This window comes from Eleutherodactylus coqui, chromosome 10, assembly GCF_035609145.1.
Source record: "Eleutherodactylus coqui strain aEleCoq1 chromosome 10, aEleCoq1.hap1, whole genome shotgun sequence".
In the NCBI taxonomy this organism is placed as follows: domain Eukaryota; kingdom Metazoa; phylum Chordata; class Amphibia; order Anura; family Eleutherodactylidae; genus Eleutherodactylus; species Eleutherodactylus coqui.
Genome location: NC_089846.1, coordinates 95,758,334 through 95,830,422, shown reverse-complemented (window position 1 = coordinate 95,830,422; position 72,089 = coordinate 95,758,334). Strand labels below are relative to the sequence as shown.

The window sequence follows — 72,089 nt, the reverse complement described above, 5'->3', positions numbered from 1 at the left end:
TCCTGACGCCTCTGCTCAGCAGGCGTTTTTTGCCGGTTCTTCCCTGGCTCCTGAGCTCCTCCACCTCTGCTAGTCCCCTCATCCCCGGAGGCCGCACCATGGCCCCCATCCGTAGGGGCTGACACCGCATTGGCAAAGGAGCGTGGACAGCGACTGAATGGGTGACCGAGATCACCACACAGGTTACACCTAATCTCCGCACAGGACGCGGCTAGATGACCCAGACCCCCACACAGAGCGCACTTCAAGGTCTTACAAGCGGCGCTCAAGTGTGAGGAGTCGCCGCACCTGTGACAGAGCTTCGGCTGCCCCTGGTAAAAGGCCAGGATACGATCCCTGCCGGGGAAGGCTGCAGATGGTACGTGAGCCATTGAGTTACCTGAACGCTTCAACTTGACCATAAACGTCCAGGCCCCGGACCATATGCCATGCTCATCCCTGTTCTTTCTGGGCATGTCTGTCACCTCTCCGTATCGACCAAGCCACGTGATTATATCAAAACAAGAAAGCGACTCAAAACGGTCACCTTCTTGACTTCGTTCTGGTGAGACACCACCTGGACGGCAAAGTCTCGCCAGCCGGACTCGCTTTTCATCAGCTCGTAATTCCCCCAGAAGAGTTCTAGACCCTCTGGGCGAACGAAACTGATGTCAAACTCAGACGTGCCGAAGGGATGGATCAGGGCAAAGATGTCAATCGCCCTAAAGCCCATCTTCAGTAGAAGCTCCACTACCCTCGCCCTCGGGGGGCATGTATCATTGCCCCTCCAATGAAGACGGACCACATTCCTACGACCTGCATCCTGCCCGGGTGTCGGTAGGGACCGTACGGTCTCCCCCCATTGCTCTCGGAAGGCACCCAAGCCGTGTCTGTCTGTCCAAAGAGATAGTTTCACCTCTCTTCCTCCAACTGTGATTGAACTCTCCCCCTTCAGTAGAGCCCCCAGGAGGCGCTGTTGCAATACGCCCTCTCTAGAGCCTGGAGACAAGGAGGATCCCTCACCTCCAGCGGCGACACTGGCATAACTCCTACCAGCTGTGGTCGCCGCCGGAGGGGCGACTGGAACCTGTGATACGCCCTGACTATCCCCAGAACCTGTGCCTATATTTACAGTAGGTGCTCCTGTGCGTTGGAGCATCAGACACATGGGCCGCACCAGACACATCCACACCTTTCATACCAAGACCCTCTGGACCAGACTTGGGGTTAGAAACAGGTTTTTTATTTTGGGCCTTGGTAGACCTTGGGGGTGGCACTGCTGCCCCATCTTGTGCAGCTGCAACCACCGTAATGACCCCCTCATGGTCAGCACTCTGTATTCCAGCACTTTTAGTATTTTTATTTTTGCTTTTTCCTTTACTTTTGCCAGCAGCCTGGTCCACATCACTGGGTGCCTGGGACCTAGACTGAGGGACCCCTGCAGACAGACCTGTCGCACTGGGGACCCCCGATCCTGACCCTGCAGCACCCTCCGCATCACTGGCCTTACTGGCGCTGGCAGTTCCGCCACTGCCAAACTCTTTTGCCACCTTGCCTTGTCCTGTGCTGGCCACCCTGCTGGCTGTTTCTGTCACTGCACTAAATGAAACAGGGACAGAAGACCGGGCCAGTTTAACTCCTTTATCCCTGTTCCCATGTTCAAAACCCACTGCAGAGTCAGAAACCGGGGTTCTCAGGGTGGGGGTGCCCTGATCCGACTTTGCGGCCAAACCAGCACCCCACGTCACATACACATACTTTTCCTGTACTAGGTTTTTTTTCTTCCCTTTCTTCGCCTTGCTTTTCACATCCTCCTTCGGTAAATCCCCACCAAACTGAAGTCCGCTTCTATTAGGGGGGGGATTCCAACAGCCATATCTGCTGCATTATCAAAGCGCCCCCATCGCTTTTATCTTCCTCTGGATCCGAATCTCCGGAGGTTGCAGGCAGCGCAACTTGCTCCGGCCGGAGGCTGCTGGTGGTAGTGCCACTCTGGGTCTGCTCTCCTGACCAGACAGGCTGCTCCCTTAGGCTATCCTGGTAGGTGTCCTCATCAGAACAGTCACCACTTCTGTCTCCATCGCTGGAATGATCAGCCTCCCTGTGACCACTGTGTCCTGACGCCATTTTGGAAAATCTATCACTGTTAAGTAATTTTTCCTTAAAGGGACCACTTTGCTCCAGAATCTTGTCCCTCTCCTCCTTGCACGTCTGTATACAGTCCTTACACTCCTGTATAGTCTTGCTGATTGCCTCTTTTTTGCCTTTAGCGGCGGTCTGGTCCTTCAGTGACCTGGCTGACCGCAGCTTCTCCTTCTGCATGAGGATTTCTCTCCCCGCACGTTCATAATCCGCCATGCTGGTGGCCAGACGGGAGGCCAGCTCCACCACAGATTCCCCTTTTCGACGATCACTCCACTGTGGCTTACCTCCTTTGCCGAGCATTTGGCTGCGAGTTTGACTGCGGGTCATCATCTCGCTTCCGGCGCTGTCAGATGCGGCTGCACCAGCCTGCTGGGCCATGTCACTGCGCCTGCGACCCGGACCCTCTCTCTTCGCAGCTTTATTAGCTGCTCCGGCTTTCCTGGTTGTTGCTGCTGAAACCACGTATGCCGCCAGCGCCACTGATGGTGTGGACGCTGCCTTCTCAGCACTCCCCCCCCCCCCTCCGACTGAAGCCGGGGGGGGGGGGGGGGGGAGTTGCAGGAAGAAACGGAAGCCCAGCTATGTGCACTGATCCTGGGATCCAAAACAGGCTTCCAGCTGGGACTGCAACCACACCCTGGTTCTCTGAGGAGCTCCAACAAACCACACCTTACTCCAGGGCTGCACTCACTATTCTGCTAGTGGAGTTACTATGTGTATGACTTATTGGGCGCAGTATGGTAGTGCTATTCAGATGCTATGGTAGTATTAGACACAATATTGTGGCATTAAGGCACAGTATGTTGGTACCGTGTTTCCCCCAAAATAAGACCTGCCTCGATAATAAGCCCTAGCTACACTACATGAAAAAAGCAATACTCACCTCGCGCTGGTCTCTGGCGCTGCGGCAGGCTTTCGTGTAGTCTTCAATGTTGAAGGAGCATCTCTTGCTGGTAAAGGGGCCTTAAATACCCCGCCACCAGCAAGCGAGTGCTCTGATTGGTTCACAAGCGCTTCCTCAGCCAATCAGAGCTGGTGCTCGATAAACCAATCATAGCCATTTATTGAATGAGACCAGCGCGAGCAACCCGGACCCCGCCTGCTAGGTGAGTATAAGACACCATTGAAAATAAGACCCTGTGCCTCTTTTGGGGCAAAAAATAATATAAGACAGGGTCTTATATTCGAGGAAACGCAGTACTACTCAGACACTATAGTGGATACAGTGTGTTGGTACTATTTAGTTATAGTATTGTGTTATGATTTGGGCACAGTAATGGTACTATTCATGTAAGGCGTGGTGGTATTATTGTTGTATAATTTGAGCACAGTATGGCGGCACTATTCAGACACTGTTTGGTGGTATTGGGCACAGTATGGCAGCACTATTCAGGCACTGTAGGGTGGTATTTGGGCACAGTATGGTGGTATGATTTGGGCACAGTATGGTGGTATGATTTGGACACAGTATGGCAGCACTATTCAGGCAATGTATTGTGGTATTTGGGCACAGTTTGGTATGATTTGGGCACAGTATGGTGGTGGTATTTGGGCACAGTATGGTGGTATGATTTCGGCACAGTATGGCAGCACTATTCAGGCGCTGCATAGTGGTATTTGGGCACAGTATGGTAGTATGATTTGGGCACAGTATGGCAGCACAATTTAGGCACTGTATGGTGGTATTTGGGCAGAGTATGGCAGCACTATTCAGGCACTGTATGGTGGTATTTGGGCACAGTATGGTGGTATGATTTGAGGGCTTATGTGTTTTAAATGCCTCTATTAAAGTGCGCTTGCAACTGATCTCCTCCGTCTTTTTACTGTAAGCTCCTTAGTGCTCCTTCCTTGAGGTTCTGTTTTGGGGCTTTTCTCTCCGGGCTGTGATGGATCTCTGCCTGCACCGTCCTTCAGAGCCTGGAGGGTCACTAGTCTATGCTGTGGGGCTCAGTACCGGCTCGCTACCCTCTGGACTTGGGTAAGTTTTTGGGTTCTTGGCTGTTCTGATGGATATCTCCCTTCAGGACTCCTGTCCATGGGCATATGGGTTTTACCCACCTGTGTGATGCCAACGTATGGGCAGCGAGTGTACTGCGCGTGACTTAGTATCTCAGTCAATATCCAAATAAAGTTTGAACGGCAGCAGAATAGCTTAGATGCATTAAAGCAGGTCTTTATTCCATCCTTAAAATGGTACAAGCAGCTTGTTTTAATGCATCTAAGCTATTCTGCTGCCGTTCCAACTTTATTTGGATATTGACTGTGATTGGAGAAGGCGAGTTCATTCTCTTGAATTGACTGTGCAGAGTCTGCCTCCCCTGAATTGGGTTTACGTCCACTGTGCTGCTGGTACAATTTCTTTCTGACTTAGGCCCCCTGGACACGGGCGGAAATTCCGCGGCGGGATTTCTCGCAGAATTTCCGCCCATTCACGCCTGCATATGATTGCATCACAATACGCAATCCTATGCAGATGGCCGCGATTTGTCTGCGCAAAATCACACGCAGAAAACAAATCGCAGCACGCTCTATTTCTATGCAGGGCTCGCATAGCCCCGCATAGAAATGTCACTCCCCAGCCGCCGGCCCCGGTCTGCGCATGCGCCAGCTGCCCGGCAGCAGGCACATGACAGATCCGGAGCCGCGGGAGCAGGTGAGTGCCTCGCTGCTCTCTGCTGGCGCTCGGGTCGGGTCCCGCTGCGAGAATTCTCGCAGCCGGATCCGACCCTACCTTCTGCAGGCGGCCTAAGTGTCTCAGTCACGCAGTCAGGCGCAGCAGGACTGTCTTTTTATTTCATTCTCCACTCTGTCTCCTAGTGGGGCTACATATGAATCAACACCCATATGCAATGTATTGTGTATGGACAGTGTTGTATACGCTGCCCATAGAACAGTATAAGGCTCACGCTGCGTGGTACACCGGGGAATAGAGCATGCTGCCATCTATCTCACGTGTGTATCTACACGCACATATGCATGCATCAATGAAAGTCCATTTTCTTTAATTTACTTTATTCACCACGTGTCACATGACCGCACATCGCGTGTGTAATACGCAATGAAAACACCGGTGACACACGACTGGGTTCGAATCGCGGAATGAACGACTGTCACCCGCTTGGAAGATCCGCGTTATTCCGTATCCATTTACAGAATAGAACATACGCATGGCCGCTCACAAGAACAGACAGCAATTTGCAATTTCTGCAAGCAGGAATAAAATCGCAGCATGTTCTATTTTTGTGCGGATAGAACATGGAAGCCGTCTGACCTGTGGCCCATCTGCAATTGACATTGTGGATAGGTCGCGGGTACCTGTGTCATTGCCTAGCGACGGCGTGGGAAAAACAAAGATTTTTTTTTTTTTAAAAGTGTACTGCGCATGACCAACGGCCAGCATCTGCAATACAGAAGAAATAAGGGACTTAGGGTTGCCAAATTCCGCTGTGGGTTCCCGCATGTGTAATCCAACCCGGTCGTATGTAGCCGGCCTTACTGTAAGTGTTTTTTATCAGAGCCCTCTGACCCCTCACCCACCAGGACTGTTGGTCTCATGTCCGTACTCTTGTGTCTGGTTACACGATCCCACATGAGCATTTCCTGACCTCACCTTTCTTGCAAGACGGGAGATCACCTGTATGGAAGCTTTCATCAGATTTCCATTCCTAGCATCCATGTCAGGTCCTGTGCAGGTCATTATGTATTTATGTCATTGCTTCCGAGTAGACATGGGTTTACCCTTCTTATTAACAGAGCCCAGTGGATGCTGAAGTGGAGACGTCGTTGTAAGGAACAACTCAGATTGGAGTGGTCTCTTTCGTTTTCGTTGTGGTCCTTGGATCAGGAGATTACATGCTCCTCCAGTGGATGCTGTGAACACAAGACCTTCTGCCCACACCTAGTAAAACACCTGCAGAAGAGGTAGGAAGAGAGCGGGTGCCCTCGAGCAGGTGACCTGGAACAGGTGCCCTCAAGCAGGTACCCATGAGCCCACCTTCAGACAAATGTATTTTAATTCCGTGTTTGGTCTGTGTTTTGTGGACCTTAATACGGAGTGAATGTAACTCTTTATGTATCTATTCACATGGTCGTATTTTGCAACGCTAATTTTTAGAAATGCAGCATTACCTATTTTTGTAATTTTTGCCTTCGTATTGGTATTATTTTTTTATTGGGCAAATACGGATCAGTATTTGTCTAGTAAACATAAAACCAATGACTGTAAATGCAGAGGCAAAGCCAGATTAAATACGGATGATATATGGTTGTTATATCATGTGTAACCTGTCCCTAATACAAATCCATAGTACAGATGTGTTACAACATGTTCATCTAAAACCGGCCTTAAGCCAAAGTCATGAGCCATCTACGAGAAGGCTTCAGACCCAAAGATGCTGTACCATTGTCTAGAACCCAAGTTTTGAACCTGTGGCACGTGTACCCCGGGATGTGGACTTTGGCTTACAATCATTGAGAGATACTGGAACACACATCCCAACCTTTCAACAATGAAAAAAGGGGTGATTTATGCAGGATTCCTTTAACTGGCCATGCCCCTTTATGCTAAATCATGTTTGAGTCCCCTGACAGTCATAGTGCCCTCTCGCAGTAATAGTGTCCCTTAGAGTCCCTCTTAATACCACTTAGAGATCTCACAGTAAAAGTGCCCTGCAATGACTCCTCACAGTAATAGTAACTTGTATTGACCCCTCACAGTAATAGTGCCCCTTAGTGTCCATGTTACAGTAATAGTGACCCCCTTACAGTAATAGTGCCCCTCAGTAATCCCTCCCACCACCACAGTAATAGTGCCCATCGGTGACTCCCTCATAGTGATGGTGCCCCTTAATGACTCCCTCACAATAATAGTACCCCTTAGTGTCCAAATTACAGTAATAGTACCCATATTTCAATAATAGTGCCCACACATTCCCCATCAGTAATAATGCCCCCTCTATGCAGTAAAATAAAAAGATAAACTATATTCAACCCCTCTGCTCCCCCTGCTGCTTGGTCTGCCCCAAAGGCGTGAATATAGGCTGTTTTTTTATTTTACTCCATTTCTGGCCACTCTTGCAGGACACGTCTCCTTCCTCCTGGGACGGTGGGACAGCACCCAATATCCAAGACTGTCCCACTGTATCTGGGATAGTTGAGAGACCTGCTGGATGGTGATAGGTCAGGAATGACGTAAATGTCACCAGGTGTCTATGATGCTCTGCTGTTGGACAGGTGACCATATGCAGCAGAACTTCTATCATCACCATTATCTGTACACATTGTGTAGGGAGCTTTATTACAGTGGTATGGAGGACGGGATCCTCTCCCCTACGCTTCCCATCTGCATGCTGCCACAATATTCCCCACAGTGTATACAGCTCAGTACTGGTGGAATAGTCCTGTTTGGTGCCCACGGCAGGTCAGATGCCCACATGACACATACTGACATAAGGTGAGTACTGTTGCTGTCAGTTCAGAGGTCATTCTGCATTGATCTGGGACTCTGGCTGCTGTTGGACCACCTCATATAAATGAAAATGGTTGCTAGGCAGTGTTTTCCTAGCAACCAGACTGTCAGCTAGGACTCGGCACAAAAATCTTTTTGGACTGTTTTTCTTTCCAGGGAACCAGCAGGCATTGTAGATGAGTAGAAATCTCAGCTGCCTGCTGTCACCACTAGGGGGGGCGATCTTCTTAAATACTGCTTCTATCAGCCTGAATAGAAGCTTTCAGTGGAGGCGGGGCTCTGTCATAAAGAATGGCAGTAATGGAGGATTTATATAATGTATATTAGGGAAACCGCAAAGGTAGTCACCCCTTTATACAATGGAATTCAATGGCAGATGTATGTAACTTCACTCCTCAACATTGAAATTGCAACAAGCTGTAAACTTATGTAAATCGAGGAAGTAGAAGGTGTTGCTAAGATGCAAATGACCAAATAGTCAAGCACTTAGCGCTAATCTGTGACATATGGGAGGGGCTTAAATGGTATAAAAGCCACAAGTTTTTGGCAACATGAAACCTTACAGATCGAATAAAGTTTTGTGGTATGATTGTGCAATGCCGTCTATTCGTTGGCAGACCAGTTATCACCACTTGTTGGAAACTGGGAGGGACAGAATCCTTGGTTTATCCCACCGGCAGATGTTTATCCCTCCGGACACACGTAGGCCACGATGTTGCGTGTCCTAGTGGTTGAGAGAACAATGATGAAATCGAATGACAGCAAGAGGTGCACAATGGCGAACCCCTGCATGGACGGATCGTCAGAAGAATGGCGCGTAGTGAGCCATTCTGTATTGTAAAATTGGACATCACATCCCAAGCCTCGGGCGTCGAACAGTGTCTACACAAACCATCAGAAAGCGCGTGCACAACATTGGCCTCCGAGCCTCACGTACAGTGACCGGTGTTCCATTGACCTTCCACCAGCGCTCTCAAAGGCTATTATGGTGCAGAGCAAGATGGCAATGGAGGCTGGAATGGAGGTCTCAGACACAATGATAGTGGGAGATTGGATGGAGAAGAGAAATACTCCAATCAGAGGAGGCTATGGATTTAATTGTGGTGTATTCTGCCTGTGAATTTGCCTGATCAGTAGTAAATCCATGAGAGTGAGTATATGCCTGTCCCTGACTCTAAGAGCGAGCATACGCCTGTCCATGACTGTAATAGTAAGGGTATGCCTGTCTCTGACTATAAGAGCAAGTGTATAACTGTCACTGACTAATAGCAAATGTACAGCTATCTGACTGTAAGAGCAAGTGTATGACGGTCTCAGACTAAGCGCGCTCCTGTCCCTGAGGCTGGATTTACATTGACAGTAGCAAGTTGCGCACGAGAATCCTGGGAGCAACTTGCATCGCACAGCAAATGGACATGCCGTCCGTGCAACGTGCGAGAAACCACATGTTGAACGTTTTTTTCTTGTATGTGAATCGCATAAAAATAGAACCTGCTTCAGTTTTTCTGTCCCATACCATTTGGCTAGCTTCACACGGGGGAGTGTGATATGGGGCCGTGAATCCTGCCCCCATATCATGCTCACCATCCATGTGAAATCCCTGAGAATGCGAGGCGTTTTCATGTGAAAACAGCTTTGCATCATTTCGGGGATGCAGGGATCCTCCAGTGCAGCTGTGAGCCGTTGGGGAGGTTTGTGGAGTTTGCTCTCCAATCGCAGCGCCCATTGTTTTTAATTGGGCCAGTAGCAGCATCACACCACACGCTAGGTGCACGCAATGTGATGCGAGGTCTCCCATTAAATACAGTGTCAGCCGTGGCGGAGGATCCCTACATCCCCGAACTGATACGAGGTTGTTGAAAACACCTCACATCCGCAGGGAATTCATATGGTGGGGAGCGCGATATGGGGGCGGGATTCCCGGCCTCATAACTCGCTCGCCAGTGTAAAGTCAGTCCAACGAGTATAAGCTTGTCCTTGACTGTAAGAGTGACTGTACCCCTGTCTCTCTGACTATTAACTGTGTGTGTACGCCTGTCCCTCACTAAAGGAGCAAGTGTATCCCTGCCCCTAACTATAGCAGTGAGTGTACTCCTGTCTCTGACTGTAACAGTATGAGTACTCCTGCTCTGACTATAACGGTGTGTGTACGCCTGTCTCTGACTATAACGGTGTGTGTACGCCTGTCTCTGACTATAACTGTGTGTGTGTACGCCTGTCTCTGACTGTAACGGTGTGTGTCCTCCTGTCTCTGACTAGAACGGTATGTTTACGCCTGTCTCTGACTGTAATGGTGTGTGTACGCCTGTCTCTGACTATAACGGTGTGTGTCCTCCTGTCTCTGACTATAACGGTATGTTTACGCCTGTCTGTGACTATAACGGTGTGTGTCCTCCTGTCTCTGACTATAACGGTATGTTTACGCCTGTCTCTGACTATAACGGTGTGTGTCCTCCTGTCTCTGACTAGAACGGTATGTTTACGCCTGTCTCTGACTGTAATGGTGTGTGTACACCTGTCTCTGACTATAACGGTGTTTGTCCTCCTGTCTCTGACTATAACGGTATGTTTACGCCTGTCTCTGACTATAATGGTGTGTGTTCTCCTGTCTCTGACTAGAACGGTATGTTTACGCCTGTCTCTGACTGTAATGGTGTGTGTACGCCTGTCTCTGACTATAACGGTGTGTCCTCCTGTCTCTGACTATAACGGTATGTTTACGCCTGTCTCTGACTATAACTGTATGTTTACACCTGTCTCTGACTGTAACGGTGTGTGTACGCCTGTCTCTGACTATAATGGTGTGTGCACGCCTGTCTCTGACTATAATGGTGTGTGTCCGCCTGTCTCTGACTATAACGGTGTGTGTCCGCCTGTCTCTGACTATAACGGTGTGTGTCCGCCTGTCTCTGACTATAACGGTATGTTTACGCCCGTCTGTGACTATAACGGTGTGTGTCCTCCTGTCTCTGACTATAACGGTGTGTGTTCTCCTGTCTTTGACTATAACAGTATGTTTACGCCTGTCTCTGACTGTAACGGTGTGTGTACGCCTGTCTCTGACTATAATGGTGTGTGCACGCCTGTCTCTGACTATAATGGTGTGTGTCCGCCTGTCTCTGACTATAACGGTGTGTGTCCTCCTGTCTCTGACTATAACGGTGTGTGTCCTCCTGTCTCTGACTATAACGTTGTGTGTCCTCCTGTCTCTGACTATAACGGTGTGTGTCCTCCTGTCTCTGACTATAACGGTGTGTGTTCTCCTGTCTCTGACTATAACAGTATGTTTATGCCTGTCTCTGACTATAATGGTGTGTGTCCGCCTGTCTCTGACTATAATGGTGTGTGTCCGCCTGTCTCTGACTATAACGGTGTGTGTCCTCCTGTCTTTGACTATAACGGTGTGTGTTCTCCTGTCTCTGACTATAACAGTATGTTTACGCCTGTCTCTGACTGTAACGGTGTGTGTACGCCTGTCTCTGACTATAACAGTGTGTGTACTCCTGTCTCTGACTATAACAGTGTGTGTACTCCTGTCTCTGACTATAACGGTGTGTGTACGCCTGTCTCTGACTATAACGGTGTGTGTTCTCCTGTCTCTGACTATAACAGTATGTTTACGCCTGTCTCTGACTATAACAGTGTGTGTACTCCTGTCTCTGACTATAACAGTGTGTGTACGCCTGTCTCTGACCAGATAAACTTTCCCTGTTGCACTTTTAGTCTTCCTTATGTGCCTTACATATTTAAGGCAGTCATGAGGGAGCAACCAATCCTAGAGATTTGCCACCGCAGGTCTTGCATACCAAATTTTTTTAACCTCCTAACTCCCAACTTCAGATCTCATGAAAATTACAGTTCATACAGTACTGCGGAGAGGTTTTAGGTTGGTGTGGAAAACATGCTGCACGGTAAGAATGCTTTAAAAATAGAAGAGCAAGTAGTTTATTTTTGTTAATTTACAAAATGCAAAGCGACTGAACAAAAGAGAAATGTGATCATATCAATATCTGGTGTGACGCCCTTTACCTTCACAACAGCATCAGTTCTTCTAGGTACGCTTGCACACAGCTTTTGAAGGAATTTGGCAGGGAGAACTAACCACTGATCTTCTGTATATGTCGGCTCGCTCCAATCCTTCTGTTTCTTCATGTAATCCTAGACAGACTGGATGATGTGAGATCAGGGCTCTGTGGGGCCAATCATCACTTCCAGGACTCCTTGTTTTTCTTTACTTTAAGGATAGGTTCTTAATGACATTGGCTGGATGTTTGGGGTCACTATCCTGCTGCAGAATAAATTTGGAGCCTCCCTGATGGTATTACACGATGGATAAGTATCTGCCTGTATTTCTCTGCATTGAGGACACCATTAACCCTGACCAAATTCCCCACTTCGTTTTCTGCAATGCAGCCCTAAACGTGTAAGGAGCATCCACCATGTTTCACTGCTACCTGCAGACACTCATTATTGAACCACTTTCCACCACGCCTCACTTCTGCCTGAAGACCCTCATTATTGTACCGCTCTCCACCATGCTTTAATGCTGCCTGCAGACACTCATTATTGTATCGCTCTCCACCATGTCTCGCTGCTGTCTGCAGACACTCATTATTATATCGGTCTCCACTATGCTTCACTGTTCCCTGCAGACACTCAATATTGTACCGCTCTCCACCATGCTTCACTGCTGCCTGCAGACACTCATTATTGAACCACTTTCCACCACGCCTCACTCCTGCCTGAAGACCCTCATTATTGTACCGCTCTCCACCATGCTTTAATGCTGCCTGCAGACACTCATTATTATACTGCTGTCCACCATGTCTCGCTGCTGCCTGCAGACACTCATTATTATATCGCTCTCCACCACGCTTCACTGTTCCCTGCAGACACTCATTATTTTACCGCTCTCCACCACGCCTCACTGCTGCCTGAAGACACTCATTATTATACTGCTCTCCAACCCTTCACCAAGCAAATTGCCTTTTCTTACAGCCATATATTTCACATTTTGACTCCTCAGTCATGAGTAGCTGCTGCCATATTTATGCAGCCCAGTTCCTATGTTTTCATGCATATTTCAGTCGCTTGGCCTTGTTTCTATCTCAGCTTTTTGGCTACAATTTTCTATGAAGACCACTTCTGGCTAGACTTCTGTGAGCAGTAGATGGGTGTACCTTCTGTCCCATTGGTTTCTGGGAAGAAAGCATGATGCGTCTTTCATCTGCTGCACTACGTTTTCTTGGCTGACCGCTGCGTCTACACTCCTCATGTTACCTGTTTCTTTGTGCTTCTTTAAAAGAGCTTAAACAGCACATCCTGATACCCCAGTCTGTTGTGAAATCTTTGCCTGGGAGAAACCTTACTGATGCAGTATAATTACTTGTGTCTCGTTGCTGTGCTCAGTCTTGCCGTGGTGTATGACCTGTGACATGAAACTGTCTTCCACAACCTCGCCTTTGTAGCACAGTTTGGCTATTTTTTACGCAGTTTAAGGCTGGGTTCTCACAGGGCGAAATCCCGCCGGAAATCTTGCAGTTTTGCCGCAGCAAAAAAATGTGAGATTTCCGCCAGGTAAACGCAGCTTCAAAACGAGCGGCTTTGCTGCATGCTTTTCCGTTGCGGCCATCGCTCTCTTAGAGAGTAGAGCGGCCGCAACAGAAAAATAAAAAATAGACATGCTGTGGCCGGGGAATCTGCACCGCAGCATCGTCTTTGCCGCAACGGATTGGCCGTACCGTGGGGGCGAGATTTATGACAAATCTTGTCTACATGGCTGGCTAATTCCGGTATTAGCGGCCACACGCAAATTTGCTGCAGCGAAATTCCACACGGAATTTCCGCGGCAAATCTGCCCTGTGTGAACCAAGCCTAAGCCTCATACACAGCTGTTTCTATTTATTTAATGACTGTATTTCAACCTACAGAAAATGATTATTAGCACCAGGTTGGTATACTTTGGTTAATCATACACCTGACTAGAATCCTACAAAACCCTTGATTTTGTGCAAGTGTACCTAGAAGAACTGATTGCGATTTACATTTCTCTGTTGTTCAGTTTTTTTGTATTTTGTTAATTGATAAACTATTAACACTTCTATTTTTGAAAGCATCCTTACTTTGCAGCAGTTTTCCCACACCTGCCTAAAACTTTTGCACAGTATTGTACATCTGGGGCAAGCGCAAATGCAGCATGAAGAAAGTCCTTAGGCCTTCAATGGAAGCCGTCCGTGCAGGATCCACACGGAAATAGAGCATGCTGAGATTTTCTTTCCGGACCAAAAGGTCCAAAAAACAAATCTGAATGCTTTAATTCCAGTGCGGACGTTCATGTTTCCCTATGGGCGGCTTGCTTTGTGGATCCTCCTCACGGGGCACAAATCAAACCTGCCCATGGACATTGGGCCTTAGTGTAACCTCATCCCAAAGGGTAACACTTGTATAAAGATGTGCAGATATATCCGGTGTGTACCTGGGTTGTAGAGCAGCACTCATCACCAGTGAGCCCACTCCCCAAGAACCGTATGCTACGCAGGCTGCTAGAATTATTCTTTTATAGTTTATGCAGCAAATATTAGGAAATATTTCTACTACTTGCAGCTCATTTCATCAATCCTTTGCTTTAGACATATGTAACAACTCTACATCTGCAGTAAAAGGAGCAATTTTGACCTTTTTAATATTACCACAGAAGCAGCAGAGGGGATAACATTGTCCAGCCTCTATCATTGCCCAATTCTAACTACCAGGCTTGGCATTGTGCAGGGCTCCCAGCGAGGGTAGGACGGTGGTTTTGGCACTAGTTCTAGGTAGGTTTTGGCACATATGAGTATATGAGATGTTGTTGGACACAGTTCATTGCCACCTGTGAGGGTCCGGTCCCTCTGTAGGGACATGTGATATGTTCACAGAATACAGCATCCCGCCATCTTTTTTAGCCAGTATCATGTGTCTTGCTTCTGCATCATCAGGTCCAGGGAGGGTTGTGAGTGGACTCATCTTTGCAGTGCAAAATCTGCTCTTATTGCTTTTGTTCCTGTTTATAATTTGAGTTTTCACATTTTCAGGGTTTTTATCAAATGTCGCCTTCAAGGGGCAATAACAAAACCCTTTGCTTCTGTTTCCTGATGATATGGCACCATTATCAAGTTCTTCCTAATTTCCTGAAGGTCCTTATGCAACCCACAGAGACAAATAAAGGACGTCTGCTTGCCTCTATGACCCCATTACCCCTCCCACCCCCCCACTCATCAACCTCTCACCCCACCACAATCAGAAGCAGTTTATCCCACTTTTTGTGGGTTGCTTGACCTCACGCCTTGCTCATATGCCACCCTCTGCCCAATCAGATACTGTGCTGCTTGTGTAGCACCTGGTGGTCCTGTGATGGTCACTTTTCTGCTTCTTGTCCCAGGAACAAATTCCCCTTTCTTTGAGATTTGGATTCGAGCTCCAGTCAGTTCTTGATATTCCACCAGTGTCTTGCCACCTTTGCCCAGTATTGCACCCACCAGTGTCTCTGGTACAGCCATTTCTAGCGTTTCTTTGCCTGCAACACTTTCTGCAGCCAACTTGTCTATCAGAATTCCTCCTCCTCCAAGCCCAAGAGCAGGAGCAGCTTCACCTGTGTAGGATGCAAGAAGACTGACTGCTGCTGGATGGACACCACCCACCAGGGGGTTAAATCCCAAGCCTGTACTGTAACCATAACTGGCCAGCGTATTTAGGGCCGTAGAGATGGCCAAGAGGTCTCCACCAGAGATAGCTGGAGGAGCCGGCGGTGCAGTAGGAAAAGGAGCAATGGCTGGTTCTGCTGACCCTCCAGCGTAAGGGGATCCAGTAGGGTTTGAGTTGGCCACAGGACCCTGGGAGTTGATGTAGCTGATGTTGAGGTGGGCTGTGCCCTGAGGGGGATCCTCTCGTGCTTTGTTTATGATGCTTCGTATCGCTCGTTGAACTTGATTTGGCTCTCCGCTCACTGTAACCACCCGCTCCTGGAGATTGGGTCCTGCTGGTTTCTGGGAGAGTTGGACCCATGCACCTGACTCTTCCATGATGCTGCGAACAGTGGATCCGCCCTTGCCAATAATCAGGCCCGCTGTAGTATTAGGGACAATTAGTTTGGCCTATGGAAGTAAAATGAGAGAAATATTTCAGGTTGAATGATAAATATTGGGCAGGGATGGGATCATGGTGATCTCTACTGGTCAGGGATGGGATCAGAGTGACCACTATTGGGCAAGGATAAGATCAGGTTTTTTTTACTGGGCAGGGATGGGACTAGGGTGGTCACTGTTGAGAAGGGATGAATTTAGGGTAGTTACTATTGGGCAGGGATTGGATCAGGGTATTTCACTAGTGGACAGGCACGGAATTAAGGTGGTAACTGTTAGGAGGGGATGCAATCAGGGTGTTCACTGCTAGGCAGGGATGGGTTCAGGGTGATCACTATTGAACAGGCATGGGATCTGGGTTGTCACTATTGGGCAGGGACTGGATGAGGGTGACCACTATTGGGCAGGGATGGAATCAGGGTGGTCACTACCATATTAGGAAGGGATGAGATCAGTGTGGTAAATATTGGGCAGGGATGGGATCAGGGTGATCGAATTGGGCAGATACAGGATTAGGATGGTAACTACTTGGCATGCACAGGATCAGGGTGGTAACTATTGGGCAAGGGTGATCAGCGTGGTAACTATTTGGCCGGAGTGGGATCAGGGTGACATATTGTGATGTAGAGAATAAAGTGCCCTGTATGAGCACAGTGCAAGGTTTGAGGTGACACAGACCTGCTTGGCCCGTTCGGCACTGCTGTTGTTCTGGGCAGGGATGAGCACGCCCAGCTCAGTCTTGGCTGCTCCTTGTGGCACCTCCCGCACCTTCTCCGCTATGAAGTCATGTACAGAGAGTAGCGCCTCTGCGGTACCCTGCACCAGACACACGCGCTCCGTTGTCCCTAAGACACATGACAAACAACGTGAATAAAACAAAAAACAGGAGAAGTTGTGAGAAAATCAGCAGCCGCCCATCTGGACTACTCTCCATCAGAAGCCTCATCGGGATACAGTGCATCATCTGTTGCCCCTTTTGCTATAATGCACAGATGACACAGGAAGAGAGCTGCTGGAAGTCCCATGACTCCACTCTCCTCTCCCTGCATAGACTTCCAGTGCTATTGGTCATTTCTTACTACAGTACTGAAGATGCAAATAAGTGTAAGGAGAGGGTGAGCGCAAAGGGGGAGGATAGCAGAGTAAGGGTGACAGCAGAGGTGGGGTGGGATAGCAGGGGAGGGAGTGACAGCAAAGAGGGATATCACAGGAGAGGTGACAGCAGAGTTGGGGTGGGAAAGCTGAGGAGAGGTGACAGCAAAGGATGGAATAAAGCAAAGGACAGTGACTGTAGAGGGGATGAATAACAAGAGGGGAACAGTAGAGGATGATGTGACAGCAGAGGTAGAGGATAGCAGGACAGAGAGTGACAGTCTAGGGGGGATAAGAGTGGGTTTTGGAGATGTAAGTATATATAGCAGGGCAGGGGATGACAGTAGAGGGGGAGGGATATCAGAATGAGTGAGAGTGTAGGGGGGATGGGAGTGGGTGATAGTAGAGGAGGAAATATAGCAGGGGGTGACAGTGTAGCAGTATGTGATAGTGGATGAGGAAGTGTAGCAGGATGGGGGGGAGTGGATAGGAGAGGAGGAGGTGACTATGCAGAAGTGGGTGACGGTGGAAGTGTTGCAGGGGAGACAGTGGAGAGGATGGGGTGACATCAGAGGGGTATAGTAGAGGATAATGTGACAGCAGAAGTTGGGGATAACAGGAGAATGAGATACAGTGTAGGGGGCATAGAAGTGGGTGATAGTAGAGGAGAAAGTATAGCAGGACAGGAGGTGACAGTGGAGGTGGACAGGAGGGGTTGACAGAAGAGGGGTGGGGATAGTAGGGGAGAAAATGACTGTAGGAGTGGGGGACAGTGGAGAGAAGGGGTGACAGCAGAAGGGTATAGTAGAGGATGATATGACAACAGAAGTGAGGGATAGCAGGAGAATGAGTGACAGTTTAGAGGGGATAGGCCTAGGTGATAGAGTAGGAAGTATAGCAGGTCAGGGGTGACAGCAGAGGGGTGAGGATAGTAAGGAAACAAGTGACTGTGTAGGAGTGGGGGGCAGTTGAAGTGTAGCGGGGGAGACATTGGAGAGGAGCAGGTGACAGCAGAGGGGGCTATTAGAGGATGACGTGACAGCAGAAGTGGGGAATAGGAGGAGAATGAATGACAGAGTAGGGGGGATAGGAGTGGGTGATAATAGAGGAGAAAATATAGCAGGACACGAGGTGAGAGAAGAAGGGTAGGGATAGTAGAGGAGCAAGTGACTGTGTAGGAGGGGGGAACAGTGGAAGTGTAGCAGGACAGACAGTGGAGAGGAGGTGACACCAGAAGGATATTGTAGAGGATGCCGTTACATCAGAAGTGGGGGATAGCAGGAAAATGACTGACAGTGTAGGGGGGATAGGATGAGGTGATAATAGAGAAGGAAGTATTGCAGGTCAGGAGGTGACAAGGGAGGTGGACAGGAGGGGGTGACAGCAGAGGGATGGGGATAGTAGGGGAGCAAGTGACTATATTGGAGAGGGGGGTAGTAGAAGTGCAGCAGGGCAGGGGAGACGGTGGAGAGGAAGGGGTGACAGCAGAGGGGTGTACACACACACATTTCATAAGGTGGGACCTTCTGCTCTGGTTGCGCCCCTCAGTGGTAATATTTTCTCAGATATGTTGGTTTTCACTGCAGTTTCCAGTCTTTAGGTTTTGAGACATCTCAATTTCCGCCTCAAGCAGCAGACTGGTGTGGGGTCTGTTGGAGAGTGTCTGTGGGCAGCTCTGTCCTCCCAGCCCACTAATGCAATAAATGCCTCCATGACAGTCACTTCCCAAGGGGTTCACGGCCGATGATTCATGGACACAGATGGAAGATTAGTTCCCACGAAATTACAGGTAATAATCAGAAATGCATCATGTGACACAGAAATGGCCAATCCAGGGAGCATGCTGCACAGTCACATGTCCCATAATGTGGGGATGTCACTTCCCTGGCAATGTCAGTTTCCCAATTATGTCACTTACCTGACAATGTTAGTTACCTAATGATGTCACTTCGCTGACAATGTCTTTACCCAATGATGTCCCTTCTCTAAAATATCAGTTTCCTAATGATGTCACTTCCCTAACAATCTTTATTACCCCAGTGATGGCAGTAATCTTGATGATTTTACTTCTTTGACAATGTTAATTACTGGAGTGATGTCACATACCTTAGCAATGTCAGTTACCCAAGTGACATCGCTTACCCTGGCAATGCCTATTAGTCAAATGATGTAATTTATCCTTCCACTGTTATTTACCCTGATAATGTCACTTACTCTGGCAGTGTATGTTACTTGAATGATATTAGTTACCCTGAAGATGTCACTTATTCTGACAATGTTAGTTACCCCAGTGATGTCACTATTACTGACTGTGCTGACTAACCTGGATAATGTCACTTATCATTGTGATTGTACTAATCCTGGCGATGTCACCATATAAAAAAAGGCCGCTAACACTGGTGATGTCACTAAGACTAGTAATAATATTTACCCTAATACTGTCCTTAAGACCCTCTGTCCACGGCCGTTGCGGAATATCACTAGCGATATTCCGCAGTGGGGGATGAGGGGGGAGAGCTGTCAGTGCTCTGCAGTGAGCCTATCTGACAGATAGGCTCACCGCGGAGAATCGCGGCATGCTGCGATTTGAATCCTGCGAGTGGAAAATCGCTATGATTCTCCGCGCATGGACAGCGGGGCTGCGCTTTCCATAGCAACGCTATGGAATGCAATGAACTACCGTCCGTGGACAGGCAGCCTAAGCTTAGTGTTATAATTTACCTTGTTAAAGTATCTAGCCCTGATGCTATTGATCCTGACAATGTCATGTGTGCATCCCATAAGAGAGGGCACCAAGGACACAACTTACGGAAAAAGGAGAAATATGAGAGTGGATAAGCACATATGTCAGGAACCACATTTACATCCAAGGATCACATGTATAAATGTTGATGGATATATGTGTATAGTGTCACTTATTCTTGTTTTTCTGTTTTTATCTCCTGATTGTAATTTTTTTCTGTTATTTTCTATATAGGATTATGGGGCGACCATCTTACCTGGACTGCCCCTCTGCTCTGTGAACAGCAATTCAGAGATTTGCTTTACAGCAGACCTATTGACTTCTATAGGTGAATATTAAGTATGCTGTGCATCATAATGTACAGAGAGGAGCACAGAACTGAGAGGTCTGACTTGTAAAGGGGAGATTATAGTGAGCATGCTCTGTGAGCTATGATTACCATCTATTAATTTCTATAGGCGAGTATAGTAAGCATGCTTTGTGATATTTACAAAGGTCACTGTGCAGGAAGGAGGAAGAGGTGAGCTGTGTCTGTAGTGGCCCAGAATGTCTATTCCTGGCCCCTCCATAAATGTCATACATGTCATGTCTTTTGTGTAGATGCGCTGTGCAAACTGTCTAGTCTCTCGTTATGTGTATTGCACAGCTGCAGCAAATGAGAGGTAAATGTTTGCATGAGACTGGGAGATGGCTGCAAATGCATCAATTCATGTCTTGTCATGTGGTATGTGGGAGACTATAAGTATGAGTGATTTGGGTGTGGAAGTCAGTCCATCATCTTCTGGGTTCCTGAGTGAGAGTGCTAGTCACATGGGGGTACCTTCAACCCTCATGTGGTGAAGTGATGGGGGAGGAGGAAAGGTTTCCTGAGGATCCCAATGCCAGGAACCACTAAGGAGTGAGGAGAAAAAGAATGAGAGACTGAGAGTGAGCGTGAACAGAAAAGCCCAAGATCATTGTGCAGAGGTACTTACTGAAAGAGTGCCTGTGGAGTGACCCTACCCTTATCCTCCTCTGCAGAGTTCCCCTGCTATGAGCGATTCCTGTCAGATAACTTGGCCTGCAGGACTGGTGTCATCCTGTGTTTCCTCCCTGACCTCCAATTTGCTGTTTTGCCTGCACGGCCGTCTTTTGCATTTGTGCCTAAGTTTTCTTCAAGTAAAGTTTTGCGAGGCCCTGACCGTTCCCAGGGTCTGAAGTATTTTAATACTGTCAGAAGCTTCTTTATTACCACCTAGGGTCATACCGGTGGGTGAAGGAACGGTGACGTCACCCGTGACAAAAGTGTGTTCCTGTTCCATCCGTATTGGCCATCCCTCTCCTAGGGGTGTCCTGAAGAGGCCCAGCGCTGCTCTGGCCGAGGCTATGTGTGTTCCTTCCGGAAGGAAGCCTGGTAAGTGCCACCGTGACAAGTGACCACTCTACCCTCCCAGCTTCTCAACGTATGCCCTGTGTCTGGACCCTACGGGACGCTGCATGTCCAACATCTATTGACTTCTATAGGAGAGTGTTGTGAGCATGCTCTGTGATATTTACAGAGGTCACTGTCCAGGGAGAAAGAAGAGGTGAGCCGTGACCGCCACCTATTGTCTTCTAAGGGAGATTATAGTGAGCATGCTCTGTGAGCTGTGATCATCATCTATTAACTTCTATAGGAGAGTATAGTAAGCATGCGCTGTGATATTTACAAAGGTCACTGTGCAGGGAGGAGGAAGAGGTGAGCTGTGACTGTCTATTGATTTCTATAGGAGAGTGTAGTGAGCATGCTCTGTGATATGTTCAGAGCTCACTGTGCAGGGAGATGGAGGAGGTGAGCTGTCTCCATCATCTATTGACTTCTATGGGAGAGTGTAGAGTACATTCTCTTTGACATGCAGAGAGAGGAGCCGTGTTATCTGCCTCAAGCTTTATAATAGGGGTTTCATTATAACATTACATTCTTATGATAATGAGCTGGCTGCTAACCCGGTCCCTTGAGGATAATGAGATTACCCTGGAGATGTCATCTCTACAGAACAGCATGTGTCAGCTCTTTTCAGTGATGCGTCTTAATTTTAAGATTATTTTTTATTATAGTGACATAAAATAAAAAAACACCAAAAATGTATGCAAAATATGATTCACATAAAAATGTGATTTAAACAGTAGGTCATACCGCCCCTTTAACAGGAGGTGCAGGTTGTTATGGACACAGAGTGATGACCCAGAGGCAGCCATTTGTGCACCAGTGATATACATCCTGCTTTTCTTAAATGTTCTGTCTGTATATACGTGGATATAAGTCCTCACTACAAGAACGCAGCAGCGCCTGGCAGAAAAGGGCATGCTGTCCTCATAGGTGCAGCATCTGCTTCGGGCCTGACACCTCTAATGCTTGGGTCCCAGCAAAAGGGCTCATTCACACCGGAGTATTTGTGCAGCACATTTTGTGCGTATTCTTAACGCACTCGCACGGCATAAGCAGTTTTGGGCCACGACGGACCAAATACATGCGTATTCCCTGATTTTTCTGGACCTGGTTGCATGTTTTGTTTTTTTTTGCACGCATATTCACCGCATTTTTCATGCGAGCAAAGAAAAACGCGAAAAGATCCCATTGATTTAAAGGGGTTGTCAGGTTACTGCACAACCATTTTTCAATAGGAAAAAATAATAGGTAAAATAATCCGCTGCCGTCCGGGACTGTTGTGACAGATGATGTCACAGGAAATCACATGATTGCTGCAGCCAATGAGAGACTGTTGTGGCACATACCTAAACTCCCGGAGTCATGGCACTCGGGATGTGAGCGCTGATGCCAGGAGAACGGGCAGTGACGTGGCAGCCTCTCATTGGCTTCCGCGGAGGGGTAAGTCTTTCGCTGTTATTTTAACCTAGGGGCTCCTATTGACAAGTAATTGTTCAGTAAGCAGATTATGTATCATGCGTTTTCACTGCGTATTTATACAATCCCATTGACTTCAATGGGTTATTTCGGTCCGTAATACCGCAAAATAGAACATGCTGTGATTTTTTTTTTTTTTCACGCGCATAAATAGAGGTTTGAATACCTCAGTGCAAATCAATAGGGGCTTGGCACTCTGTATTACGCACGTAAAAATATGTGACTAATACGGAGTGTAAATCCACCTGTGGGAATGAGCCCTAATATGGAGAACTTAAACCCAATGGACTTCTATTAGGCCTCATGTCCACGGGATAATTGTTATTTAAAATCCGCAGCGTTTTTCCCGCACGCGGATCCGTGTCCCATAGGGATGCATTTGACACCCGCAGGTATTTAAATACCTGCGGATGTCATTTTCCCTTCAGGCGCGGAATGCGTGTGCGGGAAAAAAAAGCGACATGCTCCATTTTCGTGCGTGTCTCCTGCGGGGACGGCTCCCGCAGGCTTCTATTGAAGCCGTCCGGATCCGCGGAACACCCGTACCTGAATTAAACTTACCTGTCGGGCGCTGCGGATCTTCCCTCCGTCGTGACCGGATTTTCTTTCTTCGGCCTGGCGGATGTGCCCGGCGCATGCGCGCGGCACGCTGCCGGCGTGCCGAGCACATCCGCCGGGCCCAAGAAAGAAGATCCGGCCGCGACAGAGGGAAGATCCGCAGCGTCCAGACAGGTGAGTTTAATCTTATTTTTAGCCTCATGTCCGCGGGAAAGGAGGGACCCACTGCGGGATTCTGCATGGAGAATCCGTGGCGGGCCTGATTTTCCCTGTGGACATCAGGCCTAAGGGTATTCAGACATGCCTTTTCCCCAGGCGCATTTACGCACAGCATACCCTATTTTATAATAATTGCCCAATGGGATCGTATAACTACACTGTGAATATGAATGATACATTATGCAAGAAGGAAGGAGAAATGTTTGGGACCTTCTTGTGTTTTTTTTTTTTCGTGTGCATAAATACGCAGTGATTACGAGCGCAAAAACAAAGAAGATCCAAATATATATTGAACACGAACAGTTAATTGAATACAGCCGTGTAAATGAGCCCTAAATAGTAAGAGGAAGACCTTGCAGGGCACTATTTCAGCGCAACGTTCACTAAAGAAACTGTAAGGCCGATCTCACACATGCGTTCAGAAAACGCAGCTCGAAATCGCTGCATTTTACCGTGATTTCGAGCGACATTTTTGACCACATAGTACAGTGTTTGACAGCGCTTTTTAATGCACCCTATCATTGTAATGTGTGTTGAGGTGCAGTAACAAACAAAAAATGCCCGAAAATAGAGCAGTTGGCGCTAGAAAATCACAGCGTTAGAAACACCACGTACGAGCGCTGGTCTGAGAGGTCCCGTTGAAATCAAAGGTGGCGGTGTACCGAATTAGCGCGTTGCTCAAGACACCGCAGTAAAAATTGTCCATTGTGAGAGCGGCCTTAGGCCACTCACAGGCGTTTATTACAGCGTTTTAACGGGCGTTTGAAATGGCCGCTAAAAATGCTGTTTTGAGACGCCATTGATTTCAATGTGGCCTTTCAGATGAGCGTTTTAGCGCAGTGTTTCGATTCGCGCGCTGTGTATTCTATTTTAGTGCCTTGCAGCGCTTTTTAACGCACCGCATCACCCATTGCAATGATGGCGTGCGTTAAAAACACTGTAAAATGCTGCGTTTATAACGTTTATGAACGCCTTGTGAGAGTTTCCAGTATGGTGGAGTCCGCGGTATTCCAGGTGCAGCTTTCTCGCGTCACGCTTGTTGTCACTGATAAGTGGGGGTCATTGCCGTCTCATCTCCTGCCCTAAGGATGTAAAACCCCTCGGTGCCCCCCCCCCCCACCCTTCCTACATGAACCCCCAGTTTGGGCCACTTAGGTAACTATGGAGAGTGTGACATGGGCATGAGATGCTGTGCATGATTTGGGGTGCACTCCTCCACTCATGTACAATCTTGGGGACGGAAAGGTACCTGTCGAGTGCCACACACTTTAGTGCAACATTCGCGGCGGCCGTGGAAGTTACAGACTCCGGGAAGATTTAGTGATTGCTTATAATCTACCTAGAAAAATAAAGCAGCAAAAGTCGGAAAATGGAGACAAAGAGGCGATTTATCATACGGCTTCAATGACTGGATTCGCTGCCCCCTCCCCAGTCTTACGGCATCTCTGCGCCTGGTGCCAGCCAACTGTGGTTTCCATGGTGATTTCAGGGCTCAGTGGCTACTATGGAAACAGAGAAAGGTCTTAGCCGCAGCCATTACACGCTGGGCAACAGTTTGCTATCAACCGTTGTCATGGCAACAAGGGCCTGCTGTCTGCTACTGAGCCTGACTGGCAGTGAGTCATCACCATAGGGACCTTTTCTAGTAACAGGAACAGCCCGGGCTTAACCCAAGTCTGCCCTAATAGCCAGCGCCACCTTAGAAATGTCTTCCCGATTTGTTCACCTGAAAATAAGTAAAGGCTATGGCTATACGACGAATTTGGATTTGTTACTTCAGGTCACATGACCAAGAATGTGTGCGATTTGTCTATAACTTACAGTAGCACGACTGTTTTGGGGTCGCGGTTTGGCTGTTTAGGCTAGGACTACACGGCAACATCTAGAATACAACGCCATATTGTGACATCACATCTGATGATTCTCGATGTGGCCGTGCCACGACGTTCCACAGCTGCGACACTAATGACCAAAGAAAGCCAAACCTGTTGGATTTTTGGTCGCAGGGAGCAAGTCGCTGGTGACTTTTCTACCACAGACAGTGATGTATAGCAAGTGCAACTGCGACTCTATTTTCCGGATTCATTAACATCAAAATCGCAGTTCTGAGGAATAGTTGCGCAACAGTAAATCACTGAAAAATTTAGTACAATTTTTTGTTACATGACTTGTCTAAGACTTGATGTCAGCGACATCACTGTGTAATACGAGCCTAAAGAACAAGACAAGTTCTAAGAAAGTCGCAATCACCTACAAATTGCATCGCAGTCTGTGGTGGCAGAGTCGTGTGCGACTTGCGACCAAAAATCCAATAGTTTTGAATTTTGCGACTGTCGTGTCACGGTCGCGTTACTTCTCAGGTCGCAGTGTGACCCAATTAAGTAATTTAATAAAAGGTATTTTTTAATTTTATCAGTTTGGAAGGTCCTAGTGGTAAACTTTTTTAAATGTGATGTTGCAGTGCAATACTGCTAGCCTCATGCCAAAGTCACTGTGCAACCTTAAAGGAGTTTTAGGGAAATACTATTGGTGACCTATCCTATTATAATGATAACTGCGCCACTATACAGAGGTTGGAGCAGCAGCTTCCACTCCGTACCCTTTTTGGATTTCAGCGCTAACAGCGATGCTCGACCAGCTGATCCACTCTTGCCCTGAGTGGTGATAGGTCAATAGTATTTCCCTGGAAAACCCCTTTAAGGAGGGGTCTTCAAGCAGCACTCCAGATGTAAGGAATAGATCTCCTTAAAGTGAGACCTACCACATACCATATGACTAACGGACTGAGTATGATGACATGTGACCCGCATGGAGGGCCCTCGCTGTGACATTACAAGAAGTGAGGAGGGAAGGTCGGCTCCTCCAGTCCAAAGGAAGAATCGCCTGCCAATCTGTCACAGACGTCGGTAAGTGTAAAATCTGAGCAGTACACATGTTACAGGAAATCGGTCAGATGCACACACAGGGCGAGTCTTTCCATGATCACCTATTTCTGCTTCTTCCAGGAGATATCCTAAAAATGTCTACAGCCCAGCAGGATGTGAAGACAGAAATATGCAGAAGGCATCCCCATATAAACAATGTCCCCAAATGTTTGGTATATCTGTGCAGTGCCAGTGTTAGGGGAGCAAACCAGGCAATTGCCCAGGCTGCCCATTCCCAAACAGGCCCTACTAGCGCTGTTCCCTTTAAGTAGCCCCTTTAAATGATCAAGCAGAGCAGTGAGGAAGCATGCTACATATTCAAAGACTAAACAATTCAGCCATACTGCAACTACTCCATACTCTCTTCCTTCCCTGCACTCCTCTCATGACCAGTGAGGGGAAGAAACAGGAAAGTGAACCATCAAGTCAGCTTTTTGCTACGAACCACAGAATTTAGGAGCATAGGGAACAGTCTGTGTGGAGAGGGGAGCAGTCTGTGAAAAGGAGTATAAGCAGTCTGTGAGAGAGCAGGATAGTGGAAGCAATCAATGTTAGAGAGGGGGCATGGAGAGCAGTCTGTGTAACAGCGGGGCATGGAGAGCAGTCTGTGTAACAGCGGGGCATGGAGTGCAAACTGTGTCATGGGGACATAGGGAGCTGTGTGTAGGCACTCTTACTGTCTGTGTAGGGTATAAAAGGTGGCACTATTGCTTTGTGCAGCATTATTGCCAACTGGGGCCCGACTAATGTCTGGGGCACTAATATGGGACACTTTTAACCCTTTCTAATCCAATTTGTATCCTGGTTTTCCTAGGGGGCTTACTCTTTTTCTGTCGTTATATAATGACGCTATCTGCTGGCTAAAGCCAGTACTGCATGAGGTGAGACGTTGGAGAGGCTCCTACAAAAGAGAGGCTGGCAATATACAGTAAGAGAGCCTCGACGGACGTCTTCCAACATCAGAGCTGTACAGCCTGAAATTATAATGTCTTAAGACGTCAGAAAGTGGATTGGAAAGGGTTAAGGGGAACTATGTGGCACTGTTGTTTTCAGGAGTGCTATCTATATGATACTTTATTTTGTGATTATAGTTAGGAAAACTCTTTACCTGAAGCATGGTCTGTTGGGGCACTATGCCACTGAGCAAGTACAGTAATAGAGGCAGATGGGGTAGTAATGGGCACAGAATTCGGAGTAGCAGCAGGATGGGGAGTTTATGTAGGTTGGTAAAGGGTAGTAAGGGTGCTGAAAAAGCAAGGAGCCAAAGATGTATAGGCAGCAAACTCTGCATACACAAGTCGTTGTTGGAAGAGGGCATTGTGGTGGTCTGGGGCAGATGGAATAGATGGGAAAACCGAAATATTCTAGTCAGAGAAGATGTCATCTGTGAGTCATTGGAACTAATGCTACTATTACCACTTATATGGACTGCAGAGCATCTGTGTAGAGCTGGTCTATTTTACAGTGGATTACGACAGTGTGTTAATATTAATCTGTCATTGTGTAGTGGTAATGGTAGCCGTCATGATGTGGCGGTATTATTGGTCTTTTTATAGTGCATTTTGGAGGGGATATTGCAAGAGGGCATGTGTGTGGAGCTGCTTGTTCCAACACTAAAATAGCTGAATTGAGTCAATTTAAGAGAAATTAGCATAATGATGCATTTGCTCATCAGTAGCAATTAAAAATGTCCCAAGTGAATTAATGCAATCAGTGAAATAAAATAAATCAGTCAACTAAAGGGTCCTGTGGCAATCACACAGTAAATCAGATGCACACATTCCAGTGCAATGCTGGAGAGAGTCAGCATTTGGAGCCTGTGGCAGAGGAGCCACTGTAGTGGCATCTTTGGGCCATTAAGGGGTCATAAATGGTGAGTAGAGAAGGGGTTTGCACTGCTTTGGAGCTGGCTGATTATGCTTCTCCTGGATGGGCTTGTTAAAAAGAAGTATGAGACCCTCCTGGCTGGAGAGACAGACAGGCTGTACAACAGTGGCCGTGGTGCACAACAGGGTAAGAGACGCACCCAGTGCAGTACTTGTGTTTTTAAAGTTCTGGGCACCAGGCTTGACAGAGAACAATGGTAAATGTTTAGTAAGTGGCCAGATGGCAGGAATTAATGTTATTGTTTATACAGTGTAATAGCCAATCTACACGGGTGTATTTCCTGTCTGTGTGCTGCCCGTGTATTTCACGGACAGCACACGAACCATTGTAGTCAATTAAGCTATTCATACAGGCACAGGCTTCTTTTCACACAGAATCATGGTTCATGTGAAAAAAATCGCAGAATGTCATATTCTGGTCCATATCACAGACAAGTATAGGACGTGCTATATCCACTGTCTTTGGGGTCTGGACAGCACACTGGCATTTGTCTGATAGGAGTTGCGCCTGAGAATCTTGCATACACCCGTGTGAATGGGCCCTAATATGTAAAGTGTTTGCTCTGAAGCGCAATCAAGCTGGTTGCGACCAGTTTTAAAATTTGAATCCGGTGTCTCAGAATGTATTTCGTGTATGTGCCAACCAGCTTGCAGAAGAACATCGTGATTCCAGTGAGTTGACATTCCCCAAGTGCCACATGTCCCACTTTTAATTTTGCCCAGGTCAACCCGTCCTGCTTCTGTGCATTAAAATATTTGACACCAGGCTGCAGTTCAAAAATAATCACAAAAAAGTCCATACTGTCACCAAAATCATGACAATATCAATGTCAATTCATATAAACGTTACTGTGTGTGCCCCTAAATCACATGGTGCCCCCTACAGCAATAGGGAGAAACAAGAGCTCTGCATCATAGACAAGCCGTCCCCACAGGAGGTAAGGTAAAGTCCCCTGGTGCAAGCACCGAGTCATGACATTGTGACGTTTTCTTGGCAGACTGTTTTGGCGGGGTGGTTTGCCATTGCCTTTCGAAGTCATCTTTTACCCCCCAGCAAGCTGGGTACTCCCCACAGGAGCCATGTCTTATATAGAGCTCCTCTCCATAGAAGCTCTGTCCTATAACACGTCTCCCTAGGAGCTCTGCCTCATATATACCATATCCCTATAGAAGCTCTGCTACATACACTGCTGCCTGCATCCTGGTACATTTCTCTTACCTAGATTGTCAGCTGTTGAGGATCATCTCTTTCAGTGGTTATTTCTGTGTATCTCTGTTAAAGCATCATTTTGCACCTTGCTCAGCACTAACATTGAACCCCTGCTGTGCCCATGGATCAGATTCCACCTACCTAACAATGTACGGACCTAATAAACAAGAAAACTGCCATTTCCAAAGTGCACACACTGACCTGGGTAAAAGTCTTTAGACTTGGACAGTTTGATGGTAGCTCCCGTTTCCCGCTGCAGCTGGACGATGGTTTGACCTCCTTTTCCGATAATGGATCCTGCTGCATAACTCGGAATCAGCACCTTCAGAAAGAGCTCGCTGTCATCTGTGGAAAAAGACAAGACAACTCTGCTGTCACATCTAAGCGCTGGAAATGACAATCAGACCCTCGCTGCATGACTGTGAACTGATTGTTCAAAGCTGTAATAGCTCTAGTGTAGTGTGGGCTCATCTGTGTGGTGTAGTATATAGAGGAGCTCTCGGCTCTCCTGTGTGGTGTAGCATATAGAGGAGCTGTCAGCTCTCCTGCCTGGTGTAGCATATAGAGAAGCTGTCAGCTCTCCTGTGTGGTGTAGTATATAGAGGAGCTGTCAGCTCTCCTGTGTGGTGTAGTATATAGAGGAGCTGTCGGCTCTCCTGTGTGGTGTAGTATATAGAGGAGCTCTCGGCTCTCCTGTGTGGTGTAGTATGTAGAGGAGCTCTTGGCTCTCCTGTGCGGTGTAGTATATAGAGGTGCTCTCGGCTCTCCTGTGCGGTGTAGTATATAGTGGAGCTCTCGGCTCCCCTGTGTGGTGTAGTATATAGAGGTGCTCTCGGCTCTCCTGTGTGGTGTAGTATATACAGAAGCTGTCGGCTCTTCTGTGTGGTGTAGTATATACAGAAGCTGTCAGCTCTTCTGTGGGGTGTAGTATATACAGAAGCTGTCGGCTCTCCTGTGTGGTGTAGTATATACAGAAGCTGTCGGCTCTCCTGTGCGGTGTAGTATATACAGAAGCTGCCGGCTCTCCTGTGCGGTGTAGTATATACAGAAGCTGTCGGCTCTCCTGTGCGGTGTAGTATATACAGAAGCTGTCGGCTCTCCTGTGCGGTGTAGTATATACAGAAGCTGCCGGCTCTCCTGTGCGGTGTAGTATATACAGAAGCTGTCGGCTCTCCTGTGTGGTGTAGTATATACAGAAGCTGCCGGCTCTCCTGTGCGGTGTAGTATATACAGAAGCTGTCGGCTCTCCTGTGCGGTGTAGTATATACAGAAGCTGTCGGCTCTCCTGTGCGGTGTAGTATATACAGAAGCTGTCGGCTCTCCTGTGCGGTGTAGTATATACAGAAGCTGTCGGCTCTCCTGTGCGGTGTAGTATATACAGAAGCTGTCGGCTCTACTCAGTGGTGCAGTATGTAGAGGAGCTGACACTCTTCTGTGTGGTGCAGTATGTAGAGGAGCTGACACTCTTCTGTGTGGTGTAGTATATAGAGGAGCTGACACTCTTCTGTGTGGTGTAGTATATAGAGGAGCTGACACTCTTCTGTGTGGTGTAGTATATAGAGGAGCTGACACTCTTCTGTGTGGTGTAAGATATAGAGGAGCTGACACTCTTCTGTGTGGTGTAGTATAGAGAGGAGCTGACGCTCTTCTGTGTGGTGTAGTATATAGAGGAGCTGATGCTCTTCTATGTGGTGTAGTATATAGAGGAGCTGACACTCTTCTGTGTGGTGTAGTATATAGAGGAGCTGACGCTCTTCTGTGTGGTGTAGTATATAGAGGAGCTGACGCTCTTCTGTGTGGTGTAGTATATAGAGGAGCTGACGCTCTTCTGTGTAGTGTAGTATATAAGGAAGCTGTCGGCTCCTGTGTAGTGTAGTGTAGTGTAGTGTATAGAGGAGCTGTCGGCTCTCCTGTGTGGTGTAGTATATGGAGGAGCTCTCGGCTCTCCTGTGCGGTGTAGTATATAGAGTAACTGTCGGCTCTCCTGTGTGGTGTAGTATATAGAGGAGCTCTCGGCTCTCCTGTGTGGTGTAGTATATAAAGGAGCTCTCGGCTCTCCTGTGTGGTGTAGTATATAGAGGAGCTCTCGGCTCTCCTGTATGGTGTAGTATATAGAGGAGCTCCCGGCTCTCCTGTGTGGTGTAGTATATAGAGGAGCTCCCGGCTCTCCTGTGTGGTGTAGTATATAGAGGAGCTCTTGGCTCTCCTGTGTGGTGTAGTATATAGAGGAGCTCTCGGCTCTCCTGTGTGGTGTAGTATATAGAGGAGGAGCTCTCGGCTCTCCTGTGCGGTGTAGTATATAGTGGAGCTCTTGGCTCTCCTGTGCGATGTAGTCTATATAGGAGCTCTTGGAATTTAAATCCCAAAGCAAATGGGAGCAAAGTGACGGTAAAAAGAGCCAGAAAAGGACACACAATAAAGAGGAGCAAAGTGACGGGGTAAAAGGAGCAGTATCAGGTGGTAAATGATAGCAGAGCAGGAGGAACAGAGTAATCAGCTAGTTGGAGAAGGACAGAAGTTATTGTACTCCGCCCTATGAAGCATGGACAGGAAGTCACAGGCAGAGTCATTTCCTGCCATGAATGTTGTTTGTGTTTGGGGTTTCTTGGCCTCCAGCTTAGAGGTATTTTTATTATATTTTAAATTGTCAGCGGGAATTAGGAACACATGTAAATAACGGTGATCTGCGACCCTCCATCTGCTGACACTCTGACTACTGTGGATGGACCTCTCATTCCCCATAATAACTGTACACGACTGTATATATAAAGGTGAGTGCACGAGGGATGCTGAAGACGTCTGCAATGTTTACAACGGTCTTAACAGCATGTGATCAGAATGAAGAATAGCAGGGTCTCCTTGTGTCACACACCATAATGATAACCTAAAGGGTGAACACAGACTCATGACACAGCCTATTGAGGGTCTCCTTGTGTCACACACCATTATAGTAATGTACAGGGTGTACACAGGGACACGACAAAGCCCAATGAGTGTCTCTTTGTGTCACACACCATTATAGTAATGTGCAAGGCATACATAGAGACATGAGAAAGCCCAATGAGGGTCTGCTTGTGTCACACACCATTATAGTAATGTACAGGGTGTAGACAGAGACATGACAAAGCCCAATGAGGGTCTCCTTGTGTCACCATTATAGAAATGTACAAGAGGTACACAGAGACATGACAAAGCCCAATGAGGGTCTCCTTGTGTCACACACCATAATAGTAATGTACAGGGTGTAGACAGAGACATGACAAAGCCCAATGAGGGTCTCCTTGTGTCACACACCATTATAATAACCAACAGGGCTTACACAGAGACATAACAAAGCCCAATGAGGGTCTACTTGTGTCACATACTATCATAGTAATGTACAGGGTGTAGACAGAGACATGACAAAGCCCAATGAGGGTCTCCTTGTGTCACACACCATAATAGTAATGTACAGGGCGTAGACAGAGACATGACAAAGCCCAATGAGGGTCTCCTTGTGTCACACACCATTATAATAACCAACAGGGCTTACACAGAGACATGACAAAGCCCAATGAGGGTCTACTTGTGTCACACACCATGTACAGGGTGTAGACAGAGACATGACAAAGCCCAATAAGGCTCTCCTTGTGTCACACACCATGTACAGGGCGTACACAGAGACATGACAAAGCCAAATGAGGCTCTCCTTGTTTCACACACCATGTACAGGGTGTAGACAGAGACATGACAAAGCCCAATGAGAGACTCCTTGTGACACACACCATTATAGTAATGTACAGGGCGTACACAGAGACATGACAAAGCCCTATGAGGATCTCCCTGTGTCGCACACCATTATAATAACCAACAGGGCTTACACAGAGACATGACAAAGCCCAACAAGGGTCTCCTTGTGTCACACACCATTATAGTAATGTACAGGGTGAACACAGAGATATGACAAAGCCCAATGAGGGTCTCCTTGTGTCACCATTATAGAAATGTACAGGAGGTACACAGAGACATGACAAAGCCCAATGAGGGTCTCCTTGTGTCACACACCATTATAATAACCAACAGGGCTTACACAGAGACATGACAAAGCCCAATGAGGGTCTCCTTGTGTCACACACCATTATAGTATTGTACAGGGTGTAGACAGAGACATAACAAAGCCCAATAAGGCTCTCCTTGTGTCACACACCATGTACAGGGCGTACACAGAGACATGACAAAGCCCAATGAGGCTCTCCTTGTGTCACACACCATGTACAGGGTGTAGACAAGACAAAGCCCAATGAGTGTCTCCTTGTGTCACACACCATTATAGTAATGTACAAGGCATACATAGAGACATGACAAAGCCCAATGAGGGTCTTCTTGTGTCACCATTATAGAAATGTACAGATCGTACACAGAGACATGACAAAGCCCAATGAGGGTCTCCTTGTGTCACACACCATAATAGTAATGTACAGATCGTACACAGAGACATAACAAAGCCCAATAAGGCTCTCCTTGTGTCACACACCATGTACAGGGCGTACACAGAGACATGACAAAGCCCAATGAGGCTCTCTTTGTGTCACACACCATGTACAGGGTGTAGACAAGACAAAGCCCAATGAGTGTCTCCTTGTGTCACACACCATTATAGTAATGTACAAGGCATACATAGAGACATGACAAAGCCCAATGAGGGTCTTCTTGTGTCACCATTATAGAAATGTACAGATCGTACACAGAGACATGACAAAGCCCAATGAGGGTCTCCTTGTGTCACACACCATAATAGTAATGTACAGATCGTACACAGAGACATGACAAAGCCCAATGAGGGTCTCCTTGTGTCACACACCATAATAGTAATATACAGGGCGTAGACAGAGACATGACAAAGCCCAACGAGGGTCTCCTTGTGTCACACACCATGTACAGGGTGTACATAGAGACATGACAAAGCCCAATGAGAGACTCCTTGTGACACACACCATTATAGTAATGTACAGGGCGTACAAAGAGACATGACAAAGTCTAATGAGGGACTCCTTGTGACACACACCATTATAGTAATCTACAGGGCGTACTCATAGACATAACAAAGCCCAATGAGGGTTTTGTCACAAATAAGTAAGACTTTTCCAATCATCCTGCAATTTCTGCCCTGAGCTACATCTGTCCTTCTACTGCACCTGGGGGCTAGAGAAGCTCCCCCTCAAGGTGCATCCATGTGACCACAGAAGACTGTAAGTGGCCAGACACTAGAGATGACCGGAGATGTTTATTGGTGGCCTGACACAAGACATGGCTAGTGATCACTGCCAGTGGCCAGAGATGACTACTGCTGGCAGGACACTAGAGATAACCAGAGATGACTACTAGTGGATGGACACTAGAGATGATCAGAGATGATTACTAGTGGGTGGACACTAGAGATTACCAGAGATAGATGCACGTGCCTAGACACTAAAGATGAAGGCAGATGACCAGAAATAACTGCAGGTGGTTGGACGCTAGAGGTGACTAGAGATGACTACTATTGGCCAGACACTAGAGATGATTATTGGTGGCCAGAAACTAGAGATGACCAGAGATGTCTGCTCTAGTGGCTGAACACTAGAGCACTACAGATAACCAGAGATGACAATTAGTGGACAGACACTAGAAATGACCAGAGATGACTATTAGTGGACAGACACTAGATGTGACCAGAGATGACTATTAGTAGACAGACACTAGAGGTGATCAGAGATGACTACTAGTGGAAAGACACTAGAGATGACTACTAGTGGACAGACACTAGAGATGACCAGATATGACTACTAGTGGACAGACACTAGAGGTGACCAGAGATGACTACTAATGGACAGACACTAGAGGTGACCAGAGATGACTACTAGTGGAAAGACACTAGAGATGACCAGAGATGAATACTAGTGGACAGATACTAGAGATGACTACTAGTGGACAGACACTAGAGGGGACCAGAGATGACTACTAGTGGACAGACTTTAGAGATGACCAGAGATGGTTGCATGTGTCTGGACACTAAAAATGATGAGACACTAAAGATGAAGAGATAAACAGAGAGAATGGAAGTGACAGCATTTAAACCCTCCACCTGAGATGCTATCACTTGCATTTTTCTTATGGCATGTTGGATCTGGATCTGAGTGTCTCTGCTTGGGACACCCAACTGCTAAGGTGATTGGATTGTGCTGCTGACACAATTGTGTTTATCTTGAGAGATAAACAGAGATGACTGCCGGTGGCAGGACTAGTGATGACCAGAGATAACTGCTGTTGGCCTGACATTTGAGAAACCAAAGATGACTAGACATGCCCAGTAATGACCACCAGTGGCCAGAAATAGAGATGACAAGAAATAGTAAGAGATGACTGCAGGTGGCCGGATACTAGAGAAGACCAGACATGACTGCGGGTTGTGGGACGCTAGATATGTTAGCATTTTAGTGGATGCTGGTGCTTGTTCCTACTTGTGGTGAAAACTAGTAAATTTAAATGGGGCACTCCTGACCCTGTAACCTACATGCAAGGCCTTGAAGTAGAAGGAAGTTTCCATCTTGAACTTGTTAATTATTTGGGATGTCTCAACAATAAAAATAAGAAGGGAACCGATGGGCGCAGTGGTGGCGCACTGAGGCTCGGACCTGGAGTATTAACTTTTTATTTTTCTTCCACACAGGAATTAACAATGATTATCCTCTGGAGGACTGCATCCTCCCACTAGTGCACACAGATGTGGCACACACACACGCTTGGACCTGTAATTCTCCAAAAACCAGGGCTTTTGTCCAAACAGGAATCAGAGATGAATACATTTTCCCCTCCACAAGTCTTGTTGGCCATCACCTAAATTTTGCAGCTATTCTTTAAGGTGGTGAGAAGGTTCTCTGGCGACTCTGATTCTCAGGAGATATTTTTACTTTTGCTTGAATCCATATTGTCATTAGGAATTGCAGTGCTTGAAAGGACCCCCACAAAACCCCTGCTGTCGAGGCCACTCTCCACCCATGACAGAGGGATCTGCACTCTCTAGTCTATGGGGAATTGGATGTCTCAGCTACTGACTGCACGCTCACGTGACAGCACAGGACTGGGATTAGGGTTGTTAAGATTAGGATTGGGCTGGGAAGATTTTTAGAATTAGGGTTTAGGGTTAAAGGGGTTTTATATAAATAAAGCTTCATCGTTGCATACAGCAAAAGTTCTACAACCTCCTGTTTGACTTTGCGCAGGCTTTACAAAACTGTCTAAAAGAAAATCTTTCTTAGTTGCTCACAGCAACCAATCACAGCTCAGCTTTCATTTTGTATTCTGCTCTGGTAAAATGAAAGCTGAGCTATGATTGGTTGCTATGGGCAACTAAAACGCTTTTTCTTTTAGATGATTTTATAAATCTACCCCTTTGTGTTTAAAGGGGTTTGTCAGGACATGAAAAAAGGGACTACTTCAAATGGAGCTGAACTGCAATACCAGACACAGCCTATGGACAGACATGGTGCAGTTTCTGGAAGAACAGCAAACCTTTTTTTTCTAATCCTGAACAAACTCATTTAATTCCTTACCATTTTCAAGACCTCCACTTGCTAACAGAGGTTAAGAACACTCTTGCTTCCATTCAGAGGCCAATGAGTTGTACATACCTAGTCCTGATTTCAGTTGAGGGTTTGTTACAGTTATATCCAGTCTAGACCCTTCTGTCTTCTCTCTGTCTGCTTTAAGATTTGTCTTTCCCCATGCAGACCCATCTGTCCCCTTTCAGACTTTTCTATCTGCCTCCAGATGCCTTTGTCCCCTCTCCAGACTCCTCTTTCTCCTTTTAGACTCCTTTGTCCGCTCTCCAGACTCTTTTGTCCGCTCTCCAGACTCCTTTGTCCGCTCTCCAGACTCCTCTGTCTCCTTCCAGACTCCCCTGTCTCCTTCCAGACTCATTTGTCTCCTTCCAGACTCCTCTGTTCCCCATCTAGATTCTTCTGTACCCATTTAGGCTTCTTTTCCCCCTCAACCTCCAGACCCTTCTGAACCTATTGGAACTCCACTGCCCCATTCTTGCTCCTTTATCTTGCTCCAGACTCCTCTGTCCCCTTCAGATCCTCTGACCATGTCCAAACTCTAGTAACCTATTCCTATTCTATCTGCTTCTAAACGCTTCTATACCCTTCAGACTTCGTTGTCCCTCTGCAGACCCTTCTGCTCCCTTTCAGACTCCTCTGTCTCTGTCAGACCCTTCTTTCCCCTCTCCAGACCCCTCTGTCCCCCTCCAGACTCCTCTGTGGCCCCCTTCAGACCCCTCTGTGGCCCCCTTCAGACTCCCCTGTCGTCCTCCAGAACCTTTGGTCCACCTCCAGACACCACTATCCTCCTCATCCAGAGTGCTGTCTCTCCAGACCCTTCTGCTCCTCTCCAGACTCCTCTGCCCCCCTTCCAGACTCTTCTGTTCTCTTCTTCTCTGTCCTCCCTCCCGACTCCACTGTACTCTCCAGACCCCTATGTCTTCCTTCAAACTCATCTGTCCTCCTCTAGACTTTTGTATCCCCCTCCAGATTCCTCTGCCCACTTCCAGACTCCTTTGTCCTCCCTCCAGACTCCTCTGCCCCCTTCAGATCCTCTGACCATGTCCAAACTCTACTGACCCATTCCTATTCTATCTGCTTCTAAATCTTTCTATACTCTTCAGACTTCGTTGTCCCTCTCCAGACCTTTCTGCTCCCCTCCAGGCTCCTCTGTCCCTGTCAGACCCTTCTCCCCCCTATCCAGACTCCTCTGTGGCCCCCTCCATACTCCTCTGTGGCCCGCTCCATACCCCTTTCTGCCCCTCCAGACTCCCCTGTTGTCCTCCAGAATTTTTGGTACCCCTCTAGACACCGCTATCCTCCTTCTCCGGAGCGCTGTCTCTCCAGACCCTTCTGCTCCTCTCCAGACTCTTCTATCCCCCTTCAAGACTCTTCTGTTCCCTTCTTCTCTGTCCTCCCTCCCGTCTCCTTTGTCCTCTCCAGACCCCTATATTTTCCTTCAAACCTATCTGTCCTCCTCTAGACTTCTGTGTCCCCCTCCAGATACCTCTGCCCACTTCCAGACTTCTTTGTTCTCTTCCTCTTTGTCCTCCCTCCAGACTCCACTGTCCCATTTCTACTTTTCTATCCACTTCCAGACTCCTTTGTCCCCCTGGTATCACTCCAGTCTCTTCTATCCCGGCCACCTGCACTTAATATTGAGGTTAGGGGTCAGGGCTAATACTGGAGTTAAGACTAATACTGGGGTTAAGGTTGGGGTTAGAAGTCAGTGTTAATATTGGTGTTAATACTGGGATTATGGAATCCTGGTACATATGTACATTATATATCCAGTGTAATGTATCAGCACAAATACATGCTATGAATATGCAACCATCGTAATATATGGGCACATACACACATACTATATAATCAATGCAATATATGAACACACATATATGCTGTATAACTATATAAAAAGTGTAATATATGAATACACAGATATATATACTATACAACCAGTGTAATATATGAGCACACATACTTATATATTATATAAAGGCAAAAGCACATGGTCCTGCCCTATTTTTCTTGCATGTAGTCCTATCTTTTTTCTGCACATAGTAATAACGCAAAACCATTGAAGTCAGTGGTTTCATATCGTGCTGTTATATGGCTGTGATTTTCACAGCTGCATAACAGGACTAAAATATGGCCTTAAACACGTGGATGCATGCGCTAATACGCTCACCGCTGCAAAGGTATAGCGCACAAGTTTGAAAAAAAAAAGGGGGGGGGGGGAGATAGGTCCTGCTCTATCTCTCTCGCATGTAGAAAAACTCCTGATAGTGAAAACGAAACCATTAAAATCAATGTTTTCGTTTCGTCCCATTTTGCAGCTGTGAGTTTCAGGCATAGAGGCTCTAGTACCCTGTTGGTCGACCTCTAGCTTGGATACAAGATGTGATACGGGTGGGCATGGAAGCTCTAGTACCGTTTTGTACCGCCTCTAGCTTGGATACAAGATGTGATACGGGTGGGCATGGAGGTTCTAGTACCCTGTTGTACTGCCTCTAGCTTGGATTCAAGATGTGATACGGGCGGGCATGGAGGTTCTAGTACCCTGTTGGTCCACCTCTAGCTTAGATACAAGATGTGATACGGGCAGGCATGGAGGCTCTAGTACCCTTTTGTACCGCCTCTAGCTTGGATACAAGATGTGATACGGGTGGGCATGGAGGCTCTAGTACCCTGTTGTACCGCCCTTTAGCTTGGATACAAGATGTGATACGGGTGGGCATGGAGTCATACAGATTCTGTATGGTATCCTGTGGCATATCGCTCCACATTTGCTGTAACTGAGCCTCTAGATCGTGCAAATTCGTAGGCTGTCACAATTGGCATCCTAAATAGTACCATTCATGTTCTATAGGCAATAAATTTGGTGGACGGGGTTGACCACAGAAGTGTGACAATGTTGTGGAGGTATTCCTGTAACCCCCCCTCCCCCTTGTGTGTGCGGCCAAGCATTATCCTGCTGCCTCTTGGAAGCCACCATGAGACGAACACATGTGGCTGCAGGATGTCCTGAACATATCGCTGAGCTGTCATTGTCCTTCGTACCACCACTAGGGGGGACCGACTGTCGTATGCGATGGCCCCCCAGACAACACACCAGCAGGGGGCAGTGTGCCACTCCACAGCAAAGGCAGGATTGAATCGCTCACCCTGAGGTCTCCAGACAGAAACACGCCCGTCGTCAGTGCCCACACTAAACCTTGATTCGTCACTGAAGACAATCCGATTCGAATATGTCGCAGTCCAGTTTTGTCATTTACAACACCATTTCAAAAGGAGGTGACATGGGGCCTGCAACGATGGCGCCCCCTGTCTCAGGATGGTGGGCAACAAAATAGTTGGAGCTACTCGTGTTTGTCGGACGATCAGAATCTTCTCTCTACTGGTGGTCTGTAGGGGGGTCCTGAGCCCAGTCACCTTGTGTGCCCTCACACATGCACTGGTCCCAACACCTCCTAACAGTCTAGTCAGACGCTCCTCTCTACTGGTGGTCTGTAGGGGGTGTCCTGAGCATGGTCACCTTGTGTGCCCCCATTCACTGGTCCCAACACCTCCTAACACTCTGGTCATATGCTCCACTCTACTGGTGTTCTGTAGGGGGCGTCCTGAGCATGGTCACCTTGTGTGCCCCCATCTACTGGCCCCAACACTTCCTAACAGTCTGGTCAGACGCTCCTGTCTACTGGTGGTCTCTCGGGGGATCCTGAGCCCGGTCACCTTGTGTGCCCTCATACATCCACTGGTCCAAACACCTTCTAACAGTCTGGTCAGACGCTCCTCTCTACTGGTAGTCTGTAGGGGGTGTCCTGAGCCTGGTCACCTTGTGTGCTCTCATCCACTGGATCCAACACCTCCTAACAGTCTGGTAAGAACGGCCCGGTGGGGGACAATTCATCGATACGACCATCTAGCTTCTCACATCCCAATAATGTACCCATCTCAGACTCTGGTAAAGGGGTGAAATCTCTTCTCTGCGTCGTAGAGGCATCTAGTGGTCAACAAGCTCTACACAAGCGGAAGAAGAGGTCACCACACACAAGGAGCCTCCGAGAGCCTTTATAGGCCAAGGGGGAAACCACTTCTAGGGCCTCAGGTAACAAGACTGTTCATCTAACCACCACAACTCTCATCATTTACATATCAGCCTGAGATGGAACTACAGGATGAGTTTTGTAGCAAAACAACAGCTACTTTAAGGGGCCGGAGTGTTTTGACAATGAATGTATACACACATATATACTATATAACCAGTGCCAGTGTAATGTATGAGCACACACACACATATATATTACACTGTACAATCAGGGTAACATATGAGCACACATACATATATAATATATACCCATTTGTATACTGTTGTCATTCAGCATTCGATCTGTTGTAGGGATTACATGCAGAATGTAAGACCAATGGGACATTTAGAAGCAGAGCCCACTTGGGATAATATGGTTGGTCTTTTCCTCTATTAAGAGGGTGCTTGTGTAACTTGTGTATGCTGAGAGGACATTTTGGGGTCTGCTGAGGAATCTTTGAGCATTTTCCAGAATATCTGCCCAGAGAATCAGGTGGCTCGGTGACAGCGCTGGATTGGTTGTCCAGCAGCTGGTGGGAAGATCTGGATCTCATAAGGAGAGAAAAAGTGGGACCCTAGCATCCAGAGGTGAATTAAAGACTGGGCATCTCCCCACCCTCCCTCCCCTAAAGTAGGCTACAGTCGCGATATTGGTTTAAGCAGGTTGACGCCCGCTTCACTCGGGTGGCCATTGTTTCAATAGTTTAATTCAGTTTTGGACTTGGCAGACCTATGGTCGCCTGCACACGGGCGGGTCGAATTCGACATGCGGGAGCCCGCAGCAGAATCTGAACCTATGCCTGACCGGCATCTGCGTGTACCTGCATTTCCTTCTCCATTTCGGTACTGCGGCTGGTCCGCACGGCTTGCATCGAACATGCACAGTACGGATTTTTTTTAAACTTCTGCTTTTCCTGCGGAATGTGCAGCTTGTCCATAATTGACGTCATTGGAAGCCATCCGTGCGGAATCCGCAGGAAAATGGTGCATGCTGCAATTTTTCATCCTCGAGCGGAAACTGCAACTGCAGCCGCTCGTGTGCATGAAGAATCACTTTTACATAGCACGCTATGGGCGGTATTTGCTGCGGAATCCGGTGACTGTCTCCCGCTCCAGAGTCCGCAATTCAAATCTGCCCGTGTGCATTCACCCTTTGTCTCCTGACACATTTTATGTGACCAATTTATTTATACATATATTTAATTAATTCTAATTAAAGTTGGGTTTGTGTGTTAATTACGGATTGGTATTTTATTCTGCACATGTCATGACGCATCGCATTCTGTGATGCTTCATCATTTTATGCTTCCCACCTCAATGACGCCCAAGGCAGCTGCCTACTCTGCTAATTACTACATTGCCTCGTTCCCCTCTAGCGCCCCCTGTACTCATCACTGTTGTCATGGCTGTTGCCTTCATGGTGGCATTGGTGAGTGATCCCTAGATTAATGGTTTATGACAGGGAACATCCCGTTATTTCTATGTTTTCTACATCTTATTGGTCATCCCTTCACCCGCTGCCGCTCACTGGATGCTTCATACATTATACATTCTATATATTAGAGATATATACATTATCATTTCTTCTTATATATTATTATACATTTGCGGTTTTAAATTGGGGTGCAATTGAGGATAAAATTGGGATTAGGGTTAATATCCGGTGCTTGGTGAAAAAGCGCCAATCCAAAGCAAAATGTAGACTTCACACCCCTTTTCGGGTTTCTAACAGGTCATAAATCCATTTGGCCCCCGGAAAGTCCCTCTAACTGACAGCTGGGAGTTTGTTGCTAAGGAGCAAGTGATGGAAAATGATTCAGTTTATCAGGAATTTCAGTTTTTCTTCCATGAATTTACATGGAGGTTTTCATCCAGATGCCGGACGCAGGAGGAGACATAATGCGAGCGGTCAGCGCAGAGGTCATCGGTCTCCTCGGCACTACAGGAATCCAGTGAATAGGAGTGCGGGTGCAACTCGCATCGGGCAGCACTCAGACACCCCATCCATGTGCTGTCCGATTGGTGGGAGACTGCACCATGACATTTGCTATTCGTATCCGAAAATTGGACAAGAATAAGACATGCTGCTATTTTTTTGTACTCTTTAAAATTTTTTGGTCCAAAAATCAGATGGAAAAAATCCCATGAGTGTGTGCCCTAGAGGAGTTCAAAGGGTATAAAATGTCAATGATGCCACCGACATCCCAGATGCAGCTGCGACCAGGCCCTGTCTTTAGCCAGCCGCCGCAGCTGAGTACAACCATGTATAATCATTCATGGTTTGTTAACAATGGGAGGAGCGTTCCTCCAGAAATGTCTGCCGTTCTCTATATGGCAGAAAATGTGATGAAGAAAGACTTATCAGCAGGCCTAAAACTCACTGACAGCCCAACGCTTCTTATCGGGCTTCTGTCACTGACTGCGGAGGCAGATTCTAGATGAGTGACAGGCACCACGATGCATGTCATCGTATGTGTCTCATCATCCCAATCCATCTGGAACGGCGTCTGTGGGATGCTCTTGTTTTTATATATATATATATATATATATATATATATATATATATATATATATATACACATGCTGGGGCCTAGACTCTACAGCTGTATCTCAAAAACTATAAAGGGCCTCATTTATCAATATAGTCTAAAACAAAAACTGTCTTTGTTTCCCATGGCTACCAATCACAGTGCAGATTTCATTTCTTAAATTGCTCTGCTAAAATGAAAGCTGATCTGTGATTGGCTGTTCTGGGCAGCAAGGACAGTTTTTGTTTCAGGCTGTATTTACACAGGCAAGTGTAATATGGGTCCGAGAACATCAGAACTATACCGCACTCGTAAACCTGAGATTTGGAGGCTTCTGTCATGCATGTCTCCCTTACCCCCTGAGGACATGGCCTATTTTGGTCCTAAGGACAAGGCAATTTTGGGGGGATTTTTACTTCCATTTTTGAAAAGCCATAATTTTCTTTATTTTCCTGCCCCCAAGGCCATATGAGGGCTTGTGTTTTGCAAGGCAAACTGTAGTTTTTACTGATACCATTTTTGGGTACATATGGACAGGGAAAAAAACACATCAATTCCGACATTTTTTTTTTTAGAGTGTTAATTAGGCTGCCTTCACATGGCCGATAAAGTGGCACCACTTTTGCGCGATTTGAGAGTGAGTTAAAAAGCAGAATTATGAAACTAATCCTTTTTAATGGTTTCCTTCACATTAGCGATGTTTTCACTGATGCGATGTTGCAAGTAAAAAAATTGCAGCATGCCCTATCTTTCTGCGATGTGCTATTTTTTTTATCTCCCATGTTTCATTATGGAGCCTCCTTTTAATCCTATTGCAACGCACAAACTTGCGATTTATGTATGATGCGATACGTTTTTAATATTAAAAAGTCCTATTGACTTTCGCAATTAAAAAATTGCGCAATTCGATCGCGGGTGGCAGTGATGCAATGTGAGATTATTGTCCCGAAAAGGCATTGCTGTCGCTCAGGAATCGCGGGAACAAAGGCGTGATTTTTCCGTGATTTTCTCACAGCGATATCGTGATCGCCCGTGTGAAACTACCCTTATGTAGCATAAATTACATGATACATTTTTTCTGTTGGTCGGTACGATTACGAGGATGCCAAAATATTTTTTTTTAGGTTTTTCCACTTTTGCACAATAAAAACCCTTTTTGTGATTTTTTTTTACATGATTGCATTCAAATTCCCATTACCTTTTTATTTTCCCGTGGACGGAGGGCTTGTTTTTTGCATAACAAGCTGCAGTCTTTATGGGTACTATACAGTTCTACTGCTTTCTTTTGGGAGGCAAAATAATAAAATAAGCATTTTTACTTTGTTTTTTAGAGGGGGGGGGGGGGCGTTACGTTTTTTACTGTGCAGAATAAATAGTGTGTTCAATTAATTGTACAGGTTGTTACAGATACAATTATACCAAATATGTGGGGGTGGGGTTAATTTTTTTTTTATACAAACGGGAAAGTGCATAAAAAAGGGCTTATTTTTACCTGTTTTTTTACACTACTTTTTTTTAGGGGACTTAAACCATAATAGCTCTGATTGCTATGATAATGCATTGCAGTACTTCTGTACTGCAATGCATTATCGCTCACAATAGGAGGCCCAGACAACAGTTTATGGCGTTCAGGTTGACATGGCAACCCATCGCAATTACATTGCGGAGTGCTGATGATGTCACAGAGAGAGCATGCAGTTTTTTTCACACTCCCATTGGAAAGAAAGAGCGATTCTCACAATGGAATTGCCCAAAAATAGGACATGCTGAGATTTTTTGATCTCACACTATCAGTGCGATTGAAAAATCACTCATGTAAATGAACCCATTAAAATTAGGCCACTTTCAGACAAGCATATTTTAGCTCTGTATTTGGTCTGTGTTGTGGGGACTGTAATAGAGCTAAAGTAAGTCTATGGCTTCTCACATGGCCGTTTTTAAAAAACGCAGCATTAACAATTTTTTGCGTTTTTGCCTTTGTATTGGGCAAATACGGATAAGTACATGTCCAGTAGAGAATAAATCATCCGGAGGTAAATACTGATCAAATAGTGCTGAAATAAATACTGATGACGTGTGGTTGTAATGTCATCTATAACACATAATATAGATCTGTATTACGGACGTGTTACAATACGGTTGCCTGAAAGTGGCCTAATGGGTTTTTTCACGCCCGAGTTCTATCCGTCTCACAATCGCACCTCAGTGTGAATATAGCCTTTGTAAATACAGCCTTCCACAGTTTAGAATGAGACCCGGTGATTAGTAAGAGGGTCCGGCCCGGAGACGATAATACAATAAGTCTCTGACACCCTAGGATGACCCCCCTATAGGCACTCTGCCCTGTCACTTCTTTGGTATCACCTCTCATCTACACTCAGGGACCAGCATGCTGATTTGTCTCCATGACCCCATCGTCCACATCTGATATCACATCAGCTCCTCTCATCGGCCTGTTCTAGGTTTGTCTTGAAGTTGTTGTTTCGGGTTTGGGGCCTTGAGCTCCATGCTGCCCGTCCCTGCATCTGCCCATTGGGGAAACTGCCCATACGCAGGATGGTATATGGTGGTGCTATTTGTGTAGAGCACAATCCGGTGTATGGACCAAGACATGTCTACCCAGAGCCAGAATGTCGCATCCTTCTCCGGAGTGGGGGCTCTGAGAGGCTCCATCATCCTCAGCACAATGTGGACCTACAGAGATTTATTTCTTACGGTCTGCTGACCCCACAAACGGGGTCCGTGGCGCTCACTGCATTGTACAGCGGCTGATGACATAAAGTCAGTTCTCAGGATCTCCAGAAATCAGTGGTGGGAGCGACACAAAGGGCCATAAGATCTGCACACCTTACGTAAGGCGGACTCTAGGAACATGAAATGCTTTGGAATTAGTGACTGAGAACGCACAATCCCAAGGGTCTACACTCTGCTGACAATGGAAGGGTTAATGAATAAGATGTCAGGGAGGATGCACAATTTTGAGAGTCCACACTGCAGACAATGGAAGGGTTAATAAATAAAATGTCATGGAGGAGGATGCACAATTCTGAGGGTCCACACTCTGCAGACAATGGAAGGGTTAATGAATGGAGATGTCATGGAGGAGGATGCACAATGCCGTCCATGACGTTCTACTGAGAACCAGCAGGAAAATGACAAGAAGAAGAAGATGCTTTGGTGACGGCTCCTGGAGCCGAAGACACAAACCGTCAGCATCTCCATGGGTGTAGGACCTTCCCCATGGATGTATGGGGCACCCCTATATATAGTGCAAAAGGATCAATGTCATCAGGTCATAGCCGCCATACAATCCTGACCCGAGAGCGGGGGCCTCACAACCCTTTTCTCCCACTCTCAAAAAAGACGACTCCATCATTGTGATGTCACTTATATATGGCATATATGGACTCACCTGCTGTGTTGGACCTCTTGGTGCTGGAGGCCTCAGTTGGCGTCTCAAGGGGTCTCTTCCTTGAATCTGAAGCCTCAGTCTCCATCTGTGGGCTTTGCTGCTGCTGTGCAGGGGGATAGGGAGCGTTTTGGTGGAGAGACCCTCCAGCCATTGTGGCTCTAGTGACTAAGGAATAGAGGCTCGAAAGCTGGAGCGCAGAACGGGGGTCGGTGGGGGTCTCCTGGGCTGCGATGATGGCGGAGCCCCCAGTGTGTCCTCCCAGCCTCTCTTATTGCTTGTTCTTCATTTCATATTATCCCTCCCCCACAGCTGAGGACAAAAAAATCAGGGATGGAAAAGACAAAGGGAGGAAGGAAATGGGATGTGTGAGGGTTTATGGCGAGCGGAGGATGGAGGGGGAGGGGGCCGCAGGGAAGAGGGGGATGTAAGATTTGGGGGGTTCAATCTGATCAGATCCTGGAATTAAGATGAGGGGATCCGTCCTGGATGAAGCAGAGAATTAGCATCTCTATAGAGAGGAGCTGGGGGCAGAGGGCCAGGGGCTGACGTCAGGATGCTGAGCCTGGAATTGGCCAGGAGCGGCCCCCCTCTCCACACACCCCCGGACCCTGATAGGCAGACGCTCTCCAGGCTTTATTCTAAGGATGAGGATAAAACAGCAAGTGCATCCCAACACAAGAGCCAAGGATGAGGCTGAGCAGAGACCACCACATGCTGCAATCAGGCTTCTGAGCCCAGGTCAAGCCAGCAGTTAGTCTGGGGGGGTCACAGTGTAGAAGGAGGTCACAGTCTGCGGGGTCACAGGGTGAAGAAGGGTTAAAATATGGGGGTTCATATTATAGAGGGATGTCACAGTGTGAGAAAATCTCGGGATTTGGGTGGTTAATGTGGAAGGAGGTCACAGTGTTAGGGGTGATCAATATGTGAGGGGTCACAATATAGAAGAATGTCACAATCTGGACAGGGTCACAGTGTAGGGAGTAGGTCACAGCCTGGGGGGCTCACAGGGTAAGGAGTGGTCAAAACATAGGGGTTCACAATACAGAGGGATGTTACAGTGTGCGAGAATGTTATGATTTGGGCGGTAAATGTGGAAGGAAGTCATAGTCTTGAGGGGTCACAGTGTAAGGGAGGAGATCAAAGTTTAAAGAGTCACAGTGCCAGGAGTAGTCAAATTATGGGGGTTGACAGTGTAGAAGGTCACAGTCTGAGCGGAGGTCTCAGTTCTGTTATTTTATCAATGTAGTAAGCATGTTTCTGTTACCATATCTACATAGTAATCTTGGTTTGGGTACCATATCTATGCAGTAAGCTTGGTTCTGTTACCGTATCTACATAATAATCTTGGTTCTGGTACCATATCTATGTAGTAAGCTTGGTTCTGTTACCAAAACTACATAGTAATCTTGGTTCTGGTACTGGATTTATGTAGTAGGCTTGGTTCTGTTATTGTATCTATGTAGTAAGCTTTGTTCTATTATCAAATCCATGTAGAATCTTGGTTCTGTTATGAAATCTATGTAGTAAGTTCAGTTCTGGTGCTGCATCTATGTAGTAAGCTTGGTTATTATTGTATCTATGCAATAAGCTTGGTCCTGTTACCATATCTATGCAGTAAGTTTGGTTGTGGTACGCGCAGTTCTGGTATCTATCTATCTATCTATCTATCTATCTATCTATCTATCTATCTATCTATCTATCTATCTATCTATATTAGGCTTGGCTCTGTTACCATAGCTGTGTAGTAAGCTTAGTTCAGGTACCATATTAATATTGTAATCTTGATTCTAAAAGCATGCCTATGCATTAAACTTAGTTCTAGTAACCTAACTATGCAGTAAGCTACGTTCTTTCACTGTATATACAGTATGTAGTAAGCTCAATTCTGTTATTGTATGTATGTAGTAAGCTCTGTTCTGGTACTGTATCAATGAAGTAAGCTTGATTTTAGTACTATGTCTAGGTAATAAGCTTGGTTCTGTTATCTATGTAGTAAACTTGGTTTGGTTACCATATCTATATAGTGGGGTCAGCTCTGGTACCGTATCTATGCAGTAAGTGTAATTCTATTACTGTATTTCTGCATTAAACTCTGTTCTGTTATCATAATCTATGTAGTATGCTTGGTTCTGTTATCCATGTAGTAAACTTGGTTCTGTTATCATATCTATGCAGTAAGCCTAACTCTGTTATTGTATTTTTGTATTAAACTCAGTTCTGTTATCATATCTATGTAGTAGGCTCAGTTCTGGTACAATGTCTATTTAGTAAACTTGGTTCTGTTATCCATGTAGTAAACTTGGTTGTGTAATCATATCTATGTAGTAAGCTCAGTTCTTCTACAGTATCTATGCAGTAAGATTGGTTCTGTTACTGTATTTCTGTATTAAAGGAGTTCTGTCCTTTAAAAAAAAAAACAATACTAACCTATTCCTCCCCCATCAGTCTTCTTACCACATCTTCTCCTCGACGATTTTCTCCTGGCTCCTGCAGTCCCACGAGTCACCTCACCACAAGCCAGCTGATTCTTCTTCTTCAAGCGTCCATTCTTGGCAGGTCAATTTATGCTACGTCACTAGTGATGTAGTGTTCACTGCATATCAGGGAATGCCGAGTTAATGCCAAGACTGCGCATGCTTGTTGTCTCGCAACAATAGTATTTGAACACTTGCAGCAAGACAGCTCGCAGGCGCATTCTTGGCGATAGCTCGGCATTCCATACTAGGCAGTGAATGCTATGTCACTAGTGACATAACGCATATTGACCTGCCAGAAGGAGACTGTCGAGAATGGATGTTCCAAAATAGGAGGAAGAGGATCCAGCCTACTGAAGGTGAGGTGACTCAGGGGACTGCAGGAGCCAGGAGAAGGTTGGGGAGGAGAAGATGCAGTAAGAAGACTAACAGCGGAGGAATAGGTAAGTATTGTTTTTTTTTCTAATGACAAAACCCCTTTAACCCTTTTCAATCCAAATTTGGATTCAGGGTTTCCTAGGGTATTTTCGCTTTCGGCCATTATACAATGGCGCCACCTGCTGGCTAGAGCCAGTACTGCGGTATTGAACATGCTGGAGAGGCCACCAACAACAGAGCGGCCAGTAATATACAGTGAGAATATCCTGCCGGACGTCTTCAGACATTGGAAGCTGTACAGCCTTTAATCAGAATGTCTTTAGACGTCAGACAGTGGATTGGAAAGGGTTAAACTCAGTTCTGTTATCATATCTATGCAGTAGGTTTGGCTCTGATACCATGTCTATGTAGTAAGCTTGGTCCTGGTACCGTATCTATGTGGTAAGCTTAGTCCTATCATCATATCTATGAAGTAAGCTCAGTTCTATTGCCATACTTATGCAGTGTGCTTGGTTCTGGTGCCTAACAAGCATTTGGCCAACAGCAATCTAACGTCTATGAGCAGCAGCTTTACCCAGTAGGGGCATGAACACTAAGGGTATGTTTACACGTGGCAGAAATGCTGCCGGATTTTGACTCTGTTTCGGATGCGGAAATGCTGCCGAATTTGCTGTGGAATTTCCGCCACATGTAAACATATCCTATAAGTGTTTACCACAACATGAACTCAGGATTCAGCCCTGGATACAAATAATGAACAGAAAAAGTGTTCTACCTCATATATACGACAGCTTATTCTGATACGTTAGGGACTGTTTACTGTCCTCCCACATGTAGTGCACTTGGGGCATCATTAATCCTAAAATACCGAAGCAGGTTTGGAGCTTGCTATTCCAAGCCTTGAATGCTATAGAAAGAACTGGACACCATCTACAGTGTCCTGAATAACATCCCTACCAAATATTTTTCTCCTCCCTGGATCGATACCTAAATCGCTCAGTGCCTTATAAAGTCCGCAAAAACTCCATCACTAGGAAAAATAATACTGGAGACAATGGACAACCTTCCGTTGTATCACATTGAAAGAAGAAGGACTTCACAGCCTCATGATTAAAAGGGGTTTTCCAATTGTAAACTATTGATGGGCTATCCACAGGATATTGGCTAAGGTCCATCACCTGAGAACGCCAATAAGCTGTTCCCTGGGCTCGCACACTCATGCACAGATGTGATTTTTGCAGGAAGCAGACAGCTCTGTTCTCACTGCAGTGGTCAGGCTTGGTATTGCAGGGCAAGTTCCCATTCATTTTAATGGGATCTTGGCCTGAAGTACCAAGCCTGGCCACTGCAGTGGAAATGGAGCTGTTTCCTCCCTTCAGGGAAATCAGTTCCTTGTATGAGCATGCTGACACAGTAAACAGCTGATCGTGGGGGTCCCAGCCAATCTACTATTAATGACCTGTCTTGTGGATAGGCCATCAATAGTTTACAACTGGCAACCCCTTTAACCCCTTAAGGACATGGCCTATTTTGGCGTTGAGTACCAAACTATTTTTGGTAGATTTTCATCTCCATTTTTTAAAAGCCATAACTTTTTTATTTTTCCGTTGTTACGGCCTTATAAGGGCTTGTTTTTTGCGTGGCGAACTGCAGTTTGTATTGGTGCCATTTTTGGGTACATAGACTATATTGTAAAACTTTTATTATGATCGCAGGAAGAGAAAACGCATGAATTCTGCCATAGATTTTTTTGTTTTAAGAGTTAATTATGCAGCATAAATGACAAACTACATTTTTTTCTGCGGGCCGCTACGGTTACAACGATACCAAAATTCTTATATATTTTTTTAGGTTTTTCCACTTTTCTGCAATAAAATCCCTTTTTAAAAATTTTTTTTTTTCTAAATCGATGCATTCAAAGTCCTATAACTTCTTTATTTTTCCATGGACTGAACTCTATGAGGGCTTATTTTTTGCGAGACAAGCTGTAGTTTTGATTGGTACCATTTTGGTGAACATATGGTTTTTTTAATCACTTTTATTGTGTTTTTTTGGGAGGCAAAATCCTAGAAATTAGCATTTTGCCTCAGTTTTTTGCGTTTTTTTTACGCTTTTTGCTGTGCAGGATAAAAAGCGTGTTCAATTTATTGTATGTGTCTTTACGGACACAACGATATCAAATATGTGTTTTTTTATGCTAATAGAAAAAGCACTGATGATCGCTACGAGAAGGCATTGCAGGACTTCTCTCCTGCAATGCCTTATCGCTTATTACAGTGATCACAGGCACTCGCAATACAGGACGCCGGTATCTGGCGTCCTGTTGCCATGGCAACCAGCCGGGCTCTCTGCGATAACATCGCGAGAGCCGACTGAAGTCACAAAGGAAGTCATCTCCGATGCACACTGGCTGTTGCAGCAGTAGGCCAGCTATCGGTGACAGCTGGCTCCTGCTGCCGAATAGCACATGATCTGTTGTGATCTCGTGCTATCTCTATGACATAAGGGTACATCATTTTGCGGGCAGTACCCTCCTCCCATGACCTACCCTTACGTCATGGGGAGGGAAGGGGTTAATCATGATGGTATATGAAGTCCTTCTGCTTTCAACATGGTAGATCTGCTTGGAGTTATGTTTGTTTTCTAGTCAATCTCTCAGTCTGCATGATGCTGTTACACAGGCCCTGCCTGCAGGGGGCACAGTCATTTCTGTTACAGTTAGGGCTCACTCACATGAGTGTACGTGTCCTGCGTATCATGTACGTATTTTTCACGCACATTGATTTCTATTGGACGTTTATACGCAATGTTGCTAAGCTACAGAGCGGGAAATTTTTAAAAAGAAACAAGACAGACTGCACATAACAGCGTGCGTGAGATACACGTAGCATATTATGCATACACTCGCATGAGCCGGCCCTCAGGGTGCGGGCAGACGAGCGCATAAACGGCGCGTTTTTGCGACCAAACGTATATACGTGACCATCTGAGGCAATGGTTTCGAATGTATTCGTTCACATGGGCGATTTTACGGCGCGTAAAAACGGCAATTCGAAAAAAAACGGAACATATGCGACCGAAATACGCGCCAACGCATATTCGATCGCCGAAAAGACCGTTTGCAAAGTAGGAACAAACGAAAATACGCTTTCTAGCTCTGGTCGTGATCGGTGAAAACGATCGCTCGGGCGATTATACGTTGCGCTCGTGCGAAAGTTAATACGCCTACGCTCGTCTGCCCGCACCCTTAGGGACACTGAGTGTAGCAGGGCTGGAGTCTTTATTTCCTCTCTGCCACACCCACACAGGTGTCTTCTCTAATTTACTAGCAGAATGACTATTCTAGCGCCCTCTGCAGACCATCTGTGCTACTACACTTGCAAAGTAGGCTATGTGGATTGGACATATGCAGCAAATACACATGTACATGCATACTTCCGGTGAACTGTATATTTTGTGTGTTAAATATGCGGAATACAAACACCCGTGTGAGTGAGCCAAAATATGCATGTAAATTCCAATAGCCTATATTTGTGCATATTACGGACATAATACACACAATAGGACATGCTACCTTTTTTCCATGTGCATGGTATGCACATTAAACAAAACACAGGTGAGAGTGGCCCAATAGAAATCAATGGGATTTTAGCATTACATATTACACGCATGGAAAATATGCACATAATTTGCGAGCAACAGACACTCGTGTGAGTGAGCTCTTACTGATGATGATCACACAACTCCTATCATCAAGTATAATAGAGGAGATCACAGCTCATCCTTCTGACTATATACTTATAGTCTGTAGCTCACATAGAAGACTGTATGGGCTAACGATAATAAAACTGTCATCCCCCTATAAAAAGAAATTGTATAGCTATGCTGATGTATCATGGGATAGATGTGAAAGTGAAACCAAAGTCTTTCATCATCAAGATAGTGGCTGACAAGGGAGCTGTACTGCAGGGAGGTGGCTGGAACACACATAGGAGACCTCCAGAGTGTGGCAGGCAATCAGGTGAGGGGGCAGAGATGGAAAAATGTGTTTTCACCAGAGTGAGCCTTTAAAATAATAGAAATAAAATAATCCTCTGCCAGTTCCCAGGTGCCTGTTAGTATAGAGTATATTATTTATATGTATATATATAAATATATATATATATATATATCTGAGTGTAGATCCTGTGCATCCGTATACACGCTTTGTGAAAAAACAATCCGCCCCCAAAAAAGTGGTATGCAGTCACATCTCAGGCAGATATACAAATGATGAGAGCTGTGTGATTAGATGAACAATCTTGTCACCCTTGACCCTTCCAACAGATTTTTTCCCAGCAGGATAATGCTCAGCCGCACACACAAGGGGTCACAAGAATGTCTCGACAACATTGTCACATTTCCATGGCTGCCCGGTCACCAGATTTATCACCAATAGAACAGTTATGGGTACATTTGGGACACCAACTTCCACAGCCTACGAGTTTGCATGATCTAGGGGCTCAGTTAGAGCAAATGTGGTGCAATATACCGCCAGATATCATATGGAACATGTATGCCTCCATGCCATATGGAATCCAAGCTAGAGGTGGACCAACAGCATACTAGAGCCTCCATGCCTCCCATATCACATCTTGTAACCAAGCTAGAGGTGGTACAACAGGGTACTAGAGCCTCCGTGCCAAAATCATCATGTCCACCTGTAAGCATGGAAGCAGTGGAGTGCATTCGTGCAAGTTTCACATGAAATCCACCATTTGAGCAAGCAGAGAACTGAACATCCAGCAGTTACTGTGTGGGCGGTCAACAAAGCAAGGCAAAGTTCTTCTGCGAGAGTACACAAATGTAGTGAGACAGTACTGGCACCACTGGATGAGAGTACACAAATGTATTGAGACAGTACTGGCACCACTGGATGAGAGTACACAAATGTAGTGAGACAGTACTGGCACCACTGGATGAGAGTACACAAATGTAGTGAGACAGTACTGGCACCACTGGATAATATCGATATCTCAGGGAGACTGTCACCATATTCATTTATTGTACTGTACTTGATCATATGTCTATATCTTCTGTATCTCTGCCTGGCCTTAGCAACTGGCAGATCTCTTGTTATTGGTCAGTCACTCTGTGGTACTTGAGTCCTGATTGGCTGAGGAAGGGTTGAGCTGAAAGGTTGCTAAAAAAGTTCTGAAATGAAGATTAGAGGGCAGTTAGTCAGTGAGTCAGTTAGGTAGTGAGTAAGAGAGTGAGTCAGTCAGACAGACAGACAGACAGAGTATTGGATGTGGAGTAGGAGCAGAACAGAGTGTGAAGTGATTTATCTGTTCCCACTCCGCTGATGCAGCGTTTGGCACCTAAAAACTGCAGGATTGTTACCAGCCCTAGAGAGAGCCTCAGGCTGTCTTTGTGTGTGAAGACCAACAGGAGTAGAGCACGCCAATGTAGACCCCGAAGCTTGGAAAATGTACAAGCGTGATTGTGAGAGTCATAGGCCTGTACTCATGCAAGAGAGAAACAGGGGTCTTCCAGATTAAGGCCTCATGTCCATGGGCGGGTCGGATTCCGCATGTGGGAGCCCAAAACAGAATTCGACCTTGCCTGTGGCCGAGCACCGTAGGTAACTGTCCGAGTGTTCTTTTTTTCTCGACTGCATTTGTGTGTGGAAGTGCCCGTCCTCTGCGCCGACGCACATACACAGTAGATTTTTTTTTCCAACCTCCTGCTTTGCGGCGAAATTTGCGGACAGGCCGTGGATTGGACATCTTCCACTGACTTTCACATGCTTTAATTTATGTGCGGATGCCCATGCTTGTCTATGGGCGGCTTGAACTGATAGTCCGCATCGGTGCCCCGCATAGATTATGCAATTCAAATCTGCCCAAGAACATTGGGCTTAAGTCACTCTGACTAGGCTGTAAACAGTTATACACGGAAGAGTTCCCCGTACTTGTACAGAGGTATACATGTTGGAAATACTGTGACTTTTACAAGTACTGCGATTTGTGGTAAAGATTGGCTGTAATCTGTTATTAATCATCAGTAAATTTCTAGTTTCTGTTTTCCCAAGTTCCCGGCTTCTGACTTGTTTGTCCTGCACTGAACACTCCAGCCACCTAACACAATACCTGCCAGAGTGCTGGATGCTGCAGGAAACTGGCGTCACGAACAAGAAGTACAACCCCATCATTCATAAACATTGTTTGTAGCCTGACCAGGTGGGAGTGCAACTACCAAGCTGCCCATCACTGTGGCCTGCTGCAGGCTGGTGTCACGAACTACAATCATCATTATCCACCATTACCCTTTTTACTTAGCATAGCAGATGGGAGTAAATAGCCACCGTGAACATAAACTGATTCCGATTCCTACCGCTCGCTGCTAAATTTAGGGGAAAAGGCTGTATCTGTAAGCAAAAATCATCCAGCTGTCCATCAGTAAGCGTGAAAACTGTGGAGCACATCCGTGCAAGTTTCACATGAAGTCCTCAGAAATCCACCTTTAGAGCGAGCAGAGAATTGGACATCCAACTGTGGACTGTGTGGAAGATTCTGCGCAAATGTTTGTAATGTTATCTCCACCGACTGCAATTGTTACCGGCCCTGAAACCGGACGACAAAACGAGGAGACGTTCTTTCTGCGAGAGTATGCAGACTAATGGAAAGCGATGGTGTCATGGAGTTTTTAGTGATGAAGCCGCCTTCCACCTTTTGGGCAACAAATGTAATGTCAGAATCTGGGAGGGGGAGACCACCCGTCTACGGGGAGCGGACGGGAGACTCCCACAAGGTGATGTGTTTTGCACTATAACCTGTAGGAAGGTGCGCAGCCGCTTCTCTATCCATGAGGAAACTATCCAAGGGATTTTGTACCTGGACGCTGCAGATAAGGCTTCAAACGCAGCCGGAACACGAAATCCTAGGATTCATCTTCCAACAGGACACCCCACCATTATCACAATGAAGTGAGAAGTGAGCAGCGACTACCAAATAGATGGACCGGCCGGGCAGGTGGTGAAAATGCAGTTGAGTCTACATGCCCCCCTCACCACCCACCATTCTTGATCTGCGAGGACACATCCCAGAAGCCATTGCATTAGTCAATCGTGATACGCTACAATGTGTATGGAGGAACCTGACTACAGGCTCCATGTGTGTCGAATAACAAAGGGGGCTTATATTGATTACTTTTGATATGGAAAACATTTTTGATGTGCAACAAAACTTTTTCTAGTTTTTATTTCTATTGAACTTTTGTATCTGAGTGTCATTAAATGGGAGTTATAAGGGTTTTAAATTGGGAAGATCATTTGTAATAATCCTGTATATCGGTATAGATCCTATGTATCGGTACTAGAGATGAGCGAACGTGTTCTTCCGAGCTTGATATTCGTGCGAATATTAGGGTGTTCGGGATGTTCGTTATTCGTAACGAACACCATGCGGTGTTCTGGTTACTTTCACTTCCTTCCCTGAGACGTTAGCGCGCTTTTCTGGCCAATTGAAAGACAGGGAAGGCATTACAACTTCCCGCTGTGACGTTCAAGCCCTATACCACCCCCCTGCTGTGAGTGGCTGGGAAGATCAGGTGTCACCCGAACATAAAAGTCGGCCCCTCCCGCGGTTCGCCTCAGATGCCGTGTGAGTTAGATGAGGGACAGTGCTGTTTGTACCGGAGCTGCTGTAGGGAAAGAATTGGTAGTTAGTGTAGGCTTCAAGACCCCCCAAAGGTCCTTATTAGGGCCACTGATAGCTGTATGTTGGCTGCTGTTAGCAGTGGCAATTTTTTTTTCTTCTCAAAATCGGCTCTGCAGAGCGTTGCACCCGGCATTAGGGACAGAAGTGCTGCATAGGCAGGGAGAGTGTTAGGAGTGAGTGTAGCCTTCAAGAACCTCAACGGTCCTTTCTAGGGCCATATTTAACCGTGTGCAGTACTGTCCAGGCTGCTGTTAGCTGTGCTGCATTTTTTTTTGCTTCTCAAAATCGCCTCTGCAGAGCATTGCACCCTCCATTGATACTGCAGGGAAAGAATTGTATAGGCAGGGCCACAACACAGTTATTATTCATTGAATATACGCAGTGCTGCCTTTTGGTGCAAAAAAACGGAAAATAATTCTATTTGTCCTGCCTCTGTCCGTCCTAAGGGCGGTGGACACGTGTCGGCTGCGTGTGCAACCTGTAAAAATCAGACGCACCCAGCTACGTTTTACTCCTGGCTTCGCCATTTGCTTTCCTTAATTGGGAAAAAAAATACCTGCTCTGCCACAGTTAATAACTCTGCTACCCTCACGTTCTGTGACACATTAGCAGGAAAACAGCACAGTTATTAAACTTCTCATGTTCATAGAATATACGCAGTGCTGCCTTTTGGTGCAAAAAAACGGAAAATAATTCTATTTGTCCTGCCTCTGCTCGTCCTAAGGGCGGTGGACACGTGTCGGCTGCGTGTGCAACCTGTAAAAATCAGACGCACCCAGCTACGTTTTACTCCTGGCTTCGCCATTTGCTTTCCTTAATTGGGAAAAAAAATACCTGCTCTGCCACAGTTAATAACTCTGCTACCCTCACGTTCTGTGACACATTAGCAGGGAAACAGCACAGTTATTAAACTTCTCATGTTCATAGAGTATACGCAGTGCTGCCTTTTGGTGCAAAAAAACGGAAAATAATTCTATTTGTCCTGCCTCTGTCCGTCCTAAGGGCGGTGGACACGTGTCGGCTGCGTGTGCAACCTGTAAAAATCAGACGCACCCAGCTACGTTTTACTCCTGGCTTCGCCATTTGCTTTCCTTAATTGGGAAAAAAAATACCTGCTCTGCCACAGTTAATAACTCTGCTACCCTCACGTTCTGTGACACATTAGCAGGGAAACAGCACAGTTATTAAACTTCTCATGTTCATAGAGTATACGCAGTGCTGCCTTTTGGTGCAAAAAAACGGAAAATAATTCTATTTGTCCTGCCTCTGTCCGTCCTAAGGGCGGTGGACACGTGTCGGCTGCGTGTGCAACCTGTAAAAATCAGACGCACCCAGCTACGTTTTACTCCTGGCTTCGCCATTTGCTTTCCTTAATTGGGAAAAAAAATACCTGCTCTGCCACAGTTAATAACTGTGCTACCCTCACGTTCTGTGACACATTAGCAGGGAAACAGCACAGTTATTAAACTTAGATTATACATTCACTAGAGGCAGTGGGGCCTTTCGTTTTCAAAAAAGGGAAAAAATTATATTTGGCCTGCAGTCTTGCGCCAATTTATTAGCTGCCTGTGAAATCAAATCACTGGTAATACAGCATGCTGAGGGGTAGGGGTAGGCCTAGAGGACGTGGACGCGGCCGAGGACGCGGAGGGCCAAGTCAGGGTGTGGGCACAGGCCGAGCTCCTGATCCAGGTGTGTCGCAGCCGACTGCTGCGCGATTAGGAGAGAGGCACGTTTCTGGTGTCCCCACATTCATCGCCCAATTAATGGGTCCACGCGGGAGGCGGTTATTAGAAAATGAGCAGTGTGAGCAGGTCCTGTCCTGGATGGCAGAAAGTGCTTCGAGCAACCTATCGTCTACCCGCAGTTCTGCGCCGTCCACTGCTGCAAATCCGAATCCTCTGTCTGCTGCTCCTCCTTCCTCCCAGCCTCCTCACTCCACTACAATGACACCTGCTCAGGAGCGGGAACACTCCCAGGAACTGTTCTCGGGCCCCTGCTTAGATTGGGCAGCAGCGGTTCCTCTCCCACCAGAAGAGTTTATCGTCACTGATGCCCAACCATTCGAAAGTTCCCGGGGTCCGGGGGAAGAGGCTGGGGACTTCCGCCAACTGTCTCAACAACTTTCTGTGGGTGAGGAGGACGATGACGATCAGACACAGTTGTCTTGCAGTGAGGTAGTAGTAAGGGCAGTACGTCCGAGGGAGCAGCGCACAGAGGATTCGGAGGAAGAGCAGCAGGACGATGAGGTGACTGACCCCACCTGGTGTGCAACGCTTACTCAGGAGGATAGGTCTTCAGAGGGGGAGTCAAGGGCATCAGCAGGGCAGGTTGCAAGAGGCAGTGGGGTGGCAAGGGGTAGAGTCAGGGTCAGACCGAATAATCCACCAAGTGTTTCCCAAAGCGCCCCCTCGCGCCATGCCACCCTGCAGAGGCCGAGGTGCTCTAAGGTCTGGCAGTTTTTCACAGAGACGCCTGACGACCGACGAACAGTGGTGTGCAACCTTTGTCGCGCAAAGCTCAGCCGGGGAGCCAACACCAACAGCCTCACCACCACCACCATGCGCAGACATATGATGGCCAAGCACCCCGCAAGGTGGGACGAAGGCCGTTCAGCGCCTCCGGTTTGCACCCCTGCCTCTCCCCCTGTGCCCCAACCTGCCACTGAGATGCAACCCCCCTCTCAGGACACAGGCACTACCGTCTCCTGGCCTGCACCCACACCCTCACCTCCGCTGTCCTCGGCCCCATCCAGCAGTGTAGTTCAGCGCACCGTCCAGCCGTCGCTTGCGCAACTGTTGGAGCGCAAGCGCAAGTACGCCGCCACGCACCTGCACGCTCAAACGTTAACCGTCCGCATAGCAAAATTCATCAGCCTTGAGATGCTGCCGTATAGGGTTGTGGAAACGGAGTCCTTCAAAAGTATCATGGAGGCGGCGGCCCCGCGCTACTCAGTTCCCAGTCGCCACTACTTTTCCCGATGTGCTGTCCCAGCCCTGCACGACCACGTCTCCCACAACATTGTACGCGCCCTCACCAACGCGGTTACTGCCACGGTCCACTTAACTACGGACACGTGGACAAGCACAGGCGGGCAGGGCCACTACATCTCCCTGACGGCACATTGGGTGAATTTAGTGGAGGCTGGGACAGAGTCAGAGCCTGGGACCGCTCATGTCCTACCCACCCCCAGAATTGCGGGCCCCAGCTCGGTGGTGGTATCTGCGGAGGTGTATGCTTCCTCCACTAAAGCACCCTCCTCCTCCTCCTCCTCCTCCTCTGTCTCGCAATCAAGATGTGTTAGCAGCAGCATGTCGCCAGCAGTCGGTGTCGCGCCGTGTGGCAGCACAGCGGTGGGCAAGTGTCAGCAGGCCGTGCTGAAACTACTCAGCTTAGGCGATAAGAGGCCCACGGCCCACGAACTGCTGCAGGGTCTGACACAGCAGACCGACCGCTGGCTTGCGCCGCTGAGCCTCCAACCGGGCATGGTCGTGTGTGACAACGGCCGTAACCTGGTGGCGGCTCTGCAGCTCGGCAGCCTCACGCACGTGCCATGCCTGGCCCACGTCTTTAATTTGGTGGTTCAGCGCTTTCTGAAAAGCTACCCACGCTTGTCAGACCTGCTCGTAAAGGCGCGCCGGCTCTGCGCACATTTCCGCAAGTCCCACACGGACGCTGCCACCCTGCGCACCCTGCAACATCACTTTAAGCTGCCAGTGCACCGACTGCTGTGCGACGTGCCCACACGGTGGAACTCTACGCTCCACATGTTGGCCAGGCTCTATGAACAACGTAGAGCTATAGTCGAATACCAACTCCAACATGGGCGGCGCAGTGGGAGTCAGCCTCCTCAATTCCTTTCAGAAGAGTGGGCCTGGTTGGCAGACATCTGCCATGTCCTTGGTAATTTTGAGGAGTCTACCCAGGTGGTGAGCGGCGATGCTACAATCATTAGCGTCACCATTCCTCTGCTATGCATCTTGAGAAATTCCCTGCAAAGCATAAAGGCAGCTGCTTTGCGCTCGGAAACGGGGGCGGGGGAAGACAGTATGCCGCTGGATAGTCAGGGCACCCTCCTGTCTATTTCTCAGCGCGTACAGGAGGAGGAGGAGGAGCATGAGGAGGATGAGGAGGAGGGGGAAGAGACAGCTTGGCCCGCTGCTGACGGTACACCAGCTGATTGCCTGTCATCCTTTCAGCGTGTATGGCCTGAGGAGGAGGAGGAGGAGGAGGAGGAGGAGGATCCTGAAAGTGATCTTCCTAGTGAAGACAGCCATGTGTTGCGTACAGGTACCCTGGCACACATGGCTGACTTCATGTTAGGATGCCTTTCTCGTGACCCTCGTGTTGCACGCATTCTGGCCACGACGGATTACTGGGTGTACACACTGCTCGATCCACGGTATAAGGAGAACCTGCCCACTCTGATTCCCGAAGAGGAAAGGGGTTCGAGAGTGTTGCTATACCACAGGACCCTTGCGGACAAGCTGATGGTAAAATTCCCAGCCGACAGCGCTAGTGGCAGAAGGCGCAGTACCGAGGGCAAGGTAGCAGGGGATGTGCGTAGATCGAGCAGCATGTACATCCCAGGCAGTGCAACAGTCTTTAAGGGCCTGGCCAGCTTTATGGCTCCCCACCAAGACTGTGTCACCGCTCCCCAGTCACGGCTGAGTCGGCGGGAGCACTGTAAAAGGATGGTGAGGGAGTACGTAGCGGATCGCACGACCATCCTCGGTGACGCCTCTGCCCCCTACAACTACTGGGTGTCGAAGCTGGACACGTGGCCTGAACTAGCGCTGTATGCCCTGGAGGTGCTTGCTTGTCCTGCGGCTAGCGTCTTGTCGGAGAGGGTGTTTAGTGCGGCTGGGGGAATCATCACAGATAAGCGTAGCCGCTTGTCAACCGACAGTGCCGACAGGCTAACACTCATCAAGATGAACAAAGGCTGGATTTCCCCAGACTTCTCTTCTCCACCAGCGGACAGCAGCGATACGTAAGCAATACGTAGGCTGCACCCGCGGATGGAAGCTACGTTCTCTCTCACCATCCAAAACGGGGACATTTCTGCTTCATCAATCTGTGTCTAATATTCCTCCTCCTCCTCCTGCTCCTCCTCCTGAAACCTCACGTAATCACGCTGAACGGGCAATTTTTCTTAGGGCCACAAGGCTCACTCAAATAATTTTTCTGAACAATTTTTATAAGTTTCAATGCGCTTAAAAGCGTTGGAACTTTAACTTGAACCAATTTTTCGTTACACTGGGCTGCCTCCAGGCCTAGTTACCACTTAAGCCACATTAACCAAACCGATTAATGGGTTTCACCTGCCCTCTTGGCTGGCCATGGCCAATTTTTGGGATGTACATTAGTACTGTTGATACAGCAATTTTTGTGGGCCCTCGCCTACAGTGTAATCAAATTAATTTTTAGCCCACCTGCATTACAGCTGACGTTACCTCAGCTGTGTTGGGCAATGCAATGGGATATTTTTGTGTACCGCCGGTGGGTTCCAGGGAGCCACCCATGCTGTAGGTGCACACGGAGTTTTTAATACATGTGTCCACTTCTAAAGAACCCCAGTCTGACTGGGGCATGCAGTGTGGGCCGAAGCCCACCTGCATTAAGCACGACATTACTACCTCAGCTGTGTTGGGCAATGCAATGGGATATTTCTATGTACCGCCGGTGGCTTCCTGGCACCCACCCAGGCAGTGGGTCCACAGGGAGTTTAACCTACATGTGTTCACTTCTAAAGAACCCCAGTCTGACTGGGGCATGCAGTGTGGGCCGAAGCCCACCTGTATTACGCACGACATTACTACCTCAGCTGTGTTGGGCAATGCAATGGGATATTTCTATGTACCGCCGGTGGCTTCCTGGCACCCACCCAGGCAGTGGGTCCACAGGGAGTTTAACCTACATGTGTCCACTTCTAAAGAACCCCAGTCTGACTGGGGCATGCAGTGTGGGCCGAAGCCCACCTGTATTACGCACGACATTACTACCTCAGCTGTGTTGGGCAATGCAATGGGATATTTCTATGTACCGCCGGTGGCTTCCTGGCACCCACCCAGGCAGTGGGTCCACAGGGAGTTTAACCTACATGTGTCCACTTCTAAAGAACCCCAGTCTGACTGGGGCATGCAGTGTGGGCCGAAGCCCACCTGCATTAAGCACGACATTACTACCTCAGCTGTGTTGGGCAATGCAATGGGATATTTCTATGTACCGCCGGTGGGTTCCAGGGAGCCACCCATGCTGTAGGTGCACACGGAGTTTTTAATACATGTGTCCACTTCTAAAGAACCCCAGTCTGACTGGGGCATGCAGTGTGGGCCGAAGCCCACCTGTATTACGCACGACATTACTACCTCAGCTGTGTTGGGCAATGCAATGGGATATTTCTATGTACCGCCGGTGGGTTCCAGGGAGCCACCCATGCTGTAGGTGCACACGGAGTTTTTAATACATGTGTCCACTTCTAAAGAACCCCAGTCTGACTGGGGCATGCAGTGTGGGCCGAAGCCCACCTGTATTACGCACGACATTACTACCTCAGCTGTGTTGGGCAATGCAATGGGATATTTCTATGTACCGCCGGTGGCTTCCTGGCACCCACCCATGCTGTCGGTCCACAGGGACTTCACAATAGGGAGTTGTACCTGCCTGTGTCTATGAATTAAAAAGCCCGGTCTAACTGGGGCATGCAGACACCTTGACAGAATGAATAGTGTGTGGCACATAGGTTCCCCATTGCTATGCCTACGTGTGCAGCTCCTGATGGCGGTGGCACAGGATTCTATTTCTCATTGCTTCTGTACAGCATTGTGGGCTATCGCCCCGCCCCTTTTAAAGAGGGTCGCTGCCTAGCCGTGCCAACCCTCTGCAGTGTGTGCCTGCGGTTCCTCCTCATGGCAGACGCACTTCTAAATAGACATGAGTGTGGCGTGGCATGAGGGCAGCTGAAGGCTGCGCAGGGACACTTTGGTGTGCGCTGTGGGGGGGAGGGGGGGGCGGTTGGTCAGCATGTAAGCCAGGAGTAGTGGCAGCGGAGTGTCATCCAGGCAGTGATTGTGCTTTGTTGTAGCTAGTGTGGTGCTTAGCAAAGGTATGCCATGCTAATGAGGGCTTTTCAGAAGTAAAAGTTTTTGAGAGGGGGGGGCCCCACTCTTGCCGCTATTGTGGCTTAATAGTGGGACCTGTGAACTTGAGATGCAGCCCAACATGTAGTCCCTCGCCTGCCCTATCCGTTTCTGTGTCATTCCCATCACTTTCTTGAATTGCCCAGATTTTCACACATGAAAACCTTAGCGAGCATCGGCGAAATACAAAAATGCTCTGGTCGCCCATTGACTTCAATGGGGTTCGTTGTTCGAAACGAACCCTCGAACATCGCGGGAAGTTCGTTCCGAATAACGAACACCCGAACATTTTGGTGTTCGCTCATCTCTAATCGGTACATATTGCATCTGTCAGTATACAGTATATCATATATATTGGTGTAGGTCCAGTACATTACTGTATAATGTGTGTTAGTATACAGTATACCATATATATTGGTGTAGAGCCTGTATATCAGTATATATTGTGTATATCAGTATACAGTAAGTCATATATATAATGTAGAGCCTGTATTTTAGTATATATTGTGTATATCAGTATATAGTATATCATATATATCATTATAGAGCCTGTATATATTGTGTATATCAGTATACAGTATATCATATATGTAGGTATAGATCCTGTGCATCAGTATATATTGTATTGTATATCATATATATTGGTGTAAGTCCTGAACATCAGTGTATATCGTATAATGCCTATCAGTATATAGTATATCATATATATGATTATAGATTCTGTATATCAGTATTTGTTGTGTCTGTTAGTATACAGTATATCATATATATGAGTAGGTTCTGTACATCAGTGTATTTTCCGTGTATACTCTATAAATGTGCACCCTATGTCCTTTACAGGGCTCTTTCCGTGTGTTTGGCGGTGCACCCCGTGCATTATAGAGCTCTTCCCGTGTGTGATGGAGGTGTATTAAGTTGTGGGACCCACGTCAGTTCCGCTGGGAGGTAAAAGAATAGAAATGCATCCTGATGGGGCGATGAGGTTTGGATGGGGCTTATATAGACAAAGAAGTCCGCATCAATAGAGCAAAGAAGGCAGAGAAAGTCTGAGTAAGGGGCGGGGGATCCCCTGCTGTGGGGGAAGACGTCTCCTGAATGTTAAGTTCTATCCGGCTTTGTACCAGATCCCATCTGTGCCCCCCATCTATTCATCTATTGTGTGGTCACATCTGCATTACAAGTGCTCACAGGCCAGACACCTAGGCCATTAGTGACACATGAATCCGACGGGCGCAGCTCCCCATCACGTACATGTGATACAAGCCCAGGATTTGGGATATATAAATGACAGCATCACAAGTAAGGATACTCCATGATTCCTCCTGGGGAATACCCCTAACACCACCTGGGTCGTCTCTGACATCACTGGGATGTGTTCTCAATGGAGAGAGTTGAGAAAACCACTGCCAGACTCCTCCATACTTCTTCTTTATCCTTCCCCAGACTCTTATGTCCTTCTGAAGACTCATCTCTTCCCCTCCAGACCCCTCTGTCTGCCTCCAAACTCCTCTCTACCCTTCAGATTCGACTCTACAACCCGTAGGACAATATAAGCTGTATAATATACGAAGACATATATACAGAGGCGATAGAAGGATTTGTATATAGGAAACTATAAGCTGCACACTATACAAAGGAGATGGAAGGATCTGTATATAGGACACTATAAGCCATACACTATACAGAGGAGAGGGAGGGATCTGTATATAGGACACTATAAGCCGTACACTATACAGAGGAGATGGAAGCATCTGTATATAGGACACTATAAGCTGTACACGATAGAGTGGAGATGGAGGGATCTGTATATAGGACACTATAAGATATACAGTATACAGAGGAGATGGAAGGATCTGTATATAGGACACTATAAGTGGTTCACTATACAGAGGAAATGGAAGTATCTGTATATAGGACACTATAAGCCATAAACTATACAGAAGAGGTGATGGAAGTATCTGTGTATAGGACATTATAAGCCGTACATTATACAGAGGAGATGGAAGGATCTGTATATAGGACACTATAAGCCGTACACTATACAGGGGAGATGAAAGGATCTGTATATAGGACACTATAATCTGCTCAGTATACAGAGGAGATGGAAAGATCTGTATATAGGTTGCTATAAGCCGTACACTATATAGAGGGGATGGAAGGATCTGTATATAGGACACTATAAGCCGTACACTATACAGAGGAGATGGAAGGATCTGCATATAGGACACTATCAGCTGTACACTATAGAGTCAAGATGGAGGGATCTTTATGTAGGACACTATAAGATGTACAGTATACAGAGGAGATGGAAGGATCTGTATATAGGACACTATAAGTGGTTCACTATACTGAGGAAATGGAAGTATCTGTATATAGGACACTATAAGCCATAAACTATACAGAAGAGGCGATGGAAGGATCTGTGTATAGGACACTATAAGCCGTACATTATACAGGGGAGATGAAAGGATCTGTATATAGGACACTATAAGCTGCTCAGTATTCAGAGGAAATGGAAAGATCTGTATATAGGTTGCTATAAGCCGTACACTATATAGAGGGGATGGAAGGATCTGTATATAGGACACTATAAGCCATACACTATACATCGGAGATGGAAGGATCTGTATATAGGACATTATAAGCCATACACTATACAGAGGAGATGGAAGGATATGTATATAGGACACTCTAAACCATACACTATACAGATGATGTGGAAGGATCTGTATATAGGAAGCTGTAAGCCGTACACTTTGCAGAAGAGATGGAAGGCGTTGTATATAGGACGCTTGAAACCGTACACTATACAGAGGAGATGGAAGGATCTGTGTATAGGACACTATAATCTGCTTAGTATACAGAGGTGATGGAAGGATCTGTATATCGGATGCTATAAGCCGTACACCATATAGAGGGGATGAAGGGATCTGTATATAGGACGCTATAAGCCGTACACTATACAGAGGAGATGGAAGGATCTGTATATGGGACACTATAAGCCGTACACTATACAGAGGAGATGGAAATATCTGTATATAGGACTCTCTAAACCGTACACTATACAGATGATGTGGAAGGATCTGTATATAGGAAGCTGTAAGCCATACACTATGCAGAAGAGATGGAAGATGTTGTATATAGGATGCTCGAAACCGTACACTATACAGAGGCGATGGACGGATCTGTTTATAGGACGCTATAAGGCATACACTATACAAAGAGGACGGAAGGATCTGTATATAGGACACAGATGGATCGGTACAGGTTGAGACCTCAGGTGACAGTTTAGAAGAGTCTTGTAAACTAACTGCTCCAATATTTCCATAAGCCCAATTGAATTAAATGGCTCTGGATATGATACTAGCCAAGAAAGGTGGTGTTTGTAAAATGATTGGTGAAACATGCTGTACACATATTCCAGATAATACAGGCCCCACAGGTAAAGTGACTAATCGCAATAAAGAAATTGGCCACATTGTCAGAAGAGCTGAAGCGTAATTCTGGGATAACTAACCCCTGGGATGAGTGGTTTGCATGGACCGGACAATGGAAACAATTCTTGATGCAGATAGGAATAGGGATTCTGGTTACTCTTATCATACTCCTGCTACTTTCTGTCTGTATTGTACCCTGCATAAGACGCTCCTGTGCTAAGCTTACAGATCAAATGGTGCCTATTGTTCCCGTATATGTCGATAAAGAGACCCCGGGCAATGGCTATATGCCTATAATAGAACAGGACGATTTGTCCCCTTATGGATCTGTCTCAGTAGAAGCAGGGGTGACCACTCTAGTTTCCCAGCCATTAGAATAGAATAGCATGTGTGTTGTAGATCCCTTCTGTGTCCATCAGGTCTTCGAGTTTAGTTAGTTAGGATTAGTTGTCGGGGAAGGGATTAGCCCTTGGACAGCTGACCAACAATGATAGGTAGGGCATAGATCATAAACTAGAGATAGGGAAAGCAAACCTTACCCCGCCCAGTAGAAGTTATAAGGTATTGTTTATTTTGAGACAGTTTCTAGGGGGGTTTGAGAAGGTACAGGTCCATAAAATGGAAGAATCTGTCTCAAAATGGCCGCTAGATACAAAATGGAGCATTATAAGATGTAAATAAGCTTGTGTGTAGTGAAACAATAATTAAAGCAGAAATAACTTTAGAGCATGGCATTCGGTGCAATGTCTAATGATTTTTTTCTATTCATCCGAGAACATTTGCCTGGTACAGTCGCTATCAGAAGAGACTCCCCCACGTCCTGAGCTTTGGGAAAAGAGCAAATTGTGCTGATAAGACGCTGCGATCATCCAAACTCACAAGGGAGGAATAATCATTTGAAGGACATTTCACATAGATATTCTCACTACGCTGATTGTTGAACAATACACGATTCTTGATGTTTTTCTAACCCAATAAGATTAACCCCATGACTAATGACGTATTCCTTTCCTGTATTAGAACTATACTCAGTCAATAAACGCTCAGAGTACGCACGCCTTAAGCAGAGTGAGCTGTATATCTGCCGTGGCTCAACTCTACGTATCTGTGGGAACTAATAACTATAAATTATATAGTTTTTGGCCTCCTTGATGCATCCAGGTACAAACTAATTTGGAACCCAAGGCTTGAAAGGTTAATGTGACCGGTCATGTGTAGCGGTCCTTAACAACCTGTACACTATAGAGTCGAGATGGAGGGATCTTTATATAGGACACTATAAGATGTACAGTATACAGAGGAGATGGAAGGATCTGTATATAGGACACTATAAGTGGTTCACTATACTGAGGAAATGGAAGTGTCTGTATATAGGACACTATAAGCCATAAACTATACAGAAGAGGCGATGGAAGGATCTGTGTATAGGACATTATAAGCCGTACATTATACAGAGGAGATGGAAGGATCTGTATATAGGACACTATAAGCTGTACACTATAGAGTCGAGATGGAGGGATCTTTATATAGGACACTATAAGATGTACAGTATACAGAGGAGATGGAAGGATCTCTATATAGGACGCTATAAGCAGTACGCTATACAGAGGGGACGGAAGGATCCATATATAGAACACTATAAGCCGTACACTATACAGAGGAGATGGAAGGATCTGTATATAGGACACTCTAAACCATACACTATACAGAGGAGATGGAAGAATATGTATATAGGACACTCTAAACCGTACACTATACAGAGAGGATGAAAGGATCTGTATATAGGACACTATAAGCCGTACACTATACAGAGGAGATGGAAGGATCTGTATATACTACACTATAAGCCGTACACTATACAGAGGAGATGGAAGGATCGAAGCCATACGCTACAGACAGAAGATTTTTAGAATATTGCACCCCAGAACTTCGCTGCAGCCGGGGTGTTAGAACTATAGTGATAATGCAGATCTGCCTGCATATGGCGGTAACGATTGAGCGGTTGCACCATCCGCACTGCTTCTCCCACAGCAACAGCATTCTTTCCTCTCGCATAATAAAGTCTATCTGCATATTAATGACACTCCAGTGATAGGACAAGTTCTGCCCACTTCCTGCACCCTCGTGTAAATATTAACTTTTATTGCAAACCCTGTACTGCTGGCTTTTCAACCCCCTCCAGCTGCCAGCAGTGACCGGCCTAGAATCCATAGGTCCTGCTCATGGGAGAAGAAACTGTGACTGGGAAACTGTGCAGGGCGCTGGTGGAGCAGGAGTTGGTGTAGCTCTTCCTTTTGGACCGCTCACACCTCCAGGTGGACAGGTTCATAGTCCAAGCTGCACCCAGTTGGAATCGAGGGATGACGCTGCAGAGGTAATGACTGTGAGATCTGGGAGGTCTGTGGCCGGAGAAGCTTTGGTCATTGTCTGCAGGTCTGTGCTGCTACATCACATACCCAGCTGCTTACATTGTGATATAATTCATCTAAATATCAGACGTTGGTTCATTTACTTCCTGACAGACCCTGCTGCGCAAAAAACACATAGAAAACTTCCCATGTATCACAGCCGAGAGAAGTGGCATCGCCAATGCGGCAAACGCTGATCATTTATTACAAGTTGCATGAGATTTGTGGGGTGGGTAGGCCAGAACAACCTCCTCCCAATACATCTTTCTGGAGGCGTCACTCCTACCCAATGTCCTGTATATAAAGTATACAATCTCCATCCTTTCTAATCACAACCTTCTCCAACAGATTCTGGGAATAAGAAGCAAGGAAAAAACAGGAATCCAGAAATGTTTGACCATTTATGGGTTAAATATGGGATAAAAATGGCGGTGCCTTATAAACTCTAACAGTAGTACAATACAGTTCCCAAATAACATTCCCCTAATAGTGATACTGTGCAATAGTAGTATAATACAGGTGTCACCTTGAAAGTACACTGTCTTATATTTCCATTCCACGTTTTGTAGTTTCTGTTTATTACCAGGACCTTTTATGAGATCTGTTGAGAGAATGTTCTGGAATAAACCAGCTAGAAGTGACCTAGTCTGCGGCTGCTCTGATTTCTAATGTGAATCTGTTTTCCTTTAGTCCTACCAGCAACACAATGATGGGGTATTTCTGGCCATGTGTGCTGGTAAAATAGCTGAAATTTTTAATTAAAGTAAATTAATTCTACCCCCACCCCCTCCCCTATACAGTATTGGTTAGTGCACGCCTACTCTGTGTTAAAGGGATTGTCCGCTTACTTTTTGAAAATTAAATATCAGGTTTACATGTGCTATAATAACAAATCAATCAGTACTAAGCCGTCCTCAGTCCTAGTTATCCATCACTGCAGCCCCATGGTTCTTCTGGTCTCTGTTGTCAGGAGAAATCAGGTGACTGCTGCCTGCTAATCTGATGCTAATCCTGGCATCAGTGCTCACATCTGGGCGCCATGATGCCAGGAATTTTGAACAGTGATGCTGCAACCTGTGGCAGGCAGTGGGCATCTGGATTCTGCTGTCAACAGGGACTGGGAGAACAGCGGGAATAGAGAAGTGGATCGCTGGGGATGAGAAAGGGTAAGTACTGCTTGATTTGCTTTTTAGCACATCTGCACCTGACATTTAACCCTTTCCAATCCACTGTCTGATGTCTGAAGACATTCTGATTATAGCCTGTACAGCTCCGATGTCGGAAGACATCCGGCAGGGTATTCTTACTGTATATTACTGGCTGCTCTGTTGTCAGGGACCTCTCCAGCATGTCCCATACAGCAGTACTGGCTCTAGCCAGCAGATGGCGCCATTATATAATAGCAGAAAGAGAAAGCCCCCTAGGAAACCCTGAATCCAAAATTTGATCGCAAAGGGTTAACTTTCAAAAATTAACCAGACAACCCCTTTAATTGTAAGTAATTAAATAAGAAGGGCAAGAAGCTTGTGCTGTTTTTAGGATTAAGGGAAAAAATACTTACATTAGAAATCAATGCTTTCCTTATGTCCTACTAGCAGCACAATCATGGGGATTTAGCAAGAAGATCCCCTATTAGGAAGGTCTTCCAGCTATGCAATGTTCAAGGCAGAATGTCCAAAGGACACACTGTCTAGAAACCGAGAATTGTTGTTGGAGCTCCAAGAAGCTGCCTCAGAG

At 46.7% G+C, this 72,089-nt stretch overlaps 1 protein-coding gene across 1 annotated transcript; it reads right to left on the bottom strand.

Annotated features, from left to right (window-relative positions):
- Positions 1 to 14,843: 14,843 nt before the first annotated feature.
- Positions 14,844 to 47,281, bottom strand: LOC136580724 (RNA-binding protein Nova-2-like). The gene is made up of 4 exons (XM_066581533.1): positions 46,814 to 47,281; positions 29,426 to 29,569; positions 16,387 to 16,553; positions 14,844 to 15,720 (listed from the first exon to the last, which is right to left on the bottom strand). The coding sequence occupies exons 1-4, from the start codon at positions 46,962 to 46,964 to the stop codon at positions 14,878 to 14,880; spliced, it is 1,305 nt and encodes a 434-aa protein (XP_066437630.1). The 5' UTR covers positions 46,965 to 47,281; the 3' UTR covers positions 14,844 to 14,877.
- Between the last annotated feature and the right edge of the window lie 24,808 nt (positions 47,282 to 72,089).

What these genes read in the sequence shown, in the direction of transcription:
- LOC136580724 (XM_066581533.1), bottom strand. Translation starts at nt 46,964, where the DNA reads ATGGCTGGAGGGTCTCTCCACCAAAACGCTCCCTATCCCCCTGCACAG. An exon ending in CAAGAGGTCCAACACAGCAG is followed by an intron (nt 29,570 to 46,813) that starts GTGAGTCCATAT and finishes CTTTTTCCACAG; the next exon opens with ATGACAGCGAGCTCTTTCTG. An exon ending in GTGCCGAACGGGCCAAGCAG is followed by an intron (nt 15,721 to 16,386) that starts GTCTGTGTCACC and finishes TTACTTCCATAG; the next exon opens with GCCAAACTAATTGTCCCTAA.